The 70,936-nt window shown below is 39.4% G+C and overlaps 4 protein-coding genes and 1 pseudogene across 5 annotated transcripts; 2 read left to right on the forward strand and 3 right to left on the reverse strand.

Annotated features, from left to right (window-relative positions):
* Positions 1-1,794: 1,794 nt before the first annotated feature.
* Positions 1,795-15,800, reverse strand: LOC122646037 (probable serine incorporator). Its single transcript, XM_043839491.1, has 7 exons — positions 15,757-15,800; positions 15,366-15,570; positions 11,333-11,572; positions 8,851-8,962; positions 8,585-8,759; positions 2,340-2,580; positions 1,795-2,251 (listed from the first exon to the last, which is right to left on the reverse strand). The coding sequence occupies exons 2-7, from the start codon at positions 15,547-15,549 to the stop codon at positions 1,962-1,964; spliced, it is 1,242 nt and encodes a 413-aa protein (XP_043695426.1). The 5' UTR covers positions 15,550-15,570; positions 15,757-15,800; the 3' UTR covers positions 1,795-1,961.
* Positions 15,801-29,218: 13,418 nt separating this feature from the next.
* LOC122644738 lies at positions 29,219-29,845 on the reverse strand. Its single transcript, XM_043838130.1, has one exon. It carries the CDS (start codon positions 29,843-29,845, stop codon positions 29,219-29,221), a length of 627 nt encoding a protein of 208 aa, XP_043694065.1.
* A 1,682-nt stretch (positions 29,846-31,527) lies between these two features.
* On the forward strand, positions 31,528-49,654 carry LOC122645471. 2 transcript variants are annotated; one of them, XM_043838782.1, is made up of 2 exons: positions 31,528-31,539; positions 49,121-49,654. In XM_043838782.1, exon 2 carries the CDS (start codon positions 49,151-49,153, stop codon positions 49,445-49,447), a length of 297 nt encoding a protein of 98 aa, XP_043694717.1. In that variant the 5' UTR covers positions 31,528-31,539; positions 49,121-49,150; the 3' UTR covers positions 49,448-49,654. The 2 variants fall into 2 exon arrangements, with proteins under 2 accessions (XP_043694717.1, XP_043694716.1); XM_043838781.1 differs by lacking the exon at positions 31,528-31,539 and adding an exon at positions 45,707-45,807.
* Positions 35,015-37,337, forward strand: LOC122645472 (annotated as a pseudogene).
* Positions 49,655-50,417: 763 nt separating the features above from the next.
* Positions 50,418-52,685, reverse strand: LOC122645563 (trifunctional UDP-glucose 4,6-dehydratase/UDP-4-keto-6-deoxy-D-glucose 3,5-epimerase/UDP-4-keto-L-rhamnose-reductase RHM1-like). Its single transcript, XM_043838868.1, has 2 exons — positions 51,048-52,685; positions 50,418-50,943 (listed from the first exon to the last, which is right to left on the reverse strand). Exons 1-2 carry the CDS (start codon positions 52,602-52,604, stop codon positions 50,491-50,493), a joined length of 2,010 nt encoding a protein of 669 aa, XP_043694803.1. The 5' UTR covers positions 52,605-52,685; the 3' UTR covers positions 50,418-50,490.
* Between the last annotated feature and the right edge of the window lie 18,251 nt (positions 52,686-70,936).

Consider the following 70,936-nt stretch of genomic DNA (forward strand, 5'->3'; position numbering starts at 1 on the left):
CCAATAGAGAGACAATAGAAGAGAAGGTGACGAAGGAGAGGCAACAAAATAAGTAATCGACGAGGATGGAACAGCAGCACAGGCGATAAGGAAGAGACTGGTGTAACCATTGACACTGTTGGAGACAGATTTATTTTTTCTTTTATCATTTTTATTAAGAATTTTTTTTTTGGGGTAAAAAACAGTTCTATTCAGATAAACGGTATGAGTTACAGAAGATTTGGATACAAAGTATCAAAGATCAAGGAATGGAATATGGCCAAAATGTCTCACATGCCATCGATACGAGCTTCCAAACTAAGGGATTGGTAACACAGCCAATAGATTCCCTAGAAACAACAAAGCTGTAAACAGCCAACAAGACAACATGATACATAAAAAATATCCTTGTGAGATGAATCAGATGAAAAAAACCACTACTGGAGTAGTAATAGCAAACAAAGCCATACCACTTTAATATCAGAGATCCTCCTTGGTTCCAACGATCCAAAATGACCCCGTGTAGCTTGAACAGGGCAAGGGATTGAGTTCGGCGTCGAGATTCTCTAGTCTTCTTTTCCGATGTTGATGTCGACTTCAGCTCTTGTGGTCAATGAACGTTGCTGGCTCCTCAGGCCCCTTATGATGGGGAGAGTTTAAAATCCATCGATGCGAGGAAGGTTCTTTAAGAATATGGATCACTGTCGGTTCAGCAAGCTTCCGACTCAAATTCACAAAACATTAGGTTGAAAAACGATGAGGAAGGGATGAACAGTGGTTTTTCAACAGAGCCCCCATGAACTGTTTCGTGCTTAAGCGGGTTGCCAATCTTGCACCATTACTAGTGGTATTGTTGGTGAAAAGTAAAGCTTGGCCATAAGGAGCAATGTTGGATTGAATAAGTGTGGTAACGGTAGGTGGGTGGGAGAGATTGTCCATAACTAATAGAAGAGTTTGAAATGGTGTAGTAACTGATGGGATATTTTGATATGGTATAATAATTGCTGGCGTGCTTGAAGGCCATTAGGACTGTCCGCGAGTTTCGAGGAGGAGCTGAAAAGGGGAACTGGTGACTACTGTTACAGTTTAAGGTAGGAGAGATGAGGTGGCTATGTGGGTAATGCCCATGAGTTTCTATAATCGTTGTTGGGGGTGGTAACAGTTGATAGTGAACATGAGCCCTATGCAAATTGTTGCATGGTTGAGTTGAGTACTACAGTTTCGGCTTCTTCAGCAATGGCAACCATGGCAGCACTATTCAAAATTGGATTCAAGAACTATGAGCCATGAAGGGAGATGAGAAAGTGTGGTTGCAATAGGCATGCCTTAAATAAACTCTCACTTAGCGACAAGAGAGAAGTAAAGAAAAACTCAGATCTCATTGCGGCTGCTCTTGCACTGAAGCTAACCACACACCACTCAGATCAATTGATCTCATAGTTGCTCGATCTAGCGTTGCTCGCAGAAAGGGAGTTAGAGACAGGATGAAGAAGAGGGCTTTATGTAAAGAAAACACACACTGGGGCGAAGATCATGCATAGGGGTGGAGAAGAACACACACTAGGGCAGAGGGACTACATCTTGAGAGATTCTGGTTACTGTTTATCCGAAAACTGATCCCAAGGATGACTTCCTTGCACTTCTGAGTGTTACTTGTTAATGATGTAATACTGATTCCTTTGCTGATTCATGACCGATCCAGATCCCGATTCCAATCTTTAAAACCCTATTTTAGATCCACAAACCAACCTTCCACACACACACACACATAGAGAGAGAGAGAGAGGACCCAGTACACCCACGGAACTCTTGGCACACACAACACATTGTTTTCTTATTAACAGTCAACTGTTCCGCAACTTAGCCTCTCCAAACAAGGAGATGGTCTGTGAAGCTACAAAGCCGCATATGGAACAGACTTACTCACACATGTACAAAGGTGAAGATCATATACCACATAAGTTTGGAGGATTAAAAGTCATTCAGAACTCCCTCTCTGGGAACAAAAGAGGGGCAACTAGAGACCAGATGTACAAAGCTGCAGTGGCCCACCCTGTTACAATCCGGACCCACACAGATGGCCACCCAACATCAACCAGCTTTCCACTTCCCCCAACTGAAGTTGACCAACCTGTTAAAAGCATTGCCGAGTACATGCTAGCGAGAGAAAAGATGATATGGAAGAAAGCATATGAATACTTGACTGGCCTAGCAGCTTCATCCTTCTTCTCATCTGGTTCATCAACCTTGTTCAACGGAAGCAACGGCTTGTCTGCTCGTTCACAAGGGTACCATAATGTGAGGGTCCAGGAGTAAAAGATAAAATTAGACCGTTCTAACAATCTGTTATAAGTACTGACCTGCATCGGGTGAGCTTGATTCTGCAAGGAAGGTTGTGGATGATCCAGCACGAACAGCAGAGTAAACAACTGAGAGAACTGTGGTGAGAAGTCCAAAGGCAAGTGTTCCTGTTGGGGAAGCTTTGGAATCTCTGTGAAGGCCATTGCACTCATAGTCCCTGGGTTCACTGTTAAGTCCGTTGTAGCAAAGGTATGTGCAGTAAAGAGAGATAACTGAAGCAGGTAAAATGCTGCCACCCACCTGTTTGTGAGATCAATGAAAACTGTGAAACAGGAATATACAATAGTAACCTACTATGATTTGACTACGGATACACATGCATCAGTCAGTATATGCATGCATTATGTCCCAAGTCCATGCATCCACATAACTGAAGAGGAGAAAGGTAAGTCATCCAAGGAAGAAAAAAGAAAAGGGACTATGGAAGATACACAACATTATAGAAAAGTAGTTTTCTGTTTGGGAGTGTGGCCTGCGCCAGCACTCCCATGTGTCTATCTATTCGCTCCTCAAAACAAGGGGTAGATGTGTCGTTTCATATGAGGAGAGAGATAGACTCATGGGAGTGCTGGCGTAGGCCACACTCCCGGACAGAATTCTTTTTCCCTTGTAGAAAATATTTAATCCTTCTATATTAATGGTATGGCTAGGGGTTCAACTTGAAGCATTCCTGTAATTGTCATCTAAAATATGCATTCTGTAAGATGCCAGGTGCCTGCCCTCAGCAGTGGAATAAGGCCAATGTAACTGAAATTGGATGGAGAGATTAGGCATCCAGGCGTCACTGAATTGAACTAAGTTTTAAAAATTCTCTCTTGGAAACTCAAAGTTTGCTGATACCTAAAGGAATTTCAGAATAGGTATAGTCTGGCTCTGTATTTTCTGGTTAAAAGACTGCAAGGAAAAAGGATACATATTCATTTAATGCTTCTGTTACAATCCCTCTTATACCCCAGACTGAAGTTAATAGTAAGTTTCTCAGTGGCATTACAAATATCCAAAAGGTTCATTCCATAAGCACACAGAGAACAACACATCATGGTGATGCACCTCCAAGAAAGAAGGAAGATGAAGAAGAAGAAGAAGAAGAAGAAGCCCTGAACTTAGGGTTTGAATAGGGAGCCGTAGGTTAGGATTTATTATTTTCCATACTTAGTTTATTTTCTTGTTTTTAGATTGAACCGGTTTAGAATTGGTTGCATCCAATTGGTTCAATGGGTCTAATTTAAGTGAAGTGTTCCTATTGGTTAATAGGTTCTTATATCCTATTGGCTAATATGGAATCTACTTTAAATTAGTTGTTTTTAAGTTAAATTCTTTTATTTTAAGTTAGTAGGGGTAGTTAGGACAATTTACTGTTTTAAAGTAATTAAATTAGATTAGATCTCTCCCTTCCACGATTTTAGAAGGAAGAGACATTAAGTTGTAGTAGGAATTGGCCTTTGGCCTTTTATTATAAATAGAGTGGATCGTGAGAGGCTCCCCCACATTGAGATTTGAATTTAAAAAAGACAATTCGTGGCTGCTTGCTGCTGCTCCTTGCTCCCTTGTGAGTGTATGCATCCTTGTGGGTTTATCAAGGTGGAAGGGTGGGTGGATTCCTGCGACTCTTTACGTCGAGACGGCTGGGAGGATCTCTCTTCGAAGGTGGTTTCATCCTTCAACGATTCAAATTACTGCCGGTGGATTCCAGTGTGAGTTTGGATTTTTAAATTTCTGTTTTAGCTTCCTTTCCCTTCCCATTCGATCCCCTTTAATTTTCTATTTTAATCTCATAAACCCTAGTACTCTAAATTCTGTCCAGCCATATCCTATCATCAAAATCCCTTCAAAATTCAGACATAGCATCCTTATCCCAACCCTTTCATTCGATCCAGCTTTGGGCTTGATCAGACCTGTCCAACCCTAAAATTCCTCTACTCCATTAAACCCTAAAAAAACCCTAAATTTCTGTTTAGACATATTCAGCCATCAGAAAACCTCCCTACTGCAGCCGAACCTTCCCCCTAGCCCTTCTAATACTCGACCTCAGCCCCAGCCCATAACTCCAACTCAAAACCCTAGCTTTAGTGATTTTCCTAATTATAAAACTCGAAACCCTAACCCTAAATCTACAGAATTTTAAAACCTAACCAAATCCTGTTTTTTTTATATCATAATAGTCCCCTAAACCTGCGTATTAAAACCATATAAGACCCATTCCCAAATTCCCATCCTAAACCCTAGAATTAACTTAAAACCTAGGCTGTCCATGTGAACCAACTGCCCCTTTTTGCTATTTATTCTGTTATCTGGCTCCTAGTAGGTCTCCTACCTATCTAGGACTACATTATTTGGTATCAGAGCCATGGATGACATGGCAACCCGGTGCTGCCACAACCACCCGACCCTATGGCAGCAATGTTAGCGATGTTTCAGAAATTTACTGCTGATCAGAAGGTTACAACTGATGCAATCATGACTAGATTGCAACACTTGGAAGGACAGAGAATCCCTCCTAACAAGGACAGCAATGTACCCATAGAAGAAGACAGGTACCAACTCCATTCAGTGGTACAGAGACTACCTGACAGAGATGGGAGCCCCAGAGATGACTACAGGGGTTATAGAGGTGGACACATAGGTCACAAGGACAGATTCAGAGCTAACCGAGATGACAGGGATGATAGAGATCATTACAGAGATCATCGGGACAGACCTAGATATGCCCGTGAACCTTCTCGGGAACACAAAGATCACCACCGAGGCTACAGAGACAGAGATAGAGAAGACCGGGACAGAGACAGAGGTCGGCAGCCTACTTTTGAAGAGTATATGAGGTCCTACTTCACTGGAGACCAGGGTACTAATCGGCGCTATACAGGCAACCAAAAGGTGAAGCTTGAGCTGAAAGAATTCGATAGTAACTCTGACCCCCAGGTATTTTATGATTGGCTTGCTGCAATAGAAGATTATTTCGACTTGTATGATCTATCTGAAGAAGGGAAAATGAAGTTAGTCCGTGCTAAACTTATTGGACCTGCACGTGAGTGGTGGAGAACTGCTGAAAGAGAGATGGACTTTAATGGTACTGCACCCCGCACTTGGGAAGACATGAAATATGACTTGAGCAAGCAATATTTACCAAGGCACTTCAGGTCTCAGTTGCAGGATAAATTCCACTCCCTCCGCCAAGGAACCATGACTGTAACTGAGTACATGAGGCAATTCAATGCTCTTTCCTCTCGCACTGGCATTAGGGAGGAGGGCATCCATATGCTTTCCAGGTTCAGGCTGGGTCTGTCAAGTGAGATTAACAGGACAATTGGGGTAGTTGACGTTGCAGACGTTCGAGATTGTTTTGAGAAGGCCTTGAAAGCAGAGGAGTTATTAGCTTCAAGTAAACAGCCGGGGTCTACCTCCAAGCCGGCCTACATCAACAATAGCACCTCAAAACAAGGTTCCTCCATGGGCAACATCTCTCGCCTGCTGTTCCCCCATGTGTGGATGATAAGGGCAAAGCTCCTATGGGCCGAAATGACCCCTTTACTTGTTATTACTGTCAAGACAAGGGACATATTGCTAGGGACTGCCCACACATGAAGAAGCCTCTCAACGTGGCTGAAAAAGAAGAAGTTCAAGGTGAAGATGAAGACCAAGGCGGCATCCACATTCATGCACTCCCCCCTGATGATGATGAACATTATTTTGATGATGAAGATTTACAAGGTGTTCATATGGTACTTCAAGAGGCTGCTGCCCAGCCAGAATTCCAGCCTTCTTCATCCGTCAAAGAGCTGCTGTCCGCATACAAACTTGAACCATCCGCTGAAGATGAACTCAAGAACTTCGATCCTGACTTGGAAGACCATTCTGTGATCTCCAGCCATTCATCGAGGATGAATGTTTTCAAGACGGGGAGGGTTGATGCAGCTCCAAGAAGGAAGAAGAAGAAGAAGAAGAAGAAGCAGAAAAAGCCCTGAACTTAGGGTTTGAATAGGGAGCCGTAGGTTAGGATTTATTATTTTCCATACTTAGTTTATTTTCTTGTTTTTAGATTGAACCGGTTTAGAATTGGTTGCATCCAATTGGTTCAATGAGTCTAATTTAAGTGAAGTGTTCCTATTGGCTAATAGGTTCTTATCTCCTATTGGCTAATATGGAATCTACTTTAAATTAGTTGTTTTTAAGTTAGATTCTTTTATTTTAAGTTAGTAGGGGTAGTTAGGACAATTTACTGTTTTAAAGTAATTAAATTAGATTAGATCTCTCCCTTCCACGATTTTAGAAGGAAGAGACATTAAGTTGTAGTAGGAATTGGCCTTTGGCCTTTTATTATAAATAAAGTGGATCGTGGGAGGCTCCCCCACATTGAGATTTGAATTTAAAAAAGACAGAATTCGTGGCTGCTTGCTGCTGCTCCTTGCTCCCTTGTGAGTGTATGCATCCTTGTGGGTTTATCAAGGTGGAAGGGTGGGTGGATTCCTGCGACTCTTTACGCCGTGACGGCTAGGAGGATCTCTCTTCGAAGGTGGTTTCATCCTTCAACGATTCAAGCTACTACCAGTGGATTCCAGTGTGAATTTGGATTTTTAAATTTCTGTTTTAGCTTCCTTTCCCTTCCCATTCGATCCCCTTTAATTTTCTGTTTTAAGCTCATAATCCCTAGTATTCTAAATTCTGTCCAGCCATATCCTATCATCAAAATCCCTTCAAAATTCAGACATAGCATCCTTATCCCAACCCTTTCATTCGATCCAGCTTTGGGCTTGATCAGACCTGTCCAACCCTAAAATTCCTATTCTCCATTAAACCCTAAAAAAAACCCTAAATTTCTGTTTAGACATATTCAGCCATTAGAAAACCTCCCTACTGCAGCCGAACCTTCCCCCTAGCCCCTCTAATACTCGACCTCAGCCCCAGCCCATAACTCCAACTCTAAACCCTAGCTTTAGTGATTTTCCTAATTCTAAAACCCGAAACCCTAACCCTAAATCTGCAGAATTTTAAAACATAACCAAATCCTGTTTTTTTTATATCATAATAGTCCCCTAAACCTGCCTATTAAAACCATATAAGACCCATTCCCAAATGCCCATCCTATACCCTAGAATTAACCTAAAACCTAGGCTGTCCATGTGAACCAGCAGCCCCTTTTTGCTATTTATTCTGTTATCTGGCTCCTAGTAGGTCTCCTACCTATCTAGGACTACATTACATGGACAGTACACCAGGATTAGTCATTGCTTAAGATTTTCTTACAGTCTTGCATAATTATACAAAGAGAGAGCAACCTTAGAAAGGACTTATCTTCCCTTAAGCTCATCGAATTTTCACCAATTGTTGTTTATTCTTATCTATCAAAAAGGGCCATTATCCAGTGCAAGGTCCTGGGAGGGGTGGGTTTGGAGACAATCCTAACCTTCAGCCATTTTTTGGTCAAAGTGGCCGCTTTCAAGACTCGAACCCAGGCATTTGCCCTGGCAGTCCAAACGTTTTACCATTGCTCCAAGCAATTACCGCTTTTCTTGTCTACCACAAGTTATAACTATTCATTGGGAAAAGGAAAGGCAACCGGTGCATGTACCTGCGCCCAGGCACAGCCGTGCGCAAAATGAATGGTGCACCCCTGATCCTTTCCGCCTTTCCAAGGGGGTGCACCAGTCATTTCGCACACGGCTGTGCCTGGGCGCAGGTACACACCACGCTGCAGCACCGGTTAGCATTCTGTCTCCCTTATTCATTATTCCTTAAAATTGAAGAAAAAGAGCAGAGGTAAAATGTAACATGTCGACAAGATTTTCCTTCATCAACCAATGGAACAATGGGGCATTACTGAAAACACATGCACACACAATGGTAGCATATTGTAGTATTATAATTAAGTTAATATGCTGTTAAATTGCATTGCCACATCAGTATCAAATACTTAGAACAATAGATATAAGTGAATGATCTGTTCTATCCATTTTTATAAATGTTTGACACTGATCAAGCGATAAGGGTCATCAGCATGGTATGCATTTTGGGCAGTTTCATTTTCCATTGGTAATCTATAGACCCATGTTTTCCATGCATGTTGCATCCACATCAAGAGATGAGTTCCCTATTATCTACTCTTCACAATTACATTTTCCAATACCACACAAGTATGTAAGATAACTGAAATGACAATGAGGTTGCGATCATGCAGTCATGAGAACACAAGGTTAAGAACTTAGAAAAAGGATGAAACCAATCCAAATACCATAAAAAGACAACATACCGCAGGATGCAGTACGACAATTGCAAAGACAAATGCCAAAATCAGAGTCATGACAATAAAGAAGGTGTTCAGTTCACAATCATGTCCTGATGGAGTGAACCAATGAAAGAGCAGCCCTGAGAAGGAGAATGTTGCCACATAACATGCAAGTGAAACAACAAACAATGCAATGTACCTGTATCCATTAAACACAAATATGAAAATAAAGAAAGATCAAAAGGTAGAGACAACAGGTATTAAAAGAATGTGAAATAGAGAATACATACCAGAACTGCTCATTCTTTCTAACCCATCTGTCATTCCATTCATGAACAAAATCCAATAAGAGGACAACTTGAACAAGAAGAAACAATCCTGAGCCAAATCTTGATATTGTCTCTGCATTTTAAACTTTAACTGTCAGATCAAGTGCAAGAATCATATTAAGAAAAAAAAAATCTACACTAAAATAGGGTTCGGTGCTTATTCAATGACACATGCCTCCCTCCAATGTCTGGGTGACATTTTTGTGCCTATGACCCAGATGCATTGCCGGGGGGGGGGGGGGGGGAGGATGATGTGGGATTTGCTTTCCCACTTATTATGTGGTCATTTTTCTGCCAATTATGTCTTATCCTGTGGCTATACAGAGGTTTGAAAAGGTTACAATAATAAATTTGAAATAAAAAAGGTCTAATGGTTAAAACTAAATGTGAAAAGCCAGTATATGGTGGACCATACAAAATTTGATAAGAAGAAGATACCTAATCTATCTGGCCATCAGATTGGCCACATCATCCTTCCACATGGCTCAGAATAATTACCCCTATAGACATGCCTTCTATAATATTATATTTTTCTTAATATTTTTGTGATAGTGTTCCGAATAGGCAAATACAGTGTTTCTATTCTTGGGTGGAATGAAGAGAGTTGTTACTTGCACACAAGTAGAAGTCACTAAAGAACATCCAAAAAAAAAGCAAAAAAAAAAAAACTAAACAAAAACAAAACCACAAATCATTCATAGAATATCAATCCCCCCACCATGTGGTGGTTATGATGGGGGAGTTGTTTTCTTAATGACCCTAATATCTGCCATATAGCACTATAGCAGCTTAGCTGGAGTTCAAATTTTCAGGACAAATCAATTTCACCAATGTCTTAAATTTCGATCGAAATGTATCAGTTTCCCTGGACCCTGAAATGATATTATATGGAAAGTACAAAGAATAAAATATTTTGTAAAAAATAAGTAAAACGAAATCATCTACAAATTGAAATTTCGGTCAAAATGATCGAAAAATTTCATTCCCGCATATAAACTACCGAATTTTGATTAGTCAGGATGGTCGAAATTGAGGAAATGAATCAAAATGATTGAAATTAGGAAATTGAGTCGAAATTGCTATAATGCTTCAAAATTTTCAAGAGCTTACAAGCCTTAGGAAATTCAAACCTCTAGCAAACTCATCTAAGCTCCCACGACAAAATTCGAAGGAGATTCAAGGATCTTAGCACACATTTTCAAGAAAGAGACAAGTCTATAAAAGTTATCATCTTGGTTCAACTTTTTTTGCTAGATTCGTTTAATGTTTGAATGTTTACATGAGATTCACATCATACCATGAAAATTTGTTCGAGTTTTGCAAGATTGAAACACCTTTGCTTCAATTTTGAAACCCCAACTTTCTTTAAACTAAGGGACATTATAACTTACAAAATGTCAATATTTTAATTAAGTGCACAACTTATATAGGTGAAAAGACATGATTCTTACGCTATACACTACCAAAATAGGGTGCAAAACCAAACTTTACTTTATTTTTTTTTTTAATATCTAATATTTCATAAATGTGTATTTATTATTAAAAAAGCTTCTCCAAGTTTCATTGTAAATTTCTAAAGTATTTCCCTTCATTTCCTAAATTTTGACCAGATTTCGACCATTTCAGGGAAATATTTTAATTTCGATCGGGGTTGAAATGGCCTATAGTCCTATACTGTCAAAATTCCAAACCTTGTATAACACTAGCCACTAATGCAGTAAGTTTCAGGCTGAACACATTTCTTCATGTGGAAGTAAAACTGTACAAGGCTAAAAAAACCCAATGGATGAAAACAAGGGGTTTATGAAAATACATGGGTGCCAAACGGTTAAGGTGGGCGATGGAGTTTGACATAAGGAAAACCCAAAGGGTACAATAGTTAGATTAGCCATATTCTCCCTTCATATGGCTCAATTGGGTGGAAAGTCAAGGAGAAAAGCTTCCTTGTCATGCTGCCCAGAACATCTTTCCTGTACATATATACTTAGTGCATGTTTAGGAGAGCTTCTGGGGCCACTTCTGAGAAGCCAGATTATGGAGTGTATAAGGATTCGAAAACGTGTGGCCAATCAAAATATGATGATTGGAATCTTTACCACATAAGCCTGAGAAGCCACCCCCCCAGGCTTCTGGGCTTCTAGCGCTTCAGGCATTAAAGATTCCAAATGTTTTAATTTGGTTGGGCACACTTTTTAAACTTGAGAAGCTGGCTCCTGGAAGCATAGAAGCTGAAGCCCAATAAGCTTAGCCAATATGCACTTAACAATCACAGTTTAAAAACCTGATACCATTGAACCAGAAAGGCTTTTTCTGGCTTTGGGCATTTCAACTGAACCAAAAAGAGGCTGCTCCTGGCTGAATCTGGTTCAAACAGCTGGTCCAGTTCTCAAAACTATGTCAACAGTTGTCCATTAATCCCAAACTCTAAAAGAAAACTGCTTACCATAGAAGCTGACGATCCCATTTGGAAGGAAAAACATTAAAATTATCGACAGACACCAGCTAACAATCTTCAACATCCATCCACCATGGTGCAATTGGTCCCGAGGATCCTTCTGATTCTTGACTCCAATCATTATAATAGCAAAGGTGGTGAAGAATAGGAAGTTTCCCAAGCTCACACGCAGTACCGCATCTGTTTCAAACCACTCCCTATCAGGAGTTTGGTGGAAATGATTAATCCCTGCAAAGAGACATAGACGATCATCATAAGATTAGTTTCGTGAATTATGAACTCGGACATAATTTTAAAAACTAAGGGCCATATATTTGTAGTAACATTGTCCAGAGCTCAGCCATTTCTGGATGATTACTAGTTATGTAACTAGGATTCAACCTGGAACAGTACAATACCCCACCCAATTAGGCACATTCTAATACTATTCAACCAAGAAAAAGTATTTACATCGCAGAAGAACTCAAAAGGAGGAAATTCAAACATGTTACACATCTTAATTATGGACAAATCCACAACGTAATGCAGATTAGTCGTATAACTGTATGAACATGTAAAATCCCTAAGTCTTAACCCAATTGATTGAACGTTTGCTAAACACAAGGATTAAACAAGTAATGTAGTCCTAGAATAGGAATTAATCCCACTAGGAACCAAGTAGAACCAAGCTTAGGGTAAGCCTGCTGATTAGGGGCTGTTTTAGGGCAAAATTAGGGTTTAGGATGGGAATTTGGGAATGGGGTTTATAGGGTTTTAATCTGCAGGTTTAGAGGGTCATTACGGTATAAAAATATCTGGATTTGAACAAGTTTTAATTTCCTGCAGAAATTAGGGTTAGGTTTCAGGTTTTGTAAATAAGGTAAACAACTAAAATTATGGTTTCAAGTAGGATTTAGGGGTAGGGGTTAAGGTCGACTGTTAGAGGGGCTAGGGGGAAGATTCGGTTGCAATATGGAAGGTTTCTGATGGCTGAATGTGTCCCAGCAGAAAATTAGGGTTTTCAGGGTTCAATGGAGAAGAGGGATCTTAGGGTTTGGCTGGACAGAATGGGCAGCAGCTAGGGTCAAGTGGAGATGGTGATGAGGGGAAGTTATGGTCCAAGTCTGATCAGATTCCAATGGAGGAGCAGATCTGAATCAGAGTTTAGAGTCTTCTAGGGTTTATGAAAATAGGACAGAAGAGAAAAGGAATTGATTGGGGAAGGGAAGAAAGGGTAAACAGAAAATAATAAATTCAAACTCACTCTCGAATCCTCTAACAGCAGTTTGAATGGTTGAAGGATGAAGCCACCTTCGAAGAAAGATCCTCCCAGCCGTCCCGGCGTAAAGAGTCGCAGGATTCCACCCACCCTTCCACCTTGATAGAACCACAAGGATGCATAAACTCTTGAGAGCAAGGAGCAGCAGCAGTAACCAGCCACGAAATCAGTGTTTTAATTCAAATCTATTGTGGGGGAGCCTCCCACGATATTCTTATTTATAATAAAAGCCTAAGGCCAAATCCTATTACAACTTAAAGGCCTCTCCTTCACAAAATCGTGGAAGGGAGAGGTTTAAATCTAATTGGACTAATTTAAAACTTAAAATGTCCTAACTACCCCTACTTAACTTAAATTAAAAGACTCTAACTTAAAACAATTAATTTAAAAGAAGATTCCCCATTAGCCAAGAGGATATAAGAACCTATTAGCCAATAGGTGCTCTTTACTTAAATTAAACCCATTGGACCCATTGAACCAATCAGATGCAACCAATTTCAACCCAGTTCAATCTAAAAAACATAAAAATAAACTAAGTATGAAAATATAACTCCTAACCTACGGCTCCCTATTCAAACCCTAAGTTCAGGGTTTCTTTTTCTTCTTCTTCCTTCTTGGAGCTGCATCAACAAGAGTATCCTCAAAATCTATACTTAAGGGAGATGGCACTAGAACGATCTTCTTCAATTAAGTTAGCATGATTAACATTTTATATACTATGATAATAACTCTGTTCATCTGAAGGAAATAGCTTCCAAGCCTCGGAAAGATTGTCAGTAAAGATGTATAAGAGCAAATAACTTTAAACCATAATGGATAATTTTTTTTCATCTAATAAAGCCGTTTTCTCTTTCTCTTTTCTCAGTTTTTTTCTCAAACAAATTAAGCTCGTCCTTTGGAAAGTTATGCCAGATTTCCTGTATAGAAATTACAATTCAGGATCACATGATTGGGTTATTGAAACCCATCTGAGAAGCAAAAAACTAATGAATCATACTATGAAATTATGAGAGGGTTATTGAAACCCACTTGAGACAAGAAACTACAATTAAGGAGAACCAATTTGCTTTTATGCCAAGAAGATCTACGACAAAAGCTATTTACCTAGGAGACTCATGGAAAGATTTAGACATTGCAAGAAGGATCTCCATATTCTCTTCTTTATAGACCTAGAAAAAACTTATAACAAAATTCCTAAAGAGTTAATCTTAGAGAAGAGAAGTGTTTCAAGTAAATATGTGGACATAATAGAAGATATATATGATGGTGTGGTGACTAGTGTAAGAACTGTGGTGGGTCAAGGTAGTGAATTCCCAATTACAATTGGATTACATCAAGGATCAGCTTAAAGCCCTTATTTGTTTGCGCTTATCATAAATGATTTAACCAGAGTCAGATAAGGTTCCTTGGTCTATGCTTTTTGCTGATGATATTGTTTTGGTGGATGAGACAAAAGCAAGGACTAACGCATGGAGATCTCCCTTGGAATCAAAAAGTTTTAAGATAAGTAGAACAAAGATGGAGTATATGGCATGTAACTTTAGTTACACTTGGGTGAATAATGAGGTGGAGAAAATTTATGAAACGGAGATTCCGCGAAATGGTTATTTTAGGTATCTGGATTCAATCATAAATAAACAAGGTGATATAGAGGATGATTCGCAAAGAATTAAAATAGGATGGATGACGTGGAGAAGTGCGTCCGGAGTGTTGTGTGATCGACGTATTCTTTTAAAACTTAAAGGAAAATTTAATAAACAGTCATATGACTGGCTATAATGTATGATGCAGAATGTTAGGAAGTTAAGAAGCATAATGTAGATAAACTCAGTATAGCGGAGATGAGGATGTTGAGATGTATGCATGGCAAAACTAGGAAGGATAAAGTAAGGAATGATCATATTAGGGCTGATGTGGGAGTAATTCTGATACATGATAAGCTACGAGAAAGTCGCTTAAGGTGGCATGGCCATGTTCAACGGAGGCCTTTGGATGCTCTAGTACGAAGGAGTGATTTGATTTGGATTGAAGGAACTAAAAGAATTAGAGGTAGACCTAAAATGATCCTAGGAGAAGTGAGGAAAGACATGCATAGCTTAGGCCTTATATCAAGTATGACCTCGAATAGAGCTGATTGGAGGGCAAGGATCCATGTAACCGAGCCCATTTAGTTGGGATAAGGATGATTTGTTGTTGTTGTATGATTGTATATACTTAGAAGGGACCCGCTTTTCTTACACAAATATTAAAGGAATCCTTTACAGACACCTAGATCTGCCACATGGCACATTAGATCATGCTGAAACTTTTTGGACAGTAGACCCCAAGGTCCTCTCCTTAAATGCGAAATTTCAGACCAATACGAGTTTTCCAAGTGGCAAAACAGGGTATTGAAGAAGTCTGTCACTAGCAAGAGGGTGCACCGAATAACAGTGGGGATGCATGGATGAGGGTATGGCATTAGATGGGAGGGTATATGATTGAATTTTGAGGATATAATTTGACACATATACACACTATTCTTTAGCAGCCGTGGTTTACAAAAAAAACAAAAGAAAAACAAAACTTGTTTAATAGAACACAAGAACTTCTGGGTCTGGGAAAGATTCAATGGATGTCTGTTACAGCCAATAAAGTTTTTTTTTTTAATTCTCAAACACAATAAGCTCGTCTCTACTATAACTTGTGCCAGATTTCTATTAAGAAATTAAATTACAATTCCAGGACACTTGAAGAGGCAAAGACAAAGTCGGGGAGACTCACAAGGAATCTTCTCCATAAGCGGGGCAGCAGCTTCTCTGAGAATCCATGAGACAATCAAAGAAAAAGCGAAGAGACCACAATACGCAATCCGAGCGGAGCGTCGTCCAATCTCAGACACCACTGACCGGCATGCCTCGCAAGCGCAGGCTGCGCAGCACGAGGCAAGGCAAGAAGCGGCAAACATCTTCCTCTTATCAACTACTCACTGCTCAAAAACCCAAACAACAAATCCATAACACAAAAGGAAAACCTCATTAAAATCAAAATGATAACAAGCAGAGACAGTTCGAAATAATTAAACAATCCAAATTTAAAATCTCAATTCGATTCTCCTTCACTACATAGAAAATAAGCAAACAGAAAGAGAGAGAGACGAATTGATTCTTGATACCTTCCGATCAGAATTCAGAAACCGAAGAACAGAAAAGAATCCCTTGTAAAGTAGTTGAAGGAGAAAGAGCAACGGAAGAGCTTTCAGCTTAATACGCAAGATTAAGATTAATGGAAGCGTTTCTTGTGGACCGTTTGATTAGAATAATTTTTGTTTATTTTAAACGAGGGGACCCCACAAGTGATGTGAATGGGTTCAACTAAAAATTCACGCCTCGCTTTTGCGGTGATACATGAGTCACCCAATCACACCAATCGGACGTTGATAATAATCATCTGTTAAAGTCAACTTATTTCTATGATGGATTCTAACTCCCACTCGGTAATAGGTTTGTTTGTTCTCTCATCTTCTTACTTATGTAATTTCAAATGTGTCTCAATTTCATTAAATGGAGAACAAAAAATTTTTTTTTGGGGTGGGAGTGGGGTTTGAAATGGTGACCTAGAGTAGGATGGCTCAAATGAGGCATTTTGCATGCAAAATGCGTGGGTTATTTCTTTTTTTGGGGTCAAAGATAGAAATTTTATTAAAAGAAATCGGCAGCACAGAAACTCTGGCCGACTGAAAGATGTAGTAGGATGGGGGGTGGCTGAGACCACCAAAAACAAACTAAACCTAGAAGCTCCTTTAGCAACCATATAGTTTTCTTTGGCCATTATTATATGCAAAATCGGGGAGACAAGACATGCTAAACCGCCAGACTGTTACGTGCCTAATGGGGCCCGGTCTAATGTATGAGCACTAGATTGGATCAGTCTAGTATGCGATACGTTAAAGGGCTTGATTTAATGTGCTCCATCAGCTCTGGAGCTTTTGGCGTATCGGTCAAGTACCTAACACTGACCAAGTCTGCGACAGCCGTGGTAGATTAGATGGGACTTAGATTTTGTGGACAAGTAGATCCCTAGGTCCTCTGGTCCCTAGATTACTTGTGATGCGAGTTGGATTGCAGGGACTAATGAAGGAGGTCTTGGTTATGTTGTTCGTGACCATGATGTCAATCTTCTAATTGCCTTGTCATGTCCAACTATTTTCTTCAATCCAGCAATAAGTGAGGTCACGACGATAAAATCAGCCCTATTGGACAATCTCTAAACGCTTCGACAATCTAATTGTGGAATTGGATATCAAGGTTGTAGTAACCTATATGCAACAGTCTTCTGCAAATTCCCTTTTAGAGATAAGATCTATCCTTAAGGGTGACATGTACTTGCATGTACTTTCCAGTTTGTTCCAAGCGAGGTTAACAGCTTGACTGACTCTGTGGCTAGGAGGGCCCTGTCGGTGACATGTATGACAGTTTGACCCAATTTTGATCCGTGGTTGCAGGAGACGTGTCTGCTCATACCATAAGCTTTACATGTTAATTATGAATAAAGTCTTTATTCTATTAAAAAAAAATAATAAAAAATTCTATCATAGTTCACTACATGACAAACAGAACTTTGAAATTTTATTTTTTTTGATACGAGAGCTTTGAAAATTTAAGGCTATGGGAGACTGCACAATAGTGGTTGAAATATTGTAGGAATGCATGGACATATATCGTAATGTATGCCAATACAAGGGGAGATATTTGATTGAATTAAACTCCTAAATATGACACATGGCTAATCCAGACCATTACTTATCTATCCAATTGTGAGAATTCCCACACCATAAAGCCAAGGATCATTATCCGCTGCTGTAACTACAGCACTGCTGTACTCATTGTGTGGCGCTGCAAGTGCCATGTGTGCACAATGGGCCTCACATGGCACCTGCATCGCCGCATGATGAGTACATCAACGCTACAGTTACAACAGTGGATAAAAATCCATAAATCCACATAACGATAGTGGGTATGTAGGAAAGATTCCTACAAAGAGCGTGTAGGAATCATTTTCCCTCAAAACCGGGTTATATGAAAATCTAAAAATCTACACTTTTCCATACATGAAGATTTCTATATGAGGAAAAAAATGATTAGCTTCCTTTCCAAAAACAAAAAGGTGAGACTTATCAACACCTTCGTAGTAGCCTTATTTTATTGTAATAAAAAATTTATTGGATTGAAGTGCTCTTTGTCCTATTCCATCATTGTAAATAAAACCAATAGAATGAATTGGAATCTCACTTTTGGTCAGATTTAGACTTTGAATCAAATCGAAGGGCATTAACAAAACTTATCGATAAAGTCAATGACAAAATTGGAATATGATTTGGTATGACAATGTAATGTTAGGGGTTTTACCAACGCACAATCAAGGTCAAAATCAAATAGAGGTAATGCACTCTACCTCTTGACAGTTCCAAAAAGATATTTGACTGTGCATCGTCTAATACCATGTCTCTGATCAAAACTCGTGGAAAACGATGAATTGTCTTCATTTTCGACAAAATCCAAGCAATAATGGAGATTTTCCTCTTTCGGAAGAGCTTCGTCAATGGTTAAGAGCTTATTGATCTTGATATTCTCTATCTCTAATTTAGACGATTCACTACAAGAAATATGATTTTTGCCGACGGTAGAAATAGAGTTTCGTAGCCAAATATGATTTTCGATGACGGTTAGTTTATTACCGTCGCCCTATATAATTTGGGCGGCGGTGTACAATTTTCCGTCATGAAAAATATAATAGAACGACGGTTTATATTTATTCGTCGGTAAAAATAAAATTAAGCGACGATTTATAATTTTTTGTAGCAAAATATAATATTGGGCGACGGTTTACATTTAACCGTCGGTGAAAATGGAATTGGGGTGACGTTCACGGATTAACCGTCGTCGAAAATATAATGGGGGCAACGTTTTATAACTATTCGTCGTTGAAATTGAATTTGGGCGACGCTTTATACCTATCCATCGTTGAAAATACCTTACCAAAAAAAAAAAAATCGTTGAAAATAAATTTTGGACGACGTTTTTTAGTTATCCGTCGTGGAAAATAGAATTTAGACGACGGTTGGATTCTTACCGTCGTCGAGGAGTAGCTTTTAACTTGGCAATTTTCCTCTTCCCGCTTTTCTTTCTCTTAAACCCAAACAACACCCATTATTCCCTCACAAAATCCCGCCATTCTCTCCTATCACTCTCCCCCCGAACTTACGTTCTCTCACTACTCAATCTCTCAAACCCTAATATCTCTATAGCCATAATCAGAAGTTCATAACCCTATTTTCCCCCTCTATTGAAAATCCCTGCGCTCTATTATTCACTCAATCTCTCTCAAATCTTTCTCAATCGCTCTAATCCTCTTTCAATCTCTATTCCATTGCTCCACCGCTCCACCAGGATAAGGAGATAACGATGGAACCGGCGGGCTTGAAGTTGAATGCATCAGTACCAGGTATTATTTTTAATCCCATTTTCATCGCCCGTGTAAAAGAGGAGAGTAGAAGAGTAGAAGACTTTGAATAGCTAATGTCTTGTTATTCATCATCAGGGGAAGAAGGAGACGAGGAACCGACGCTGTGAGAGTTGGAGATTTCAGCCTCACTCTGCATTTTGCGATTTCATCATCTGAGAGATGGAGTTCTGGGGTAATCTTTTGCGCTATATTTGTTCTTTGATCATCTGAGATACTTTGGTGTCTATGTATCTCCTTTAATCTTTTTCTCATATTCCAGATTTTAATGCATTTTATAGATTTCATAAAACTCTGTTCACAGAAAATCAAATCCTATTTGAATGACAGTTATGCTTGCCAATTTTCATTACCCTGGAGTGCTTTGAGTGACAAGCTTTATCAAATTTTCTGTGCAGTTATGTAATATGCTGCTTTTTTCTTCTCTTTTATCCAAAAGAAATACAAGCCAGGCATAAGTTGCAGCTCTTATAGCGGCACATTCAACCCTATATTTGTGAGATGGGAAATCAAAAGTTCTATTCAAGTTGTTTGTTGTTTCAAGTTGTATGAAACTATTTTAATTCTAATGTCTTTCAACTATTGCTACTAGAATTTTCAGTGTTTAAATTGATTGGATATTCAACTTGCATTTACACTTTGATTGTATCTGACTTGGCCATAGATGGTGCGTGGTGCTGCAAGTCTGCCACATGGTACTGGAAAGGTGACCTTCAATTTTTCTTTGTTCATTAAAAGGAAATATATTGCTTATTAGATTGTCCGGGTAGCTGTGTTTGCTGAAGGAGCAGCTGCAGATGAAGCTCGAGCTGCAAGGGTTGATATAGTTGGAGCAGATGAGCTTATTGAGGGAATCAAAAATAGTAATTTGCATACTCCAATATATGAAATCTCTGATCTCTGATAAATAAACCACTGAGAACTGAGAGGGAGAACTTTCCCTTTCAATTTATATATTATGACTGTCATAATACCTTGCCTTAATTTTTTAACACTATTATTTACATCCTTACGATAAACGATATCATACCAGTAGGATCTAGAATGAGAATTGAGACCATGTAGAGAGAAAACAAAATTTGCTGTTTTTTGGCTATCACCAAGTCACTGTTACTTATCATGTTATCTCACTATATAATATTTTCTCTAATTTGAACTATATCTTAACTTATAAAACTTCTCAACTTGGATTCTTGCAGGTGGTGGAAACTCAATTTTGATAAGTGTATTGGGATGCCCATTTTCATGCCCCGTCTTGGAAAGGTATGGGATTTTTTATACTATTTATATTATGTATAACCAAATCAACTAGTACTTCTCTTCAAATAAAGGTTTTGATCTTCCTGTTACAGATAGCAAGAATTCTTGGACCACGTGGTTTGATGCCAAACCCCAAAGTGAGTTATCCACTTTTTGATATTGAATGGATGTAAACATATGGATCGATCGCAATGCCCTTAATTATTTTCTTCCTGCTACATAGCTAGTTTCAGTGACCAGTGATGTTACTGGGGTAGTGCAAGAGGTGAGACGTGGTCGTATTGATTTTAAAATTGACAAAACTGCCATTGTGCATGTGGGCCTTGGGAAGGTATGATTACTGATATACCATTTTTAATTGCATAGTTAAATTCAATTTTATTATCGTAGTGGGTGAATGTACTGTGTGATTAGTAAGCTTGTTAGCCTGCAGTGAGTCACTTCTTTGGTATGGTTGAATGTCAGTTCTGGCATGTCTTAATTCATTTAATGTGATTTATTATATAATAACATCAGCAAATATATAGAGGGAAAGAAAAATTAAAGTCTTACTATATTCTGTTGCCCAAACCTTGTTCTGTGTTGACCATATGTAGGACAATCACAGGATACCCAAATTTGATAGAAATTTGATCTAATAATAGGGTGCCACAATGGTAGTATCTCCAATAGTTGCAACTAATGCAGCCTCCAGCCAAACTAGGTAGTCGATTAGGTAAAAATATTCTAAAGCTGCTGCTTTTGCGGAGGGAAGACTAGTAGCTTGAGGGTTGTAGGATCGGTTTAGTGCTAGGGTTGGAATTAATGATGGGTGATGGGTAAGTTTGGATGGTAGAACTAGAGCTTTAGATGAATAACAACAATGGTTTAGGGGACTTGAATAATTTCATGAACTGGGTTTTAGAAAATAAATAGGTGAAAAACACTCCAATCGGTGTCTAAGGTTGAAGTGAGCAGGTTAGGGGTTTTGTTGCATAGTGGTTTGATGGAGACAACATGGGGAATGATGGTTGATTATGTTATTGGGAACCTAGATTAGGTTGCCATAATGGTAAATAGAAACTAGAAGTGCAAGATAAGCAGAAAAGAGATAATGCCTAGGAAATAGGAATCCACCTATAGAGAGACCGACTCCACAACAATTTATTGATACTAATATTCTTGCTTGGGTTACCAACCTTTATATGGTTGCCTGCTATGACTGAATAGTAAATAGTTGCTAAACTTCTTAACAGGCAGAGATGTTCATGACTCTTTCTGTACAAAGCAAACCATGCATATTTGCAGTTGTCGCTTTGGTTTTTATTTTAATAGTTGGTTATTTTGTTGATTACTTGTTCATCATATTTTTTCCTTTTGCCTGCAGAGAGTAGACTTTTGGATGTGCATCAAAGGCGTTTGTCAAGCTATGTTGGCACTTTGGCTTGGAGAGCACGTGAAGCGGATGGAGCAAGCGATGCCAAACTACTTAAAGAGCTTTACCGCAAGTGATCCGAGGAAGGAGTGATAAGACTATTTGAAAGTCAACCTTCACTACATTCCAATCCCTCCGCACTTGCTGAATATGTTGAGGCATTAGTTAAAGTAGATAGGCTGGACGAAAGTGAATTACTCAAAACATGCAGAGAGGTGGGTTAGGAACTGTTCCATTCTTTTTGTTGTGAGGATTTTGATCCGCACTCTCATGTCTTATTGATGATTGTTGATGGTTTAATATGGTGACCTTTCTATTAACAAAATAGTGACATATGTAGCTTGTAGATATTTTTATTTTAGTTTGTGGTTTGTTTATTACATGAGAGGATGGCTGCTTGAGTGCTTGTGTATCTGTATATCGTAGATTGTTGGTAAGTGTTAGTAGAGGATATCTGATGCAGGAACACTTCCTTGGACTAGCCCAAACTCGATGGGGAGCCTAGATGGAGATGAATCGGGTCCAAATTTAGTTTTCATTTAGTAGGATATCAAAGTTTATTTATTTATGTAGATCTAGATTTATCATTTGGATTTCTTGTCATCTTTTGTTTTACTTTAGGCAGTGGTAGAGTTTGATTTAGTGTTTGTTTCATTTTTAGTCTAGATATGAGTCTTTATTTTTCTATTTAAATACAAGGTTGTAACCAATGAAAGTTGCAGTTTTTTGAAAGATAGAATTTTGGTGTGGTGCATCTACTGGCTGTGTGGCTGCCTTCTCCTTCTTCTCTAGCCATCTTAGCTGTTCTATTCTTCTTCTTTCTTCAACCCTACTCTGTTGTAGTGGTACTAACAATACCCTTATTTTAATTTTGATCTTTCTCCTCCCTTACTTGTCCCTTCTCAGATCTTAGGAATATGAAGCCCTTTCATAGGTGGATATGGTTTGCCACTTCTTAGTGTCAAAATGATGACTTGTCAAGATGATCCCTTTTTGTTTATTTTAGTCCTTCAAAGGATTTTAACTTATTTGTAATTTGTTCATCTATGTTTCCTTCAGGTGCAATGAAGTTAGAAGCTAGAAAGTTCCAACTATGAAATTCGAAAGGATGGAGATTGGAAGGAGGACTAGATTATGATGTTCTTGATCTGCAATGTGGAGAGCAACGGTGATGAAGTATTTTATTGGGAGTGTTAGATTATGATGTTCCTTTGGCTAGAAACTTTTTCTCTTTGGGTTGTTTTTTGTTGGTGTTTTGGTTATAACAACATTGGTGGAGAGTTGATTGAAAGTGAATTTTAAAGGAATCCTTTTGAGTTTGTGTTAATGGAAAGTAATGCATTAATGCAATGTTTATATGGATTTTGTAGTTAATGGTTTTTCTTTTAGGGAATGAATATTATATATGGATGTAGATTACAGGTGAAAATTTCCCTTTCTGAATTACAAGCACTGAATACCCTATAATAAATAGGGGAAAAAAAAAAGAGAGGCTTTTTGGCGACGATAAACATATGACCGTCGCTAAAGATTCATTTTTACCGACGGTTATTTAAATGTCCGTCATATAAATTAGATTTTTCCTGACGGTATACCAAAGACCGTCGCCTAATATTTACATTTATAGTGACGATTAAAACCGTTGTAAAACATAAATTTTTAGCGACGGAAAAGTATGTGTCGCCAAAAATATATTTTTAGCGACAGAAACACTAAACGTCGCCAAAAATATATTTTTAGCGACAAAAACGTAAAGCGTCGCCAAAAATAATTTTGCTAGACGGGAGCAGTTTTACTGTCGTTATTTTCCCCGACATCACTTTAGCCGACGGACTGGCGACGGTTAAAATTACCGTCGCCAATATTTTTAGCGACAGAAAACTATTTTTGACGACGGTTTATTACCGTCGCGAAAAATCATATTTTTTGTAGTGATTGATGGAATTGTGTGCGTACAAAGTATTAGAGCCAAAACCCTTTTTACCTTATTTTACTCCCTAGGTAACTGCTCACCATCACAGTAGTTACCTAGTGTGTAAGGTAACTAACCACCTTATTCAACGGCTACACATTTGTTGATGCGGCAATTTGGGCCACATCAGCCAACATTCTCCTACTTAGCCCATATTGCCACATGCCAAGATAATGCCTTGTGTTGCATTTGTTGTATGGCTATACATGAAACTTTTAAATTTTTCTTAACATTAAGAATGAAAATTTCAACTCACGAATCATGGCAATTCATGTCCAATAAATAGGCCACCCCTTCCATGTATTACAATGAGCTGTTATTCTCATAATGAACCCTAATGTGGTTACCTTGAAAACTTTAGAGAATCGATCCCAATAATCAATTCAGAATCAACCCCATGGTCAATTTGAGGGTAAATTTTATTTCCCTTGGAACTTAATGGGCATCTGTCATTTCAAAACATAAATTGCGTGCATACTTTATAAATGACAGAAAAATGTAAGGTACAGAAATCATCAATCTTAATATTGCAAAATATAAGATAAAACATCATGTACAAAGAATTACTTCAGCCCCATATTACCAACATGTTTCACAAATACACTAGGTGGAAGCCCTTTAGTGAAAGGATCAACTAGCATCTTAGTACCAATGTGTTCTATCAAAACGTGACGATCCTGACCATCAACTTTTACAACAAAATACTTGATCTCTATGTATCTACATCGACTCACAGAGCATGTGTTGTTAGAGAACCTAGAGATTTGTGATGAAATAATGTAACCACGATGGGTGAGAGACTACCTCATAGCATGCCACCACCTCTACTTCCATTGTTAAGGATACAATCTTTGATGTTTCACACTTTTTCAAGAAACTGCTCTCCCAACAAGCAGAAAATATATCTTGAAGTGGATCATCTTCCATCTCCACATCCAACGTAGTCTGAGTCAGAATAGCCAATCAGCTCTAAGTCATTCACACGTCCATATGTCAACATGAAATCCTTGGTGCTTTGAAGGTATCTTAGTACTTTCTTCGCTGCTTTCCAATGTGGTATACTAGGATTCTTTTGAAAATCTTGCTAGACCTCTCTTTACAAAGATGTCTAGCCTTGTACACACTTGTGCGTACATTAGATTGCCTACTGCAAACGCATATAAGACACTATGCATTTCTTGTTCCTCTAAGACTATTCTCGGACATTGTTCCTTGGTGCTTTGAAGGTATCTTAGTACTTTCTTCGCTGCTTTCCAATGTGGTATACTAGGATTCTTTTGAAAATCTTGCTAGACCTCTCTTTACAAAGATGTCTAGCCTTGTACACACTTGTGCGTACATTAGATTGCCTACTGCAAACGCATATAAGACACTATGCATTTCTTGTTCCTCTAAGACTATTCTCGGACATTGTTTCAATCTTAATCTGTCACCCTTAACTATAGGTGCTACACTTGAAGAACAATTATTCATCTTAAAGCATTCTAGTATCTTTTCGATATAATTTCTTTGGGACAATCCTAAGGTCTGGCCGATGAATTTTTATGCCTAAAACATAGAAGAGCCATATCATTCATATCAAAATTCCTTGTAAGGAAACATTTTGTTTCGTGTAACAATCTTAGGACATTACTAGCCAAGAGTATATCATCCACATATAGTACCAAAATAATAAAACGACTTTCCTTTGTCTTAAGGTAGATACATTAACCAACACGATTCTCAACAAAACCATCATGGTATCAAACTTAAGGTACCACTGTCGAGAAGCATGTTTCAGTCCATATACAAATCTCTTAATTTTACAGACTAAATGATCTTGATTGCCCTTTGAGAACTGTTAGAATTGTAACAGCAAAAACTGTAGGTGTAATTGCCTTGATTTCATTGAGTAAAGAATGGAGAATATATAATGATATTACAAGAATGATATGCTGCCTAATCTATTGCTAATTACAACACTATACAATCAATGTGGATATGATATGCTGCCTAATCTAATGCTATACAATCATTGTTTACATAAATAGATACAAAGAGAGGTGGCATGCGGTGGCATGCGATATGCATGATAATACTCCCCCTCAAGTTGGAGCATGGAGATTGCGAACGCCCAACTTAGATGTGAGAACCCGAAATTGATCTAAACCAAGAACCTTGGTAAATAAATATGCTATTTGCTCGCCGATGGCAATTTTCTTAGGTAGGATCAATCCCGCATGTAGTTTTTCACGGACGAGATGGCAATCGATTTCGATGTGCTTAGTTCATTCATGAAAAACGTGGTTTACTGCAATGTGACGCGCAGCTTGGTTATCACAGTATAGGGGAATAGGAAGAGTGTAAATCATACCAATTTCATCAAAGAGAGTGCAGAGCCAGGTTAATTCACAGGTGGCATTGGCCATGGCCCGATATTCGGCCTCTGTAGAAGAGCGGGAGATAGTATGTTGTTTCTTAGTCTTCTAAGAAACCAAGCTTGACCCGAGCAGGACACAATAACCTGTAGTGGAGCGACGTGTTATTGGACAACTCGCCCAATCGGAATCACAGTAAGCATGCGATTGAAGGTTTGTATCAGTCGAAAAAAATAAACCTTAGCCCGGGGTAGTTTTTAGATATCGCAGTAAACGGTGAGCAGCATCAAGGTGGGGCTGGCGGGGTTGATGCATGAACTGACTGAGAATATTTACTGGCTGTAAAATATCAGGGTGAGTGATAGTGAGGTAATTGAGATGCCCAACTAACCGCCGATAGGAAGCTGGGTCGGAGAGTGGATCGCCTGAGTCATCAGTGAGTCGCAGGTTCTGTTCCATTGGAGCAGTTGCAGGGCGAACACCGGTATAACCACTGTCTTGTAAAATGTCTAGGACATATTTCCGTTGGCATAAGTATAGACCCTTGTTGGATCGGGCAACCTCGATGCCCAAAAAGTATTTTAACATGCCGAGATCTTTGATATGAAAATGTTCGGTGAGCATGTGTTGGACATCGTGGATGAGAGATGGGTCAGACCCAGTGATCACAATGTCATCCACATATAGCAAAACAAACACAGAAGCACCGGCCCATCTCAATATAAACAAAGAGTGATCAGCCGTGGAGGAAATAAAACCATAGTCACATAATGCCGTGGAGAATTTGGAGAACCACTGGCGGGAGGCCTGTTTCAGGCCATATAAGGACTTATGTAGGCGACACACTAGGTTAGACCCTTTGGCACGATAACTGGGTAGAGGGGTCATGTAGACCTCCTCATCGAGGTCCCCATGTAAAAAGGCATTATTGACGTCCATTTGATGTAGAGCCCACCCATGAGCAGTGGTAATAGCAAGTAAAACACAGACCGTAACAAGCTTTGCTACAGGGGCATAAGTGTCATGGTAATCGATACCCTCAAGTTGGGTGTAGCCTTTGGCAACGAGGCGAGCCTTGTATCGCTCAATGAAACCATCAGATTTTCTTTTAATTTTGTAGACCCACTTTGAACCGATTTTCTTTTTAAAACAGTCATAAGAAAGAAAATGGTGAAGAGAGTGTAATGAACCTGTAGCCAAAGAAGACGGGGGCGATGGTATAAGAGAATATTCATAATCATTTAAATATCGTGGGGCATGGCATGACCTTTGAGGGCGGGCATTGGGAACAGGCTGTGGCAGAGGAGAGGGTGTAGGGGATGGGTTCGGTGGTGTAGGTTGGGCAGGGGTTGGGTTCGGTGAAGCAGTGGGGGTGGTGATGGGACTGTGTTCGAGGGGAATGGCGTTTAAAGGTGTGTTAGGGCAGGGTGGAAAGTCTAGTGGCGGTTGGAAATCATGGGAATCAGTGAGGGGTAAAGGAAGCACCGGTGTATCAATGGATTTGGGGTTGGGAAGTAAGGCATAGGGAAAAATTGTTTCATGAAAAATGATGTCACGGCTGACATAAATCTTGCTCGAAGTAAGATCTAGTACCCGATATCCTTTTTGGCCATATGGATAACTGATAAAAACGCTAGGGGAAGCACGTTAGTCAAACTTATGGTGGGCAATGGGATTACGTGCAAACACAAGACATCCAAAAATGCGTAGGTGGCTAAAACGGGGTGGCTTTTTGTAAAGAATCTCAAACGGGGTTTTGCCCTTCAAAATAGGGGTGGGTAAACGATTGATTAAATAGGAGGCAGTGAGGACGCACTCACCCAAAAATTTCAAGGGCAAATTGGATTGGAAACGCAAAGCACAAGCAACGTTTAGGAGGTGCCGATGCTTGCATTCTACAATCCCATTTTGTTGGGGTGTGTGCACACAACTGGACTATTGAAGCACGCCCATAGTTTGAAAAAATTCATGAGTGGTGTTGTTAACAAATTCTAATGCATTGTCTGACCGAATGCACTTGATAGAGGTTTGAAATTGGGTGTGAATTAGGGCAAAAAAATGGGGCAGAATGTGATTGACTTTGGACTTAGAAGCCATTAAAAATAACCATGTGCTTTGAGAAAAATCTTCGACTATAGTGAGAAAATATCGGGCACCGGATAAGGATTTGGTGCGATACGGTCCCCAAATATCCACATGAATTAAATCAAAAATATTGGTACTAGTAATATTACTTGAAGGAAATCACAGTTGTGATTGTTTGGCTAAGGGGCAAACAGTACTAGTGCACTTATTAGAAATTGAAATGCTAGAGTCAATGGCATGTAAACGGGGTGGGGTGTAAGAGCCAGGGTGGCCCAATCGCCAATGCCATGGGTCAAAATGGGTTCCTAGGGAAGCCGTAGAAATAAAAGGCAAAACAGCGGCATCGGTGAGGAGGTAAAGGCCGCCATGCCGCTTACCTGTCGCTATAGTCTTCTTCGACCAAGGGTCCTGAAAGAAACAAGTATCAGAAGTGAATGTAATCAGAAATTGGGACTGAGATGTTAACTTGCTAATAGACAGTAGATGATATTTAAAAGAGGGTACTAGCAAAACATGATCCAAGTGGATAGTAGGTGTTAAAGCAACAGTGTCCGTGTGGGTGACCGGAGCATGAGAACCATCAGGCAAGGCAATGGGTGGACATGTAGTATTTGGCTATAGATTTGAAAATAATAATGGATCAAAAGTAATATGATCCGTAGCGCCTGAATCCAATATCCAAGTGGAATTAGAGGGAAGATTACCTGCCATGGAAATGAAGGGATGATTACCCGATGGGAGCAACACAAGTAATTGTTGGACTTATGCGGCTATTAGAGTGGGAGCAGAGACATGGGAAGGTTCGGCCTGGGCAGTAGCCGCAAGTGGATCAGTGGGGCGAGCACCCTTAGCGGTAGTAGTGCCTTGGCGTTTGGTGCCAGTGCGTTGATTCCACCAATCAGGGTAACCATGTTTTTTGAAACATCGAGATTCGGAATGTCCGTCTTTGCCACAGTGAGAACAATGATATAGTGGCTTAGACGAACCCAATTTGGAGGCATCCAAGGAGGGACGAGCAGCATAGGATTCACTTAATCCCTGTAAAAAAATCCATGAGATAGTCATCATCAAGAACAGCTTGCAAAGTCGACATTGCACCACAAGTACAAGAAGGAATGGCCCAATAGGAGAGAAGTTCATCACGGTAACTCTTGATCTCAGTGTAGTAAGCGGATATGGAATCAGTGCCCTGAACATGGGTAGAGATGGAGCGGCGGATCTCAAATATACGCGGAGCATTTTTTAAAGAAAAACGTTCCCTCAAATCTGTCCAAGCAGAGAAAGCCGAGTTGATCCAGAGTATACTGTGTGCAATGGTAGGAATGGTAGAATGCACAACCCATGATCGGACCATGCTATTGCAACGCACCCAATGAGGGTGATCAGGAGAATCATCGGCAGGTTGGGGTAGGGAACCATCAATGAAAGACATCTTGTTCTTCGCCTCCAGGGCCATGAGCATCGCCCTATGCCAAGTAGGGTAGTTATCCCCATCAAGAAGGGGGGTAACCAAAGAAGAACCAGGCTGATCCGAAGAGTGTAAAAAATAAGCTGAAGAGATGGTGATGGTGGTAGGCGTAGGTGAAGTGGAATCATCCATTGGAAGGGAAGTGGGATCACCCATGGGAGATCGGCAACCTGGCTTTGATACCATGTTAGAACTGTAACAGCAGAAACTGTAGGTGTAATTGCCTTGATTTCATTGAGTAAAGAATGGAGAATATATAATGATATTACAAGAATGATATGTTGCCTAATCTATTGCTAATTACAAGACTATACAATCAATGTGGATATGATATGCTGCCTAATCTAATGCTGTACAATCATTGTTTACATCAATAGATACAAAGAGAGGTGGCATGCGATATGCATGATAATACCCTCCTGGTTGTTTCACATATATCTCCTCCATAAGGTTACTGTTTACGAATGTCGTTTTAACATCTATTTGATGTAACTCAAGATCAAAATGAGCTACAAAAGTCATGACAATTCTAGATGAATCTTTTCTTGAAACTGGTGAAAATGTTTCTCTATAAACAATGTCTTCTTTCTGATTAAACTCTTTCGCCACAAGTCGGGCCTTATATCTCTCAATGTTACCAGTAGAGTTTCTTTTTATTTTATAAACCCTTTTGCATCCTACAGGGATGGCTCCCTTTGGCAACTCAACAAGATCCCAAACTTGATTCTTTGCTATAGAGTTCATTTCATTCTTCATGGCACTGAGCCCTAAAATAGAATCTCTTCATCTCATGGCTTGCGAGAATGATATTAAATTTGCTTCAAATCCATTATAAACCTCACAATTTTGGAGGTAAACATGGAAATCAGAAGAAATTGTCGAGTTTTTTTATTATTCTTGAAGATCTTCTTAATTCGCTTCGTTCAATTTCTATATCCTCATTTTGAACAATTGGAGGTTGAACAACAGATTCAGCAACACCAACATTGTCATGAGGTACTGGTTCATTTGATGATGAATCCCTATAAACAATTATTAAGGAATGATTCCTCCACTTTCTTGTATAGGGGATGGAACTTGAACTGGTTGTTCATCAAATTGAATGTTCCGTAACTCTAAACTCCTACTATTTTTGTCATCCTCCAGAAATTTGACATTCTTAAATTTTACAATGGTAAGTGAGTGATATAGACAAAAGAACTTGTAACCCTTAGACTAATCTGGCTAGCCAATGAAAAATCCACTGATTGTTTAAGATCCAACTTCCTTTCATATGGATTGTATACCCTAACTTCAGCTGGACAACCCTATACATGTGTATGGCTTAAGTTAGGCTTTCATCCAGCCCAAAGTTCATAAGGAGTCTTTGGAACTGCTTTCGATGATATTATATACAATATATACACTATTGTTTTTACAACTTCACTCTACAGGGTCAAAGAAAGGTTAGAGTTACTGATCACATTTTTTACCATGTCCATAAGCATCCGATTCCTTTTTTCAGCAATGCCATTTTGGTATGGAGACCCATGAATGGTATATTGATGTACTATACCTTGCTCCGTAAAGTATTGTGTGAGTGAATCCGATCTCTATCCAAGTTCTGTGTACCTTCCATAATATTCACATCCTTTGTCTGATTTTTCAATCTTTATGACCTTTCCAATTTGTTTCTCTACATCTGCTTTATAGATCTTAAAGACATCGAGTGTCTCATCTTTATGATTCATAAGGTAGAGATACATGTATTTAGTATGGTCATCGATAAATGTAATGACGTATCGTTGACCATTCAGGTAGGGTGTATCAAATGGTCCACAAATATAAGTATATATGATCTCTAGTATTTCAGTATTTCGCCTAGATCCTTTCTTGGACTTGTTGGTCTACTTTCCTTCAATGCAGTGCACACATGTTCAAAAATTAGTAACATCTAAAGTCTCTAGGACTCCATCTTTCACTAGCCTTTTGAGTCTGTTTACAGAGATGTGATTTAATCTCTGGTGCCAAAGGTTGGATGAATTCTCATTCATAAGTGATCTTTTATTGCCAATATTATTTGAGGAACTAAGCAAATTATTTTCAAAGATTGAATCTAGATGTAGTAAATATAAACCATCAACTAAAGTTCCATAACCAACTAAAACATTGTTTCGGTAAATATTAATTATTTTACCATAAAATCAAAAGGTGTTAAACCTAAACAGAAATTAAGTTCTTAGAAAAAAATGGAATGTAAAAATATCTATCTAAATCCAGCATATGGCTAGATTGCAAGATTAATCTATAGACGCCAACTACTTCAACCCAAGACTGCAGCTTGTTTCCAGGATAGATGCTTCTTTCTTTTATACCATCATGGGCTACCCAAAAAGGCCAAAATAGTCCTACAAGTATTGCCCAGTGACAAAAACTTAAGGTCACAGATAATACAATGCTAAAGAGTATGTCCAAAAGCCTAGGTTGGCCTCAAGAATCACTTAAAATGCATATATATATCACAAGATATGAACAAAACAAATTATGCCACCCATAGTAGGACAGATTCTGTCCTTCCAATGATATGTTAGATGTAGGAAGGAGGATAGATTCTGTCCAGTAAGAAAACATGCATAATTAACCAAACCATAACAAAACCAAATTGGTTCATCAAAACCGAACCAGGTCAAAATAGAAAAGGGAGGCTGCGAGGTTGTGTGGAGCCTACACCTAAACATAGGAAAGGCAAAATGACCACCCTGCTGTCGTGAAATGAAAAAATTCCACCCATGTTGGATGCCTCTGTGCGCACTCTCATTGGCTCACATACTAATGTAGGGGCCACGGAGCCTGACAATGCTCCCCCTCCCATTATTTAACATATAATATATAATATACTTACTAGATAGTTTCAACACAAGTCCCAACAATCTATTTTATGATAATTGGTGGTGTCAGTGGAGGATGAAAATATTTAAAAATGAGTATGACATTTTTATATAATATATAATTATTATGAGAAAAACTCATTACCAGGCTACATGGCACCTAGGCTCAAACACAGAGGGGGCAAAATGATGGGCCCACTCCTATGAAATGGAAAAAATCCACATCTTTTGATGCCCCCTGTACATGCTATCATTGATCTCTACTCTGGTGCAGAGGCCACACAACCTGGTAGAGTTCCCCCACCCATTTATTATAGGAAAATTTTCTCTCTTCCCTATGCTAACCCTACATTTACTCAAACTTTCACATTGGATTTCCCCAAAACTCCTACCTCTCTGTCTCCCTTGGTACTTTAAAATACCCAGATTACCCCTCCTTTATTAATAGTAACAAGACCCACATCTTCTTCTTCTTCCATAGAACGCAACTCCCTTCTCCCCGCCATTGCAACCCCCTCACCTATCCCCTTCATCCTAGTCTTGCAATTGTACTCTTTAATTGCCCATCCTTTAATACTTTGATTAGACTCACTGCCCCCACCCCACCTCCTGCTCCTGCACCAAAACTAGTGTTCCTCGATCTCTGGCTTATTTTTATCCATGGTTATATAACATTCTATTTCGTACTCTACGCTTATGTTATTTAATAGTTATTTAATATTTAGTAGTGATTATAGTATGTATGTGAGTTCGTAGGGATGTGTTAGTAGTTATTTGAGTAATGGGAGTAGTGGGGTTAGTTACGTAAGTGGTTATTGTTATGTATGTGAATAGTGAATTGTGTTATTTAAGTGGAGGTAATTAAGAAAGAAAATGACTTTGGAATCCCTATTTTCTCTAGAGATTATCTTGAGTTAGGTAGGCTACCTACCAACAAGCCAGACGTCCGGCAACTTCGTCCGTAAAGCCCCAAACTCATCTTTTTTTCTATTTTCTCTCTTTCTCTCTCTATAATTGATCTTTTTCTTCTTATTATATTTTAATATTATGTGTGCACGTATCATTTGGCATCAGATCTAGGGAATTACCCACATACTATGGAGATTCAGGATATTCTAGCGAGAAATTTGGCTTCACCTGATGAAATCATGAAAACGACGCTAGCATTGTCTGAAAAATTTGACTCCTTGATGCCAATTAAAACCACCATAACAGAGCACCTAGAGCCGCCAACAAAAAAAAAAGATGATGACGAATAAGAAGATGATGATGAAGATAACAAAGAAGAAGCAATGCAAATCAAGTACTGTTTCCTTCAAAGTGATAACATTCCCTGCAATGAGATCAACACACCATGAGATGACCATTCATGATTCATTAATTTGGATTGTTCCTATTATGATATGAGATCCTGGCATCATCAGCTGAAGCAACATGGAGTATTTAAATGCTGTAATAATTTAATGATCTTGAGGATAAGACCAATTTTAGAGGGAAGGATTGTTACATAATCCATGTTTATCTTGTTTAATAGTTAGTTAGTATTTATTATTGTATGTACATGAGCTAGTAGGGATGGGTTAGTAGTTATTTGAGTAATGAGAGTAGTGGGGTCAATTATGTAAGTGGTTATTGTTATGTACGTGAATTTTGAATTGTGTTATTTGAATGGAGATAATTAACAAAGAAAGAGACTTTGGAATCCCTAATTTTCTCTAGAGATTATTTTAAGATAGGTAGGATACTTCCCAACAAGCCAGACGTTCGACGGCTTCCTCCGCAAAGCCCCAAACTCCTCTTTTTTCCTATTTTCTCTCTTTCTCTCTTTATTATTTATCTTTTTCTTCCTATTTTATTTTTGTATTATCTGTGCACATATCATTCATAAGCTGGATAAGCCATAGCCAAAAACCAACCTGCCACACCATAATCATAAAAGTCAGTTATCCAAAACAGCAAAAGAAAAACCCCATGTAATAGAAAACAAACATTTCAGCGAGCAACTTACACCAATCCTTTGGTTAGAAAGGATCCCATCATTATGGATTATTAAAAAATAAAGTCATAGACGAGTTCAACTGCAATTAGCGAAGAAAAATTGAAGAATCAGAGAATAATTATTGAACTAAGTACTTCGTTTTCTAATAATGGCAATTTGACTTCTGAAGAAACTTCTAATCTTTAATTAGAACAAATAACATCGGAATTAAAAGAAAGAACATGAAAAAAACACTTAAGGTATCACAATTGATTCCTTTTAGACAAAGTGTTGATTCCCATAAGACAAAGTAATTACTTAAAAAAGAAAAACAAAAACAAATTTATAGTAGAAAAGGTCAATTTAGTATGACAACATGATCACGATTAGCCAAAACCTGGAGTGTGGTAAGTGGTAAAATTATGGCAAACAATGAGAAGCAAAACCATTGTGTTTTTGGTAAAAACTGGGAGACAAAATCACTAAAAAGAATCACTGAGAACTATATTGATGAGAGAATCACTCAAGGAAACACATCTATTATTAAAATTAAGCAGAAAAATAAAATTATCACCATAAAATCCACTAACCGATTAAGGTGGGGCAGGATAGGGGGACTAGGATGGAGGGAGAGGTGAGGGGATTACAACAGTGGGGGAGAGGAGGAGTAAGACGTGAGTCTCACTTATGTTAATAAAGAAGGGATAATTTGGGCACTTTAAAGTACCAGGGAAGGAGAGATAGGAGTTTACTTTTTGGGAGATTCGGACGTGAAATTTTGAGTAAATGTAGTGTAAGTATAGGAGAGAGATAGGAGTTTACTTCTTAGGAGATTCGGACGTGAAAGTTTGAGTAAATGTAGCGTAAGAAAGGGAGAGGGGAATGAACTAGTAGTTAACAATTGTCATATATGTGCAATGGGAACAGAGTACCATGAATAATCAACAAAGGCTTCAAAATGCAAGTTGGCAGAAGAATCTATAGAAAAGAGAACCATAACAGAGCATCATTGAAGAAGGAATAAATCTTTGGCAAATAGATATAAAAGGAGAAACCATAATAGAGAATCATAGAAAAGAAATGGGTCACCAACAAAAACATACATGTGAGATAAGTCAAAAAGAACTTGCACATCTGCACTCACTCACATGAGTTAGTAGATGTGACCATGAACAAAGGTTTCTAAGTTCTCAACAGCACATACTTTTCACTAATAGAAAACTCAATGTAAATCTGCTCTCCATTACAGACTATACTACTTCACTTTTCATATGTTATGCATAAACAGTTCTAGTTCATAGACCTGAGACTATCAGTAAAATGGAACAATAGATGGCTGAATAGGTTCACATGAAAGTTGAAACATAAACCCAAGTCCCCAACTTAGCTGTAGCACAATGCATCACCACTTAACCAAACCAAATTTTTTCTTAGACCATTAGCTCTTTTTGAGTAATATTCAAAAAGAATATAGTACATTGGAAGGCAAGAGTCATCATCAGTTTACCTTTTCAAAAGCTAATCTAATTTGTAAATCCATGTGAAATAATATATTTCAAATCGACCATAGCAATCTGAGGACTCATGGTCCACAAACACTAGAGACCAGAGTTCAAGAGGAAGGCTTCCTCTAATTCTGGTTTGAGAAAGACCACCAAGGAAAAAAAAAGTTCCTTACAAACCGGTTTTCAGCATTCTGCAGGAAATGTAGAACATACTAACCATAGCCTGTGTTAGCTACAACACCTGAGCATCCAATTAGATTTCACAAAAAATCAGAAATACCAAAGATTTAAACAACTATGGCTTCGTATCCCCAGCCCCAGAAAAAAAATGGCACTCGATATGGATTCTACTTTTTGTGTCTCCACCCCCCATCTCGAGACTGGTGAAATGCCGGGAAAAGCTTTCTTTAACATAGAAGATGGAAGTATACAAAATGAGTCCTATGGGGTTAGATGGTTAAAGAGATGCCAATAATTCTTTAAAAGCCTAAATTCTAGACTCACATGAATGGATTTAAGAAGAAAATTGCAGTAATCAGGCACCGGTGACATAAATGGAGAATGCAACCTCAACTAAACTTGATGAAAGAATCACATAAAGAGAATGCCATAGCTCAATCATGAGTCTTTGGGTGGAGGCAGTTGTTCTGACCATGGAGTTAAGGTTTGCCAAAGAAAAACTGCATTTTTCTTTTTCAAGAATGATAAATACTTAAAAACAGAAAAAGATAAATTACAGAAGGAACCTCCAGAACAAGACAAGAAAGCATTAAAAGGACGCAGAGCAAAGTAAAAAATCATTAAACATCACTCTGTCTAAGGAGGTGCAGAAGCTCCTTAACTGGAGAATTTGTGAAACATCCATTGCACAAGCATGTTGGTGTATGAAAGAATATTACCCACACAAAGTATAATATGAATAGGATACAAAAATGGGTATAGAAAAAAAAGGAATAAAGAATAGAAAATAAAGATGAAGTTTTAGGGTTTTATGATAAGTGAACTAAAAAGAGAAAATTCAAGAAACTACATTAGAAAAGTTTGCATGCAAAACTTAAAAGGGATGGATGAGAAGGAACTAAAAAAAGATCCACAAAAGAAACAAATGCATAAAATGGTTGCTAAAAAAAGAATAACAAGAATGACCAAAAAATGTAGTTTATCTAAATAATCTATTAAATGATAAAGAGTATAATTACAGAGATTGCTTGATTAAGAAAAGATGAGCATAGTATAATGGCAGTCAGGCAGGTATGCCCCCATCGGTAGCAGTTTAAGACATCTCTATTTCAAGGAGGCAATAGGGATTTGACTTCCCCTGGGGGTAGGGTACTACGAAGGAAGTTGATTATAGATTATCAATAAACCTAGAATTGATTATTCTTGAGTCAATGTTTGAGTGGTTAATGGGGACGGACTGTAAATTAATTGGTGATATGTCTATGCTAGTTTAAATCCAGCTCGGCCTAATAATTCATCGATTGTAATTATCTTTTCTCTTAATGTCCCTCTCTTTTCTTTAATTAGAGGATGTGTCCTATATTGTTTTTACTTCTTCTTTCCTATTGTAATTATGTTTTTAGTTTCTATTTACGATGTACAACTTTAGAACCCACATGATTTTTAAAAAGAAAGAAAGCTTTGCTTCCATTTCTACTGTCAAGTATCAATTATGGACTTATCCTATCTCTACTAGGATTCTTCATTAACTAATGATCCAACCATTGGATGGGCTGGATATTCTGATACAATACTCCCCTAAATATTCTAAGTCTTCCACTAGCTTTGGGTTCAGTTATGATATTTTATTGTTGAGTTATTTAAATTCACATATTTTAGTTCTACAATTCTGTTACAAGATTCTTTGTTAGCTAGAGTAGATTAGAATCAGACCATCTGATCTTGCTAAAACTTTGGTATATTTTTCTCCTATATTAGAGTAGTATTTGACCAGAATTTCAATTATATCTAATTCTATGTTATTGAGTTTTCTTTGAATCTGGTTCCTACTTTCCTGCGACTCTGAAACCCTAATGTCCTAGGTGATTAGAACCACATTATTTGGTATCAGAGCCATAGCCAGTAGTGAATCAAAGAACCTTGACGAGGATACACTTAAAAGTTTAATTGATCATTATATGTCAAAAACATTACGAAAACCAACTAATGCAGTTAAGGTCCTAAATTAGCAAAGAGGTAGTACATCAAAATTAATTTTTAAATCATCAAATGAGCTCAATTTTGCACCACCAGAGGCACCGTTCAACAAACCTGAGCCTAAGTTTAAGGTTCAAGTTCAAAAGGTCACAAAGGACTGCGATAGCAACAGAAATACAATGTTTGACAACTCTATAACGGAAGATAAAAAAATAGATGATTCTAATGTGGAGGCCTATGTTGAAGAAAACAAAACAGACAATGCTAAAACAATAGTGGATGATGAGGCAGTGATCAAGAACAATTTTAGTTGAGAATGGGAGTGGATAATGAGAGAATGATTTTTCTTATCAAGAATGACAGAGGCCTTTCTTATTTATAGAGAGATTTGGGGTTATAATTAAGACATATTAGGTAAGGATGAGTCACAATCCTTATCCTAACATACATACAACGAATTTAGACATCCTTAACACTCACGCTCAAGTTGATATGTAGTATCCCCTATCCTCAACTTGAATACAATATGATTAAATGACTTAGCAGTCAAAATCTTTATGAATACATAAGCTAATTGTTTCTCAGAAGTGACAAACAGAATGCAAATTGAGCCTTGTTCGAGCTTCTCCTTGATAAAGTGTTTATCTATACTGATCGTTGCCTTATTATCACAATAGAGTCGCATATGTTCTTTAGATGCTACTCATAGATCACCAAGTAATACTTCGACTCATGTAAGCTCACAGAAACCCTGTGCCATTACTCGGTATTATGCTTCTACATTGGATTTGGATACCATTGGATATTTCTTGCTTCACTAGGTAACCATATTCTATCCAAGGATTGTACAATAACTTAAAGTAGAGCATCAATGATCAATGGATCCGGCTCAATCATCATTGGTAAAGGATTCTGTAGACACTAAATTTTGTCACCCCCCGGCGATGATGACGACAAGACAAGGACAGATATCGGTATCTCTCTCAAGAAGGACTCTTGTCCCTACATCTAAATCAAATCACCCCTAACATGACTTATAAGACCCTTTTACCAATGCTGAAGGAGGTACTGCTCACCTTCCCCAACCACGGCCCATGGGCCCAAACATACCCCAACACCCAAAAAAAACCCATTTTGGCCTAAAAAAAAATGAAAAAAAGAGGAATCTAACTGGCCAAGGCACTGTGATAGTTCCCCACGGCACTGTGGAGGCCCCCCACAACAATCAAGTACAAAATCACGCCACCGGGGGGTTTTCCAAGCTGACGTCGGCCACGGCGTCATGGTGGGCCCCTCTTGCCCATGAAGGGGTCCCCCTCCCTCCAAACCACAGTTTTTCAGGCAGAGAGACCCTCCCAGCTCATTTTTTACCCCTTTTTTCCCCCCAATTCTCTCCCTCTTGAGCATCTGTTGGAGCGAGACTCCAAAGGCATGGGTAGATCCTTTGATTACCCACTTGAGTAAAGAGTAATTCTTATCCCGCAACTTCGTTATCCCGTCAGTGTACGAATAATGAAAAATGCCCTTCACAACCGTTATTCTGTCTGCATACAGATAACAAAAATCCCTTATATAGCCGTTACTCTGCCCGAAGTGAGTAATGAAACCCATCTCATATAGTCCTTACTCTGTCCGACAAGAGAGAGGCAAGCTGATCGTCCATCTCCACCTGAACCGTGGGACATCGCATATTTCATGTTTGGTGCATTTTCATTTATTTCTTGTATTTCTTGATAAGTATCTGTCTCTTTCCTTCTTATTATTTTTGGCGTAATGTAGACAATTAAAGTAATTTGCTTTAGTGTACATAGTAAATGATTTCTTCTTTATCATGATTAGTGCATCATAACCTAACCTTGTATGTTAGTATATGATATATTATTAAGGGAGAATATTCGAAAATAAGCATCTAGCAGAAAGATCGATTTATCCGGGCGAGGTGGGTGCCTAACACCTTCCCACTCTCGCAACCTGACTACTTACCTTGAATCTCTGACCAGACCATATTGAATCACGTAGCCCTTTCCGCTAATCTCAGATGGGGCTACACCTATTGGGTCCTAGGCCCTAATCCTAGGTGGCGACTCTATTTCTTTATGAAGTATGATCCCAATCCCCATGATGATATGTCAGAACGATACGCCGTTATTCATTGAAGTCAATCCTTGTCGCCATAAGGCTGAAGATCCCTCGTCCCGAGGACCACGGTACTTACAGATTCCAATTTTAGATTGTCATTGTTAGAAAATCAAATTCCTTTTCCTAGTGATGATTTAAAATACTTCAAATTTTGGTTACTACCTCAAGATGAGCAATTTGTGACCATGAAGAAACCTACTAACAACCCCTACAATATAGGAAATTATCTGGTGGGGGTATGAGAGAGAGATATATCATTGTTGTTGAGTTGATGGTTGACCTCAATAAGAGAATCTGTAGATTTACATCCGAGCATACCTATCTCATTGAGAAGGTATAGGATAAACTTTGGGAGATGAAGATACCCTTAATGGAACGGGTTACTTCGATTCTTCTGAGAGGTCCTAAATCCTTAGTCTCAAACTCAGTAGCTAACTGTACTTTCAATTTGGAGATTTCTTCATCATCATTCCTTGTTATTACTATATCGTCAACATAGAAGATAAGGACAATAACCTTACTTTCTTTGCATTTGACAAAGTGTGATCAGCGTAACTCTACTTGTAACCAAATTTCTGCATTGCCTTCAAGAACCAGCCAACCCAAGCCCATGTTGACTGCTTAAAACCATAGAGGGTTTTCTTTTACCGGCACAACTTACTAGCTGTAGCTGATGAGGTAAAGCCTAAAGGGATATCCATGTATACCTCTTCTTCAAGATCTTCATTGAGGAAAGCATTTTTCATGTCTAGTTGTTGGAGACTCCACCCAATATTTGCAGCATACAATAGCAATGCTTGAACATAATTCCTTTTTGCAACAAAGAAAAAGGTATCTTGACAGTTGATGCCATAGGTTTGGGTAAAGCCCTTGGAAACCAGTCTTTCTTTGTATCTCTCAATGGTTATATCTGCCTTTTGTTTCACAATGAACACCCATTTATATCCTATTGATTCTTTCCTACTAAGCTCCTAAGTACCATTTTCTTTAAGGCCACCATCTCCTCTACCATTGCACACATCTACTTGGGATCTATGATAGCTTCTTCCCAGCCATACAAGATTGAGACAGAGGACAACGAAGAAACAAACACATGATAGGATGGAGATAATGACTCATAAGAGACCAAGTTAGAAATAGGATGGTGGGTGCAAGTTCTTATTCCTTTTCTAATATCAATAGGAACATCATCAAGTGGAAGAGAAATATCATTACCTAATATTAGTCATGAAAGAGCCGAATCAGGGAGCGTAGATGGACATGATGGGTTGGAGATAAGCTTTTCCTTCCGTTGAGAGTAAGTGATTAAATACTTTTTAACCAACTGCGTAGGTGGGATGTCAGACCTCTCCTCCTCAACGCTATTATTGTCAGAGGTCTTAACAATGTTTGTCCTCTCCTTCTGAATTTGAACAATATCAATAACAAAAGGGCTAGGAGAAATCTCACTAGAAGGAATCTTTGCGTCAATACTCTCCCCCTGGAGAGATAACTGGAAATAAGACTCAGACTCATGAAAGATCATATCCATGGTAACAAGAAGGCAATGGGAAGGAGGGTGATAGCATTTGTACTTCTTCTGAGAAGCAGAGTACCTAAGAAAGATGCACTGGAGATCTCTCAAATCTAACTTCAATCGAGAGGGTGAGGAACTATGAGCAAAACAAACACAACCGAATACCCTGAGAGGAAGATAAGAAGCAAGGGAAGAGTTCGGAAGAAGACCTACAGGGGTTTTAAAGTCAGGGACATTGGAAGGGACCTAGTTAATGAGGAATGTTGTAGCAAGACAATACCTCCCCAATATAATTTATGAACATTGGTGGTAAACATCAAGGAGTAGGCGACCTCAAGAAGATGGCGGTACTTCCTCTCTAGAATACCATTATGTTCCAGGGTACGAACACAAGAGATGAGACATGATATCGTGTTCGTCGAGATATTGATGAAATTGCCATCAATATATTCAGTTCCATTATGTACGTAAAATTTGAACATGGGCATTAACGTGAGTCTGGATCATGGTATGAAAAGACTGGAAATAAGAAAAGGCTTCGGATTTTGCCCTAAAGAGATAGATCAAAATCAGAGGAATATACTTATCAATAGAAGTGATAAACCATTTGAACCCACCCCGACCTACATTTTGAAAAGCACTCCACAAATCATACTGAATAATAGAAAATGGAACATTACTTTTATCATCACTGGGAGACTAAAGAGACCGTGTGTGATTTTCCAGTTAACAGATATCACAAGCAAACTTGTCCTGAATACAACACTTTATTAAAGAAGGAAATAAATGATGTAAAACACGAAAAGAGGGATGATGGTGGTGCCATTGATGCAACTAAGTAAGAGAACTATTGGAGATTAATAAATCAACCCCAAAGCCATTTGGATCTAGGTCCTCAAATCAAAATATTTTCCAAATGGTCAGTTCCTTGAGGCCACTCATCCCAAACATTGCTCATGGAGATGGAGGAGCATTCTAAAAGGAAGACATTATTGCTCAAAGGATTACGACACAGAATCGACAATAGCCTCTCCACCAATATCTTCCATGATCCTTGGGTGATAACATTACCCCAAGGCTGCATCTCCAGCTCACCTCCACAAATGGTAGTCAACATTGTAAACTAATTGATTGATTGGAGGTTCAGGCAGTGGAAGACAAATCTCCTATGAGAACTCTTTAGTTCTACAAAAGTACAAGAAATTCTGAGACTTCCAATTTTATCTCCAGGACGGGAGGACACTTGGATCTAGTCACTTTTAACCAATGGAGTTTTCTCGATTAGAATTACATACTACACAAATCTCTACTTCCAACTTGCCTGGCGACCCACTGAGCATTCCAAATCTTACGCCCCCCTCTCCTCTCTCGAGCTGCAAATCTAGGCTCCCCAACCATTTCTGCATTCTCACAGATGGAGCTTGGAGCCATTCGACAAATCTGGGAGGCAGAGAGTTTATTATTTGGGATCCCTCAGGAAATTTTTTAGTAGCAAAATGCAAGAGTACTGTCTGCCTTAAGAGTTGGAACAGAGACTGGAGGGGGTGTAGTAGTGATTTTCGGGTTCAAATAATACAGCCTCTCATGTATTGTACCCTACCATATCCAATCGTTGGTTATATCACTAGATCCTGAAAACACAATGAGTGGAATAGAAATGAACACAACAGTTGAGATCAACAATGAGACGATAAATGTAAAGAAAATTAGCACAGATGTTAGGAACATGGAGAACAACTGACAACGACATAGTAGGAGAGCAAGAAACATAACATTTACCACAAATGGGGGATAGGGACCCATTAACAACTTGGACCTTGTACCTACTTGAACAAGGGAAATAATTATGAAACAAATCTAAGGAGCCAGTCATATGATCGGAGGCCGCAGAATCAAGGAGCCAAGACTGATCAGTACTAGAATAAACATGGAAGATACCTAATTGGGTTAGATGAGAAGCAGGGGTAGTAGAGGATGTTGTACAGAGCTATGTCATCATGTGCTAGAGAGCAACTATCTCTTTTGAAGAGAACAAAGTTGTAGTGGCAAAGGATGAACTATCAGTAGTCTCAAACATATGATCCTAAGAGCGGGAAGTCTCTAGTTTTCCAACCCGCCCTCCTTTAGGGTGACCATGAAACTTCCAACATGTCTCACTACTAATAGTTCGAGATCTCGGCGAGTTTCTCGGTTTTTTGAGAAACCGAGACGAGTTGGCATACGAGTTGCAAAAGTGCAACAACTCGACTGAGATCTCGAGAATCTCGACCCAAACTCCTTTATATGAGTGCCGGATCTCGAGATCTTGGTGGAAAATCTTGGTATACAGACACCTATCTATGCAAACCTTGGTATACGGACACTTATTTAGGCCAGAAACTACGACTGACACTTATTTATGCCTAATATCATTTAAGTAGGTGTTTTCGTATTTCATTTACTTAAGATATTATTCATAAATAAGCAAATAACCCCTATTTGAATCCAATAAAAATTGTTAAAAAATCAAATTCCAAAAGGAAAACAAAGTCAACCCCCCCAGTTTAAGAACAAAAACTAAATTTTCGGCGGTAGGTGCAATTTTCAACTTTCTAATGCTAGGGTTTTTCTCAAATCTAAAAATTCCATAAATCTTAATAAGGTAAAACATTGTTAAAAACCAAAAGTGCTGTAAAATATTCATTTGTTTTGATGTCCAAGAAAATATTTTCATTTAGAGCGATTTTGACAGCATTCATGCACACCAAATTAAGTTTGACCGGTACATAACTCCTACTTGGACTTTGTTTTTGCAAAATATGATAGTGTCATTGTGTTTAAATGGCTTAAAATTGGCTGAATACCAAGTTTCAGACCCAAATTAGATCTAAAATCCATCGAGTTGAGGCTTCGAGTCGAAAAAAAAAAAAAATACACCAACTCGGCGAGATCTCGACTCGACTCGATTTTTTAAGGGACCGAGTTGGGACCGAGTTCCGAGTTTTAGTACCTTGCTCTCTAGTAGTCTAGTGCGGCAAGGATGCCCACATAGTCTCAAGCAGATGAGCCTGAGAGCAAGAAGTCCCTTGTTTCCCACCACACCCTCTTTTAGGGCGACCATGAAGCTTCCAATAGGTCTCTCTGGTGTGGCGAGGACTACCATAATAATCACACTTAACTAGTTCTTTTGTAGGGCTATATATATATGGGCAAGAATTCTTTATGGGGAGCGTGCGCACAACATCAATAGGGTGGTCATTATTGCTTTTCATGGGTGGCGGGGCTGTCATTTTGCCCCTCTGTATCTAGGTGCAAGGCACACACTCCCCCACAGAGACCTTTCTCGTGTATAAATATTATATATATTTAAATAATAGTTTTCCAATTTTTATCTAAAATATAACATAAAAATAATAAAAAAATAGGACCAAGCCTAGCCCGCCTTGAGCTCGACAGGGTCAAGCCTAGGCCAAGATAGCTAAGCCATGGGAACCTGGGCTGAGTCTGGGTTTATCAGAAACCTAGCCCATCCCGGTCTGATTGCACCCCTAGTATAGTTAGTGAAAACCAGCCGATTAACCGCATTTTTTAATGGTTCTCCTGTCCGAACACACTATTTTTTTTTTTTTGGTAAATGTCCGAACACACTATCCGAGTAAGGTTAAGTAGTCATTTCCACCCCTTTTGAGAGGAACCGGACAATCGTACCGGGCATCAACCCTAAGAGGAAAAAAATTCTTTGTAGGGTTCGTTAGGTCAAAGATTAGTCAAATATGATCGGTTTCGTGAGTCTATATCCCGTATTCCCGTGTCAATTTTATTCCACAGACACAGTCTCTCTCCTCTCCCACGCGTTTTTGTATGAGAATAGTTTATTTCCGGATCTCCATATATCAAACCGTGACATACGGAGACGTTCGATAATATAAGCTTGTGTTTTCGGTTGTTGTTGCCGCAACGACCCCTGTTCTCAGCTTCTTTATCCTTGTCATCTTCTTCTTCAACTTGTAAGTTTTCTCTTCTCTTCTCTTCTCTCCTTTTCCTTTTTCTTTGATTCAGGATCTGCTTTGTATTTGAGCTGTTATTTGAATCCTTAAATTTTTAGTTTCAATTCATGGGTTATTGTTTTCTTCTTTCAGTTTCTGCTGAAAATTGAAATTTTGATATTTAAGTGGTTGATGTCATTAGATGTTACTGACTTGTTCAAATTATCTTAATGTCGTGGCCTTTGTATGATTTTTACCTATTTTTATTTCATTTTCTACTGATTTGATAGATGGGTTTCCATTGGATTTATTTGGAATTGAATAGGGTATGTTCTGAGATCGATTGATCCTTTTTGAGGTGCTTTTCCAAATCAATTGGGTGTAAATATTTGACATCCCATCCTGAACTTGGGTAGGAATTAGAGTTTTGTTCACTTTTGGTATTTGGAGGATTTCAATGGAGCCGTTTTTATGGATCTGAAAGAGTTCTCTTTTACTAGTTATTCATATAATCTTCCCAGAACTTCTATTGCAAATGGACGAAATTGTGTAACTAGAGAGTTTTATTCTCATAATCATCCAAAAACATGTCCAAAGGGCCATATTTTATGCTTTATTTGACAGTGGTTGGGAAATATGAAAAATTCTATTCCAAATTAATAGTTGAACTATAATTAGATGACCTTGGAAAGATGGGGGGATAAAAAAAAAAGAACATAATGTGCAAATTAGCATGAGAGAGATTGTCCTGGATGAAGCTAGAAGAAAATAAAAAGCTCGAGCTTAGTCAATCAATGGTTAGGTTGCTAAACAGATTACACTATTTGCCTGTCATCTTCACAAAAACATGTTGAACTGGCAATAACATGGAATGGTGTGAACTGCTCTACAGATGTTCTGAATTAGTGCATCATGTTGAAAATTGAATGCTTGCAAGATCTTGGGTTTAAGGTTTTCTAGATCATTGTCAACACAAGTTAGTGACTTCCTTCCCCTTTTCAAAATGTCAAATTGTTTAGAAGTGACCCGTTTTGACAGGGTACTTGGTCTTTTTTCCATTGATGTTGAGTGGTATATGAGTGTATTAGATGGTATTTCCACTTCATTCAAAATAGATGGAATCGTCACTTTGTCAAGCTGATAAGGATCACTTTGTTGGGGATGGATGTGCAACCATGAGGAAGAAACCAGCAAACACAATCACACACAACACGAGGAATTTTACGTGGTTCGTCACGAATGCCGAGATCTACCCGAGAGAATCAAGGAATTTTTCACTGACTAGAAAAAAGCTTTACACCACTCTCCACCTCACAATGTGATCTCTATTGCTTATGGTTAGGGTTTTCAACACAGAGACAATATATAGGTAACCCTAAGAACCCTAATCTCTACTCAATTACAATTTTAACCCTGTACATGCAATGGATACAAAATCCGACCCAAACATATACAACCCCAATAATAATTATGTGGATCACTGCAGAATATAAGGCATAAAACCTGACAATCTCCACCTTGGCTTGGATTTTGCAAGCCACCTTGACGAAATCCATTGTTGATATCAATTTTCCAAACCCTGTCATTGTCTCTGCCTATTTGCCGCACTCAAACCTACATGGCCTACACCCTCGCCGGGGTGTACCACACAGGTCACTGCTGCCAAGGTTTACTAATCGATAGGCATCGTATCTCAGGTACCGATCAATACCTAACAAAAGTATCGTCTGTATGGGTAAGCACACTCTCTCTACAAGTTGTGGACATTAACAAATTTCCCATTAAGTTTCGTTCAGGTCTAGGAAATTTAATTTACAGACAGAAGAGCAGATCCTAGGAATTTGCTGGAATTCGTATCATACAAAATTATAGAGGATTTGCTTGCAACAGGATGATAGTTGGAGGACAGGGGGTAATAAAGCTGGAAATTCATCTGCCACCAGACTGAAAGTCTTTTGCTTTCTTCTTCCCATCCTCTCTGTCTACACATAATTAATTATGCAAGAGAAGATTGTTTCCCTAGCTAGACTTATGATTTTCCTTGAGGGAGTAGATGGAATTCCACTCTGATGCTTTTAAAGGAAATCCATGGAAATTTTAAAGTTGTGTTTTATAGGTATTGCTTATCAATTCCAATTCTACGGTGGGACATCCACTGGATTGCTGTCATTGACTGCACTATTTGGTGCTGGAAGTCAATGTAGAGATCTTCCACACTGGTCTAAGTTTAGGATGTTATTTGTTTGTACCTTTTCTCATATGAAATGGCTAGGAAATCCTGGTTTCTTGGTCTGCAGTTCTCAATGTTTGTATTTGTATGGAGTTTTTCGTGCTCAAGTTCCAAGGATTTGGGGTCTACCATGCGGTTCTGACCCCTCTAATTCATGATGCATCAGGTGGGTCATGTAAAAATGGGTCTCTTCAGACTGATTTTGTGGATCTCTTCAAGGGGGTTGAGCCCATTTGTCCTATTTAAGGAAGCATCAATGCTCATTATCTATGTTGCCTAGGAATACTGCCTGCAACCTATTTTTGTTAGCTTGACAGGTGATAAAATATGTTTAGGGCTGTTGAGTCTGTGTGAGACTAGGTTAGTGGTAGTCAAAATATTTCCTCATGAGAAATTGCTTAATTAAGTATAAAGAAGTAAAATTAGTGAGTGATAATATGAAATACTGTATGTTGCAATTTTAGTTTAATGTGCACAGTGTCCTCATTTTCTGTAGTAATACACCACTTCAGTTTCAGCTTGGATATTGGAATCTTTGTAGTGATTTTATCCAATTATTTACGCCACTGCATGAGTCTCAAATCCTCTGTGTTACTGTCTGCTTGGAAAGTTGGAAGAGCATGTAGCTTAACTTCTTCATTTTAAGCTTCCTTCTGGCTTCTTGTTCTATTTAATTCTGGGTAGTAGTCTTCTTCTCCCAAACTGTCCTTAGATACATCATACATCCTTTATATGTAGTTGTGTCCAACAAAGTCTATGATTCTGGTGCTTTTGTAGAATTAAGTGGCTGCCTGAGAATATCATTCTCTACTCTGTCAAATATTGATTTGTGTGCCCCTATTAATATGTACTTATTCTAGAGTAATTGTCTCTAGCTCTGATTTTTTTAAATATATATTTGAGGCATAGAGAGGCAAATTTCTATTTTTGGTTGATGTATGAAAAACAAATGTAATCAGTGTATGCTTCAAACTGACCATTCATGTGAATACGACCGACACATCTGTTAAATCTGTTGACTAAATTTTGGTGAAAGGTTCATTGACCTTGGGAGTTGACTCAATTAAGACCTAGTGCACTGAAATTCTGTGTCAATGGTTGCAGGTGTGGCTGAGGCAGGGGTTGTAATAAATCATGGTTCTTGACAACTCATCTTCTCCACATCGGAGGTCCCAAAACCTACTGTCTTCTTCATCATTTAGGAAACAGTACCGTGATGAGTTTGGAAGCTTGTCAACCCTTGTTCGACGGCACTGTTTTCTTCTGACAATGCTTACTTTTCTCGCTTTCCTGTGCTCTATTTATCTCTACTTTGCTATCACTCTGGTAGCCACCGAATCTTGTTCAGGGTTGACAGGAGCTCAAAAGGCATCATGTCAATTGAAGGAGGCAAAAGCTTTTGTATCCAAAGGAAAATTGAAATTTTTCTGAGACAAGTTTTGAACTTCTTTAGTTTTTCTCTCATTGTTTAATTATCATTGGTGCTTGTTAGGGGATCATTTTGGATTTGCAGCTAGAAATGAATGCCCCTTGGGCTTCAATCATTCTTACACAAGTGTACTGGAAATTTTGTGTTATTCTGTTCTTACTGCCTTCTGAACATTGGACTGATAATATTAATGATTTTCTTGGTTGTTACGAACTTGTAGTTTTGATAGAACTCATCTCTCAACTTGATGATCTCACTTCTGATACCAACAGTAACTATAGACAGATAGCAGAGGGTCCACTTACTGGATCGATGTATTGAAGAATCGGGCTCGGATTGGCCGATCCTGATTCCAGAGGATCCAGAGTGGTGGATTTATAAGCTGGTTAGGGCAGAATTTGGCCAATACATCAATTCCTAGAGTTTTGCATCCTCAAGCAGAAGACAAGTCTCACCATTGCCTGTTCGCCTGTCTGATTCTCATCATGTTTGATGCATTTGATGTTCAAACAGAAGAACAAGTAAAGAGAGCATTAGACGTCATGGTGTGCCATTAATAGGGTTTCAAACTCAGGAAGGAATAGGCATGTATTGTGATAAGGTAGTTTAAGAGAGAAGTCATCTTCATTATAAGGGTACTCAGTAGGCATGAAATGTGAGAAACCTGAGGTTGCAGTATTGTTTGGGCTGGCACTGCCATGCTTGGATCGATCTCTGCTTCTATGGTTTCTAGAGAGATATATCTTGATGCATGCCAGTTCTCAAGAGGGGGGTGGGGGGATGGGGTGGGGAGGAGAACAAATAAGGGGAAGGTCCCAAGATTGAGCAAGGTTCTTATTTCTGAATTTGATCTCTTCGTATATTACACGAACAATTCTGTGGGAACAGAGAGCTCCCCAAGTTTTATTTCTAAGCCAACAATAAACAAGTCCATAAAAGGAGCAAGAAGAAAGAGTTTCAAGAGAGGAATAGAAAAAAATAGAAAGCTGTGACCAATGGATCACCCTTGCAGCTACTTGATCAAGAACATTACACCCATTTTTTTCTAAACTAAGTTTCCCTTCTTCCTTGGAATGAAAACATACTTCAAGATTGACTCTTTAATTGGCAACATCTCCGGAAACTCTTTCTTAAGCTTAGAGGCATCAAGTTCGTTGTTACTTCGTGGGGCAACAATCACCTTTGCCTGCTCCTCGAGCGTGAAATTTGTCCATTTAAAGTTAAGATCTACATAATCCCTGTACATCTCGAGGATTTCGTTGTGGCTAACTACCCCAGGATTTGTAAAATTCCATATTCCGGTCAGATTTCTCTTTGCCATCTCAATTGAGATTGGAAGGAGTTCATCCAAGACAGTCATGCTGTTCGGAATGTTTACGACTTTGTCGTAACGGGTGATCTTGGTGATGAAGTTTCTTGGATTGCTGAGGTCAGAGGAGATTGGCATTCTAACCCTTAGGGTACATACATTATCATAATTGCTCAATAGATCTTCAACCTGTGTTTGATTCACAAATTGTCAGCACTGATTAATGAGCTCAAGTGAATTAAACTACTAGAAAACAGAACAAATAGTACACAATAATTAGAAGGGAAGCTCACCATGGCTTTGGTTTTTGAATAGAAAGATCCAATGAAATTGGGTTTGTCATCTTCCTTGAATCCAATCCCACTTCCCTCTGGATGCTTCTTGTCATACTCAAATATGCAGCCAGTGGCAAAAATTACAAGCAGAAGGCCATGAGACTTGCAGACATCAGCAAGAGTTAAGGTCCCAACCACATTGGTTTTGATCGTCTCGGTCCGATGTGATTCACACCAGTCTACATTAGGTCTACCAGTAACACCAGCAGCATTCAAGACATGAGTAGGCCTAATTGTCTTCAGATCACTCTCAATCTGGTCCCTGTTCTCCAATCTTCCATTTCCATATGCAAACTCAATTCCTTGCTCTCTGCAGATCTCACCCAACAACCCACCAATCCAGCCAGTTTTTCCATAGATCAAGAACTTGAGTTTCTTTTTAGTAACAGTTGAGTTCATGGGTGAGATTTTTTCATAATTAGTACCAGAAACCTTTACCTGATCTGCACTGATGTCCTGCTTTCTCTCAGCACCAGACAAGGCAAGCATTCTGGGATGTGGAACGAGGGCGCCGGAGACATCCCCCCACCAATCGGAGTATGCAATGTACCATTCTTTGGTTTTCCTGAGGCCTTCTTCCCATGATGTCTTCTCTGACCAACCAAGAACACTAAGCTTCTTTGTGTCAAGGAAGTAACGCTGGTCGTTGAAAGGGCGGTTTTCAACGAAGGTGATGGCTTTGTTGGAGTCCAAATTGAAGAGATCACAGATGTTCTGTGCTACATCTATGACTCTTGTCTCCCTTGTAGTTCCAATGTTATAGACATTGCCCACTTGGCCGTTATGGAGGACAACATCAAACGCCTCTGCAACATCTTCACAGTAGAGGTAACTGCGTACATTTGAGCCATCTCCATGTATTGGTAGCTTCTGGCCTCGCATGGCCAAGAGCAGCAATTTAGGAATAAGCTTCTCAGGAAATTGGTTCGGGCCATAAACATTGTTACCACGCGTGGTGACAACAGGAAGGCCATATGACCTTGCATAGGCCATGACAAGCATCTCAGCACCAGCTTTAGTAGCAGAGTATGGGTTTGTTGGGAGGAGCTGAGATGCTTCAAGGTTGCCAGCAATAGCATCAGCTTCTGTCTCACCATAAACCTCGTCTGTACTGACATGGATGAATCTTTTCACCTTTGGCCTTGCAGCCTTGCAAGCTTCTAATAGAACATGAGTTCCATAGATATTGTTTTTGGTGAACTCAAAAGAGTTGCCGAAGGAGTTGTCGACATGGGTTTGTGCAGCAAAGTGCATAATGGTGTCAATCCCCTCAGCAATGAGGAGATAGTTTACGAGATCGGGACTGGTAATGTCTCCCTTCACAAACTTAAAGTTGGGTGAGGAACGAGCTGGTAAGAGGTTGCGTATGCTTGAGCAGTAATCGAGCTTGTCAAGAACCACAATCTTGTAGTCAGGATGGTTCTTGACCAGACGATTTGTTACATGGGAAGCAATGAAGCCAGCACCACCAGTGATGAGAATGGCATGAGGCTTGTATCCTCCTCTATTATCCATGGTGGTGACAACTGATGACAAGAGACTGGTGTGGACTGTGGTGGTTTTGGTTTTGAGAAGATGAGTTGTGAGTTGAGAGAGGGGGAAGATTGCTCTTATAGATTTTCATTAAAGTTTCATAGAGAGGAAGAAGGTAGAGTGTGTGGCCTTGATTGGAGATCCACTGCTGGGGTTGGTTTGAGAAAAAAAAGTAGGTTCAAGCTTCTAGAGTGAAGAAATTATTCCCTGTTTTTGTTGCAGTTGCATGGTATTTTAAAGGCAGCACAAACTTGTGATAAGGGGGAAATTAATCAATACAGATCCTCCACGGCGTGCTGCCCGTAGCGGCCTGTGCGGTCCATACAGAGTGTCGGGCGCAATGTCTGCCTTACCCCTGCTCGGGCAAGGCGCTCGGGCAGGGGTAAGACGGACATTGGGTGCAGCGCTCTGTTTGAGCCACATAGACCGCTACGGGCAACACGCCATAGAAGATCACGATCCGAAATTAATGGCCTTACTCTAAACTTTCTACAAAAGGTAAGAGATGGTTTTTTTTTTTTAATTTTAAATTATGAATTGGTATTTAAGTGTTGGCTCTTCCAAAACCAGTATTTCTTAGTTAGGTTTGGTACATTGGCTGGTGCTGTGTAATGCTAAAGGACCTGTCGTTTGTGTCCCCATCTGCCTTAAAGGGTCACTTGATAGAGGGGCGAAATCCTACTGTATATATGTTGGACATGGAGGAGAAACTATATAAGCAGATCAATGTTGAAGGCCCCACCAGTTGTGATCTTTTGGATCTTCTGGATTTTGTCTAAAAAGAGAATAAAAATGGGCATACTCAGTGCACGAGGCTCCTGCCATTGCGGGGTTTGAGGAGGGTCATATTGTACACAGCCTTACTCTGCTTTCATAGAGAGGCTGTTTTCAGACTCAAACCTCTGACTACTTGGTCACAATAGAGCAACCCTACCATTGCACCAAGGCTTGCCCTCTCGGCTAAAAGAGAATAGTGAGGACAAATTCCTTCTTTTCCAAATCTAACATATATACACTCTTGGAAAAAGTTGGGTATTATTTCTCTCTAATATCTTTCATATTCCAATCATATAGGTTTATAGCCAATGTGATGATATTATTCCCCGCACTTGCACCCAAAAAAAATATTATTCTTCGAACCTCCGTTAGTGTGACATAAAGATTCTTCCCCACACAATGGTACCCATATCTGTCTCGGTTAATACCATTACTAATATTGATATAGATTGGTTGTATCAGGCCAAATCAAACTTTTTTTTTATATAGAAATCAAACTATTTTGACACCAATACAGATTGGTTGTATTGGGCCAAATTGGACTGTTGTGCCCCTCAATATGCCGATTTTTATGGTTTTTTACCATTTTACCCCCTGTCCCAATACCACCGATATCGATCAGATATCAATATCAATTATAGCCGATATCAATACAAGTCGGCTGATACTGATACTGATACCGATAGCTATACCTATAATCGTGTCCCCCACAATCTCCCATTGACAATTTGTAACCAAGAAAAGAAAGAGAATACAATAAACTTTTCTTAAAGGGCTGCATTTTAGGTTTGGGATGGAAAAAGCAAAAGACCCCTTGCTCAGCTCCCTTCTTCCTCGCCACTGATCCTTGGCCTTACGTTCTTCCGTTGTCTAACCATGGCACCTGCAGCCTTCCTGCATTGTCTCTCTCTTCGCAGGTTCCTTTAAAGATAAACTTTTCAGTTCATATCCGTCTCCAGTAGGATCCAGATCTTCTACAGCGCGGGCTGCCCCAACGGCTGTGCTGCGGAGACACAGGGTCGCGTGCAATGAATGTCTTACCCTTGCCCGAATGTGTTGCCCGAGTAGAGGTAAGGCGGTCATTGTGCATGGCCCTGTGTCTGCGCAGCACAAAGCGGTAGCACACCGTGATAGACATTGACCTAGCACTTTACGGTAGATTACAAGAACCTTGGCGCCTTAGCCTCATCTAGAAATTATTGGGCTTGAACGTTCCTTACCTCCTGCTGAAATCTCGCCTTCAAGCTCAGTGGAAGCTACAACAACCGTTGCAAATCATCCATCTCGGCTCTTGTTATTATGTGTTTAAATTTACTTGTCCGAGCGGGGGTAAGGCAGTCATTGTGCTGTGCCCTATTTGTGCACCGCTCAGACCGCTACGGGCAACACACCATAAAGAATCTGAATACGCTATACATACTGTTCTCAGGATGAGATTTCCTGAACTCCCCATAGAATTGTATGACCATGAGATCCTTTTTCATTTGGGGCATATGCTAGACAAGCTTCTGAAGGCCGATTTCACCACTGAGAATCTTACTTGGGCTCGATGTACATGATTTTTTGTTGAAATCTGTCTTCCCAACCTCTTTTACCTCTTTTAGTTAATAGTATTTCTTTGAGCAAGTTACTTGGTGGGGTTTCCTACGCCCTCTCACAGAGTCACAGGTACCACAAGATGACATCTCTGCCCCTAAGATAGATACCCAGACATGCTGACCCATTGGAGAGCATAGGAAACACCACCAACTAGAGGTCTTTTTCCCTATTTCTTTTGTTGTGCCGGCAGATTTGATTTTGGGATGTTGGAGGAAGCCTGTTTGGAAGTTGTATAGTTTAAAGTAAGTGTGTGGTTACTATATAACGTTTTATTGGCTGATAATGTTTGGATTATTATATTAATATTTTCATGTTGGGTGTATTATTCTATTGTTTCATTGTATGATATTATATGGTTTGTTTAGTTTGACTTTATTATTGTTTGTATTTATTTATATTAATTTATATGGATAGCTTGGACTATTTATATAATATTATATCGATGGTTGTACTGTGTTAATTATTTTAATATGTGTAATCGTTATTAATATATTATTTCTTGCTTGACTTTGTTTTATTATAAGAATTTATTGATTTAATTGGTTTTGCAATGTATAGATTGGGTTTAATCTTGGTTTCATGGTTCAATTTAAGAGTTGGGTTAATTGGGTCCATGTGCTTGGATTCTGTAGGTAGCAAGTTTTTTTTTTTGTCTTGATGAAATCTGTAGGTAGCAAGTTGAATATGGCCATATGGGTTAATGGCAAGGATATTTTTGTAAAGAAAAGAGTTAGGTGAAGATGCATGAGTTTTCATTGGCTGAAATATTAGTGGACTAAGGAATCTTAATGGGTATTTTTGGAAGTTCCCTTGTGCAATATAAATACTACAAGGCTTCCACGGGGCATTGTGTGTAAAGAAGAAGAGTGTTGTTGTAGCAGGGAGTTCATTTCCTTATTGTTATTGTTATGTGTGTTTCGAATTCTTGGACTTGTTTTGAAGAATGACCCGTTCTGATATTTTTGGTGGCGATCCGAATGGAACTTTTTTTGAGATCTGTGATGGTCGTGGAGGGCCCAAGCCCGGAGCTCATCACTGATCTCGTTGGGGGTGCGGGGCCGAAGTCCTCGCGATACGGTTCAACCCGATCCGATGGATCGACCCAGATCCTATGGAGGAGTATTTATGTTCTTTACCCATTTTGTGAGTGAGAATTTTTGGGGTTTTCGATTTAGGGTTTCTGGGAGAGAGAGCAGCAGCGCCAAATTGGTGTGTTCTTGAGGGATCTCCATTGTAACTTTCTCCGATTTATATAGTGAAACAGCTTCGCCTTCGCCCGTGGATGTACCACGTTAAATCTCTGTGTCATCTTGCTTTGTTTTTATTTCTTTTCGTGGTTTGATTGATGTTTTGCTCTAACAGTTACCATCCATACTGCTGAGAATCTGAGCAAGAAAAAGAGAGTTAAGGAGAAGAAGTTGAGTGCTTTGCTGCTGAGTCTGTGAACAGAGGAAATTATGAGTAGGAATTTTATCCATGGCAAGTGATTTTGAAACATTGATGAGTTGGGTTTTAACTTCCCAAAGGAGCTGAGACTATGGTGAAGGAATTGAAAGGGATTTTGATTTCTGTAGGTTGTGAATTGAGGTAAGTTAAACTTCCATGCTAGGTGATTGAAATGTCATAGTTTTGGACTTTATTAAGAGCTATAAAAAGGATTTTTGGAAAATTATTGATGAGGGTTGGTGATTGCCATGATAAAGGTTGTTATTGATCAATTGATGCACTACGCCCACAAATTCAAGAATCTTTGGAGTAGTTTGAAAGAGATCTAAAACTCAGTGGAAGGAATCGAAAGATAAACTGAGGGACTGGGTTTCAAAAACCCTTTTGGAAGTGTGAATTGAGAATTAAAGGTAAGCTTTGTGATTTACTTTGAATCCCTATATTTATTGTATTTTTTAAATTTGAATTAGCATTATTATGAGTCAAATGTATGAATGTTCGTATATGTTGGTTGAGGGTTAGGTATGTTCCTCACTCAAGTAGTGAGATGCTTGGTTGGACCAATTGAAAGCCTCGCAGAAACGGTTGAGATGCCCTACCTTCGGATAGGATGCTTTGCTTAGCCAGTAGAAACCCTCTCTCCTTGTGGGCTTGAGATGAGACTGAATGATTCTCTATGTTCGGGTAGAATGCCTTGCTCCTTGTGGGCTTGAGGTGAAATTGAATGATTCCCTCCCTTTGGGTAGAATGACTCGCTCTTTGTGGGCTTGAGTGAGATAGTCAGGCAAGTCCGGAGTTGTGTCGTATGGCAAAGCCTCAGTTTATGTAAATGATAAGAATGAACATTGGGTGTGTGAGCATTCGAACGGATATACTCTTGTTATATACATTGACTATGAATTGATAGCATGATTAAGTATGTTTTACTCACTGGACTTTTAACTCACTCCTCTTTTGTTCATTCTTTTGTACTAGATGATAGTCGTACCAACAAGGGAAAAGAGTTGCCAGGGCGGATGAATTCTAGACATTTCATCTTATGTATTTTTGGGAATGACTAGATGTATAGATGTTAATATTTTGATGTAACTCAAACAATATGTGATCATCATGTTCTATAGTGTTTCAAATTAGATGTAAATAAAAAATTTTAAGGTTTGAATGTATATACTTCAAGATTAAGTTTGTACCAGAGACATGTTAAGATTTTAGTTTAGTTCCATTAGATCAATCCCCATGTTTTGTAATATCTTAGATCAACTAAATGAATGATGGAAGTAATGTTGTTAACCCTATTTTTACTGAAGTCTTCCGCTATGTATGATTTACAAGTACATTCCTTGCTTGGTCTGGCTATGTAGGCCCAGCTCTGTAGAATCTGGGGTCATTACAGTCTACCCCTTCTCCATCCCATTCTGCTTTGGTCTTGCCATCTATCCCCATTCTATTTGTTGGTCCATCTTTTCCCTTTGCTTAGGATGCAAGCCTCTGCCCCCCTCCCACTTAGTCTCTCTTAAGAAAATTGATTGTGACAACATAATATGGGCATCGGTTCTAGGCCTATAAACGGATCAGATTTGGCTCGGATACGGATCGGATGTGATCAAATCTACATATTTCCTAGCCAATACAAATACCTCTAAATGGATTCAGATGGATTCAGATACAGGTTGAATTCGGATTTTCGACCAACCGTTTACATCTCTACCTTGTGTAACCCAAACCTTCCTCCCCCGAGCAGATACAAATCGCTCTTATTGCGTCAAGAAATCGCTCAGTGGTCCTTCGAGTGTCGTAACCTGCAAAAGACCCTGGGTGACAAAGGAGAACCAGTGTGGTTCTGGTCTAGGACTCTCCGATGCCTAAGTTAGATCTCTCTGAGCAAACAGATGAAGAGTAGTATTCAAGATGAGTTAAGATGTCCCCTGATGGGGCTGAGTACCTTGCCTTTTAAAGTAGAGCATGGCGGTGTGGAGAGTCCCAGTTGATGTAGAGTGTCCGTCGTAGGTGATAGAGTCCCTGAGTAGCAGGGCTCATCCTTGACTGGTTGTCTTCCCGTAAAACGTGGTGTCACGATAGACTTGGTAATCGTCTTCCTGAGAGACATAGTGTCATGATAGACTTGGTATCCTTGATGGATTGACCTATCTATGTGGTAGATGAGGTTCCTGGTACATGAGTCCTTTCAGACTACGTGACTTGATAGGAGGGGGGGGGGAATAATTTGCGATAAGAAAAAACTCAGCATCATCGTCATCCTCAAGCTCCTCCAACGTCATCCTCAAGCTCCAGCGCCATATCTAGCCCCAGCACCCTTCGCCCCCATCGCCAACACCCTACATACACCCCACCACACCAGTGCACACACTAGCGTAACCCTACTTTGCGCATCACCACCATGTAAGCCAGGGAGGCTGCCAATCTACCATGTCATTTTATTTCCATGTGGAATGCTAACTAAGCCTTTTTCCCAATTAAATGGGACTTGCTATAGGTACATGAATAATATTTTATTTCCATGTGAAAATAAATTTTAGGGGAAAAGATCCCTGGTTGGTGGTGCCCCCTACGCCCTCTCACAGGTCACCATAAAATGACACCCCTGTCCCCTGGGTAGATACCCAAGTGCACTCCTTCATTGGCCCTGATGCTGGTGTACAAATCATGGGACGACCAGGTAGTGATCTCTTTCCCTAAATTTAAATCGAGTTTCTCAACTCAACTAATTGTTTTCCCAATAGAATGGGCATGGGGAGTGGGACATTGTGTTTGTGATGACCTTTATATACGTACATTTCATGCATGGAGAGTGGAGAGTGGAGAGTGGAGAGTGATACTAGTTAAGTAATGAACTCACCTTCCAGAGAAAGCATGTAAATAAAATTGGGGTTTGTGCTAGACCCAACAAAACCTTATTGCAATCTCTATACAAACCATGCTATGCATTAGAAAGAATTTTTTTTTTAATGAATAATCAATATATTCAAAAAAACATAGGAAATAAAAGGAGCCCCTTACAAGAAAGGCCGGAGAAACCCCCCCCCCCCCCAAAAAAAAAAAAAAAAAAAACCTATACATTCATGAACAAAACCACCCTTCAGAGGTGGAAGCAACGAGAGCCACAAGCCGAGTCAGTAAGTCCCAAAAAGAAACCATGAATCTATTGCGGGGAGTGTCAATAAAGGAATCTTGGAAGGCTTGCACCTTACTCCTAACATGCAGATGAGATTGATTGCCAGATTTGGTGGAAAGTTCTAGAATGCCTAGCTCAGATCCTAAGGTTCCACTCCATATCTAAAAGATTAATAACTAATTAACATCTCCAACATTTCACTTTTTCTAGGCTCATATCATATGTTAAATTGATCTTAATTCCAAAGTAATATATTATTCTGATTTTTTGCTGTCAATATCCATTGTAATAGGAAATGGTTTTCTCGTATACTTGGATGAGACACTTCATTTGGGATAGGACATATCCAAAACAGTTATCGGTGTCTCAACTACTCAAAACACTTTGGGCTGTTCGTGGGAGTGTCACACCATCTCATGGTATTCACCAAGGTGAGTCAGTTTCACCTGCTTTGTTCATTATTATTTACTCTCAAGTGTAAGTACCATGGTCCTCGGGACGAGGGTTACTCAGCCTTATGGCTATAATGATTGGTTTCGATGAATAACGGCATATCGTTCCGCCATATCATTATAGGAATTGGGATCATGCTTCATAAAGAAATGGAATCGCCACCTAGGATTAGGGCCTAGGACCCAATGGGTGTAGCCACATCCGGGATTAGTGGAAAGGGCTACGTGATTCCATATGGTCTGGTCAGAGATTCAGGGTAAGTAGTCCGGTTACGAGAGTGGGATGGTATTAGGCACCCACCTTGTCCGGATAAACCGATCTTTCTACTAGATGCTTATTTTTTAATATTCTCCATTAATAATACATTCTATATCAACATGCAAGGCTAGATTATGATATACTAAACATGACAAAGAAAAAAAAATCATTTACTATGTACACTAAAGCAAGTTACTTTAATGGTCTACATTATGCCAAAAATAATAAGAAGGAGAGAGACAGATACCTGTCAAGAAATACAAGAAATAAATGAAAATGTATCAAATATGAAATATGCGATGTCCCACGGTTCAGGTGGAGACGAACGATCGGCTTGCCTCTCTGTTGTCGGACAGAGTAAGGACTGTATGAGATGAGTTTCGTTACTCAGACTTTAGATAGAGCAACGGCTATATAATGGATTCTCGTTATCTGTATACAGACAGAATAACATCTATAAAAAAAGAGATTATTGCTATCCGTATGCTGATGGAATAGCAGCTGGGTTGGGACGGGAGCATTCGTCACTTAAGTAGGTAATCAAAGGATCTACCCATGACTCGGACAGAACCGCTCACATTCACCTCAGAAAGACTCAAAAGAGGGCAAGAGAGCTTGAGTGGGAGAAATCGGAGGGTCTCTCTACCTCTTTCTCCTTGATTTTGGGGGAGGGGGACCCTCCTATTTATAGGGAGGGGATCTAGGAATCACGGTGCCGTAGGGTCCACCACAGCACCGTGGAAACCTCCACGGCGCCGTGCGCGACGTCATCAGGATGACGTTGCAGTCTCCCACTGCGGCGTGGTTTTTTCCCATGCTGCTGTGGGAGGCTTCCACGGTGCCGTGGAGGACTGTCCACGGTGCCATGGTTACAGTATGTCACTCCCCACACTTTTGGGCCTTAAATGGGCTTCTTTGCTCTTTTTGGGCCTGTTTGGGCCTATTAGGCTTCTTTCTTTGGGCTTTTCAAGGTTTTTTTCCTCCCTTTTGACTCTTCATAAAATTTTCTATCGGCAGGCTCCACCCCCCTACACCCCCGCAGGGGGGCTGCCATGGTGGACCCTACGGCACCGTGGCCGACGTCATCAGGATGACGTTGCAGCCTCCCAAGGTGTCGTGGAGGACTGTCCATGGCGCCGTGGTTACAGTATGTCACTCCCCACACTTTTGGGCCTTAAATGGGCTTCTTTGCTCTTTTTGGGCCTGTTTGGGCCTATTAGGCTTCTTTCTTTGGGCTTTTCAAGGTTTTTTTCCTCCCTTTTGACTCTTCATAAAATTTTCTATCGGCAGGCTCCACCCCCCTACACCCCTGCAGGGGGGCTGCCTGCCCCCTAGACCCCCACGACCTGCTAACTGGCTAGCAAGACTGCCGTGGCTAGGGAAGGTGAGCAGTACCTCCTTTAGCATTTGGTACAAGGTTCTTATAAGTCATTTTTAGGGATATCAAGGTGATTTGGCTCTAATGTAGGAGCAAGAGTCCTTGAGAGAGATACCAATTTCTGTCCGTGTCCAGTTGTCATCATTGCTGGGGGGTGACAAAATTCAGTGTCTACATCAAGCTTTCAGTAGTATTATATCAAAAGTCGAAGCAGAGGGGATGGTTCGAGGTGTTCGGATTGGAAATTATGCTATGCCAATATCACCTCCACTTTTCGCAAATGACTGTTTATTATTTTCGAAGGTGAAATTTTCAGAGGTATGTCATCTAAGACAGTGTCTAGATTAGTATTGCAAGGCGAGTGTTCAAGCTGTGAATCTATAGAAATCATTTTTCTCTTTCTGCCTAAATGCTCCTCTTCTCTTTCGTCGTTGGTTTTCTCGAACCTTGAAGGTATCCTATGGTAAAGGGCCTATTAAGTATCTTGGGATTCCACTGGAGTTTGGTGGTACTAAAGCTTAACTATTTAAAGACATCTCTGACAAGGTGGGGAAGGTGGTTTAGGCTTTCGTGACCCAAACCTACAAAATAAAGCTCTTCTATGTAAGGTGGCTTGGTGGCTATGGGTCCAAATCGGATTTTATATGGACAACTTTCATGAGGATGATCTATTTTCCCAACCAAAATATTCTTCATGCTAAACTGGGGGCTAACCCATCTTGGGCTTGGCGTAGCATTATTGAGGGGAGGGATGTGCTCAAAATGGGTCTTATTTGGAATGTGGAGACTAATGATGATAAGATTATAATTTGAAACAATAATTGGGTTCCATCTTTGCCAAAATTCTGCTTGCTATATCCAACATTACGTGATTGCCATCTTTAGTTTGTTTCAAATCTATTGATCATGATTATAATTTGGAACAATAATTGGGTTCCATCTTTGCCAAAATTCTGCTTGCTATATCCAACATTACGTGATTGCCATCTTTAGTTTGTTTCAAATCTATTGATCACGATAATAGAGTGTGCATGGAATCATCATATGCTTGATCTATATTTTCATCCACCTTACAAAGAGGCTATCCTTCAAACTTCTCTTGACATTTTTGATAGAGAAGACTACCAAATCTGGGGAGCTTCAAAGAAAGATATCTTCTCTATTAAAAGCGTATATCATATAATATCTAATCAATGGCTCTCCTAGGTTGCACACCGCCCATCATCGACAAGGGAGCACTCTTGGACCCTAGTGCCCTCTCAAGTATGGAAACAAATATGGAATTGCTTTAGTACCCAAAAAATTAAGAACCTTTTATGGAGAACTTGTGTGGGTGATATTGCTACTTCAGTAGCTCTCAATCATAGACAAATAGCAGTGGATCCTTAATGCCAGTGGTGTGGGGCTATGACAGAAACTAGTTACCACTTCTTTCTCCATTGTCCCTTCGTAAGGTCGGTCTGATTTGGTTGTAATCTCTCCTTCATCGTCCCAAATGAGGAAATATATCCTTTGCATCACTAGATTCAAGATTGGAAGGATTTTTTATCCACATGGGAAGGAGTTCTATAAGGAATCATCCTCTTTGTGTGCTTTTGTTTGTTGGTTTTTATGGATAGCTCGCAATGATATGCTCTTTGCTCATCATCAATGGTCTCCTATAGAGGTGATTGAAGTGGCTCAGAAGTCCTGAAGAGACCTTTTGAGTTCTTCAAGTCTTCCTTGTTCGCCATCGATTGTGTCTCAAAGACCAGTGGCCATTTTGTCATGGCGCACAGCCTCCTCCCCGCTATACCTACAAATTGAATTGTGAAGCTACAGTTCTAGCAGAGAAGAGATGTGGAGGTTTGGGGTTTGATATCAGATATTACTTGGGCCTACATTTTAGCAGTGTTTGAACCAGGTGCTATGAATGATGTTCTTCTTAAAGAAGCACTGGCGGTAAAGCAAGGTTTGTTGGAAGCAATTCTGAGGGTGCTGATAATCTTATCGTGGAGAGCGACAATCAAGAATTGATCTCAGTCTTACAATCAAGGACTGTCATTTCTCCATCATTGTTATTTCCTAAGTTGCTTTGGTTCTTGTATTTTTCAGTTTATTCCAAGAGCTATTAATACTATTGTTGATGTTCTTGCTAGGAGGGAATTATACTTAGCGAGTAGGACAGTTTGATCATTAGTCGATCCCTGCCTATCTGTTCCACATGTACATGATGACAGGAGTGTATCTTGCTCTTTTGAATAGATTGCCTTTTAACAAAAAAAAAAAAAACTTCACTAATCGTTGATTCAATAAATACATTTTACACTATAGTTTCATTTATTGTAGTATGGTTGTAGGCTTGGTTCATAGTTGTCTAGATATCCAGATAGATTTTTTGGGGTTTAGGCTACTGTTACCTTAGTGGTGTCGAGCCAGGTTTGCCCCTTATCTATACTTAAAGTATTGTTCATATATAAGCAAATGCCCCTATTTGAATACAATTAAATATAGTTAAAAAATTCTAAAATGATAAAAAGTCAACCCCCCCCCAGTTCAAGAATAAAATGGATTTTCGACGGTAGGTGAAATTTTAAACTTTGCAATATTGGGGCTTTTCTTAAATCTAAAAATTTCATAAATCTTAATATGGTAAAACGTAGCTAAAAAACAAAAGAGCGGTAAAATATTCATTTTTTATCTAACAAAAAAAATTCATTTAGAGCGATTTTTATAGCTTTCATGCACATCAAACAAGGTTTGACCGGAACATAACTTTTTCAATAAATCAGATTTAAGCAATCTTGGATTTGTTGAAAAGCTAGTTTTGTCGTCTACCTAATACAAAAAGTCTCATGTAAAAATAAAATCATTTGACCAGTTAAACTTCTTAGAGAACAAGAACATTTCTCTAAATCAAGAGTAGTTTAATTACTTATACATAAGATCATATTTTTAAAGAACAAAATAAACCAAATATGAGACTAGATATATCAGGACAATGACCAATTCCAAAAGCAGTATAAACCAAATGCATGTTTTGATTGTTTCGCTATGTGCAACAAAGGCCTGGGGACGCCCCAGTAAGGAGAAGTGATCTGATGTCGATTAAAGGAGCTAAAAGAGCTAGGGACAAACCTAAAATGACTATAGGTGAGGTTGTGAAGAATGACATGCTTAGTCTGGGTCTTGTGCCAATTATGACCTCACATAGAGCCTTTTGGAGGGCAAAGATCCATGTTATCGATGCCGTGTAGTTGAGATTTTCCTGAATTCCTGGGCTATCCTCTTTTTTCTTACTTTCATTTTTCATTGTCCATTACTTACTTATCTTATTCCATTTCTTCTTTTTTAATCTTCATTCCTCTTACTTTACTTTCCCTTTGTGAGGACCTCATTTTTCTCTACTTTATTTTTGAAAGGATCCATGTAGCTGACCCCATTTAGTTGGGATAAAAGGCTGAGTAGCAGTTGTTGTTGTAAACTTCCAGAAGCTTGTTCCTTTAGTTCTATTGTTTACTAGTTCTATGTTGATTTTTGATCACTTGATGTGGCTTAATATTGAATTTTGATGACTTGATGTGACTTAATGTTGATTTTTTATGATATTAGGTATACTGTAGCATACTAAATAATGTTAAAAAAGAGGAGAAATAAAAAATAACACTTGCTTGCTTAGACGGGCGTCTTATCGCCCAAGCGCTTAGACAGACACTCCTCCACCTTCTTGGGTCACCTTATTGTCTTTACAACTATGGCTTGGTTCTTGTAGTGGTACGTAATTGAAATCTCTTAACCACGTCTTGGCTTTGGTTCATTATTTATTGAGAGGGTACGACAGAGACGAAGACAAAAAGTAGTCACCAAGCCCAAGCCCAAAATTAGTCCAACAGTGAACCAAAAAGATAATATATTGGTTGGCCATCACACCATACCGCACCACGCCACAACCTTGCCTGGGGAAGAGGGATACTTTAATTCAATGCCTCTTGTCCCATATAATTCTCATACCTATATATATAGCTCTCTTCTTCCTCATCCACTTCTATTATATAGGACTAAACATCCCACACAAAAATGCATTGTCAAAAAATCAAAACATTTGAAATCAAAAGTTCAAACCATATGAGAGGGAAAACAATAAAAACCAAAATTTTGAAAGTTCTATTTAATACCATTTAAAACAAATAAGGCTTAACATCACGCCTTTGATAATTGGAATGGCAATTCGTTTTGAGCCTAAATTTTGTTCGCACCATTTTCCAGCCTTTGTTAGAACTCTTAACCAATTTTGATATCCTCATGTGGGATCGGGCTCCTCTACGACACGGGGTGCACTGGAAGATGTTCGGCAAAGCGGAAAAGCTCAACATGTGGCCGAGGTGCTCATCGGAGGGTGATGATCAGAATCAACACCTGCGAGGCTCAATCTTATCTGTTCATTTCAAACCATTGAACTTCTCAATTTTGTAACTAGGCCCTTCTGCCAATTTTTGCTATATAACTCAATACCCTTCCAAACTTTGATGTTTATTTTTAAGGGTTTCTGACTTTTCAAAACTGCAAAATAAAGGACATTTCACTTTTTCTGCAGGAGAGGAGATTCTCTAGGTGAAACCTTAAAAATTTTTCCAAGGCATGAAGTCGTTGCAAGACTCATGCGGCATGGGCCAAGGCTAGCATGCCCACTCGCGCCGGGTCCTCGATGGTCATGTCGCCCAGTAAGCGCGGATGCCATGCCATGCTCCTACAACAGCCCATCAGAGAGGCCACATTGCTCATTTGCCTTGGCCTTGTGGTCACGTTGTCGCCCATGTGCGCTGCACCAATGCGTGCCTTTGCTGCCCAGCTTGGCTTGGCCATTAGCCATGTGGCCTTGCCATAGCTACAAATGCAGTTCTTCCATAGGCCATATGGCCTCATATCTTGCCACCTCACTGTAAGACACTCCACCTTGCTGTCGTGTCCAGGTGCCATTGGCCCTGTGGGCCTTCATGCTAGCATGCCCATATTGACCGTGAGCTTGGGCAATGCCATTTGCCTCATGTGTAATACTGTTATAGCGTTGTTGCACTGTCTTGGCTGTTGACTGAGTGTCGCTCCATATTTTGATGGCTGCTATGCATGTTGCACCGTCATCACATCTCAAGAACACTTGCCACCTACGCACCCTGAACATACACATTATTATATCAACTCATACCCATACATCATGCTACGACCATACCAAGCAACATAATACATCCATCCATCTTATGATTGAACTAATGTAAATCGACACATACCCATGCATGCATCCATTATATGACACATACCATTCATCCTCATGACATCATATCATGCACTTACATCACTTGCATATCATTTCACATACAACCATCATCATTACATTGTGTCATGACCATGCCATCACTTACCATGCATGATATCAACAACCATGATCTCCCATGCATCCACATGGTGAATTCCATTATTCCACATTACCTTTGCACCAACAAGAATCTGTCATATAATGCCGAATCACCTCCAAACTTGCAACCTTCTCAGATTTGCTCATAAATCGTGTGACTATATGGAAATCAACAATACTTTTTCATACAAACTCAGAATTCAATGATTCCAGTTGCATTGAAAGATGACTCATCACATTACAACTCTTTAGTTCATGATTTCTTCAGATTCTACCAATTGGATGTTCCAAATTGGGTCCAAAGTTATCCCTTCTACATGCTCCTATGATGCACTTTCAGAAACTGACATAAACCAAAACCCTGTTCCTTCCAGCCTCTGTCAAACATTACCAAACATCATGAAACACTACCAACCACCTCCGAACACTAGAACTCTTTAGTTCATGATTTCTGCAGATTCTACCAATTGGACATTCCAAATTGGGTCCAAAGTTACCCCTTCCGCATGCTCCTATGATGCACTTTCAAAAACTAACATGAACAAATACCCTGTTGCTTCCAGCCTCTGTCAAACATTACCAAACACCATGAAACACTACCAACCACCTCCGAACATTGCCACACTTTCCCAGAAGCTTCAGTAAACTATCCAACCTGTGTTTGACTTGTTTGACGAATCCAACTAACCAGTACACTGCCATAACACTTGTAAATGTCACTACGGACACCGGTACCAAATCAAATGCCACTCCTCTGCTCACTATGCCATTTGTGTGAGTGTTTTACTCAACTGATTGTGTTGATAACAATAACAACAACACTAACCACAGTCCAACAATCTCCCCTTTGGAATTGTTGGCAACACATAGATATATAATGTAATTGATTTATTGTACTCATATGCTCCAACACACGAACACAGAGCTCATTTGCATATGGCACTCTCTCCCCACTTTGAAAACAAGTCCAAAGAAAACCAAGACTCCCCTGGCATAGAAGCTCCCTACAATGACTCACTTATGGGAGTGCCCATCGTATCTTACCAATCCCATAGATCTAATGATCATTCTCCACTTTGGCATAAGTACCAAAGAACATGTCAAATGACTCCTCCTGTGTCAGACTGATAGCGAAATATAACAGTAACACTGCTCCTCCTATCATATGCATCTCGTCTTCACTCAGTACTTAAGCCATATACAGCATCACATCAACAATGCTATCTGCACAAAACAACACTCATATGTTACCACATGCTCTGCCACATCTGCTACTGTTGAATTATGTACACCAGAATACCGTGGGGGTATTCTGATCTTTTTACCTCTTTATTGCTCTTCATTATTCTTCTAGTATGTAAGGGCAATTCTATCCATGTAATGTTTTGGATTATTATAAATATAGAGCTTGGGGTTTGTCTTAGACATCCAAGCATTCACTTTTCCTAATTCTAATCTCTCAACATGGCATCAAGCAAGTTTGAATTAGGGAGTTTTTTTCCATTCTTGATTTCCCCGCCTCCTCCCTTTCACTCTTGATCTCTTCTTCCCACCCCCTCTTCTGTTTTGATCTTCTCTCTCCATCATGCTCCCACTAGGGCAACACTGATGAGGTGATCAACAGATCCAGTTGCTGCCCTCTTTTACCTCATCCTATGATAAAGTTTTATGATCGATAGGGACAAGTTCTTGCTACCTGCGATATTTGCTTCTTCAGTTTTTTTTTGGATTGCTTCCACTTCTTTCCAAGTGACCAATCTACCTCATTGAAGACTCAAGAACTGTGGCAATGCTTACTTCTTTGGATCAGTTCCTATCTCCAACAAGATTGAAGATCTCCTAGATCGATTTATTTTCATCAAATCAGGGTTTTCTCAAAACCCTGACAAATATCGATCTAGGAGTTTCAGGTTTCTGTTGGAGCTGGTTTTTGGAGGAGTACTTCAGTCCTATTAGAAGCACACTCGATCCAAGTTTCATCTCTATCTAGTGTTTTTTTTGTCAGCAATCAGCCCTCCATCGATTTCACAAAAATCAAGGTTTTTTTCAAAACCCTAAAAAGGTCGATCTCATGGATTTCTCTGTTAGATGCTGCTGGTTTTTTGAGACATCTCTTCCTATATTTAAAGAGGTCTCCCCTCCAACTTTCAGCCATTATCTTGGAGTTTTTATTGGGTTTCTCATCATCATAGCCCATCTCTGTGAATTATTTTTTTCTGCTGCATAATGGGTGACTCTAAAGTCCTCTACTGGCACTTCTGCTACTGATATGTACAATAGGAATGAACCCCGTAATCTTCTTTCCAATCCTATCAAACTGGATGGGAGCAATTACCTGATATGGTCTCGCTCTGCCTACTTTGCCATTGCTGGCTATGGGCTTACTGGCCATATTGATGGCACTACTATTATGCCAGCTGAAGCTGGCCCTTCTCTGACCAGGTAGATCTCCAATAATGATATTCTCATGTCTTATCTGATTGGCTCCATGCAATCAAACTTTACGGGTGGATTTCTTCTTCTTGATAATGCTACCCAGATATGGTCTGCCTGCAAGAAAATATATAGACAGTTTGGCAATGATGCCCAGGTTTATGAACTCCGGAAGAAGGTCCTTCATACCACCCAGGGGGAATTGATTGTCTTCAAGTACTATACTACTCTTCACAGGCTTTGGCAACATTTGGACCATTTTTTTGATTTCCATCCTTCCACTCCTGGTGATGTTGCCTCTTACAAGAAGCATATTGATAAGATATGGGTTTGTGACTTCTTGGCTGGATTAAATGTGGATTATGATTCGATTAGAGTTCAAGTGTTGGGCCACTCTCCTTTTCCCATACTTAAACAGTCCTATGCCTTGGTCTCCTCTAAAGAGAACCGTAGGGCTATCATGCTCCATCCTCTCTCTACTGAGAGATCAGCTCTCCAGACTACTTCCACGGCTGTTCCTATGACTGCTTCTTTTTTCCCTTCTAGTGATGGTTCTACCAAGGGCATTGTCACTTATGAGCATTGTAATAGGCCCTACCACACCAAGGACAAATGTTGGAAACTTCACGGGAAACCAGCTGACTTTGAAGCTAAACGGGCTGCCAAGAAGAAACCACACAAGAAGGCCCATCACTCTGAGTCTGTTGCTACAGCCCCTACTACTGACACTGGCTTATCTCAGGAAGATCTGCAGGTATTCCCGTGTGCTCAAGTCTTTCGCTATTGCTGCCTCTACTACATCAACTACTGCCAATTCACCTACCCCTTTAGGTTCAAACTTTGCTCAGTCAGGTATTTCATTTGGTGGTTATTGTGCTTCAGTAGCTTCCCATCCTTGGATCATTGATTCTGGAGCTACCGATCACATGACCGGGTCCTCTAGTCTTTTCCATCGTTATTCTACCACTTTTGGGAAAGACAAAGTCAAAGTAGTTGATGGTTCCCTTTCTTCCATCTCTGGAAAAGGAATCATCAATTGCACTTTCTCTCTTCCTTTGTTTTCTGTTTTGCATATTTCTAATTTTACTACTAACCTTCTTTCTATTAGTAGTATTACTCGTGACCTTAATTGCAAAGTAATTTTTTTTCCTTCCCATTATATTTTTCAGGATCTGGCCTCTGGGAAGACGATTGGATTGGGTAAAGTGTATGATGGCTTGTACCTGCTTGATATTGGTCGTCTCACTCCACCCCCATTACCATCTCCACATCAGAACTCCTTAGTCTCTTCTAAAATTTACCAGTAGCACTCTAGACTAGGTCATCCTCCATTAGAAATTTTAGCATCTTTATTTCCTACTTTGGTAAAAAACTGTGATAAGATCAATTTTTTTTGTGAGGCTTGTGTTCTGGCCAAACAGACACATTCAACTTATTCCATTTCTAAT

Source organism: Telopea speciosissima, chromosome 11 (genome assembly GCF_018873765.1).
Source record: "Telopea speciosissima isolate NSW1024214 ecotype Mountain lineage chromosome 11, Tspe_v1, whole genome shotgun sequence".
In the NCBI taxonomy this organism is placed as follows: Eukaryota; Viridiplantae; Streptophyta; class Magnoliopsida; order Proteales; family Proteaceae; genus Telopea; species Telopea speciosissima.

Coding starts and splice junctions, on each gene's coding strand:
- LOC122645563 (XM_043838868.1), bottom strand. CDS start 52,604: ATGGATAATAGAGGAGGATACAAGCCTCATGCCATTCTCATCACTGGT. Junction 50,944..51,047: donor ATTCAAAAACCAAAGCCATG/GTGAGCTTCCCT, acceptor AATCAAACACAG/GTTGAAGATCTATTGAGCAA.
- LOC122645471 (XM_043838782.1), top strand. CDS start 49,151: ATGGTTCTTGACAACTCATCTTCTCCACATCGGAGGTCCCAAAACCTA.
- LOC122646037 (XM_043839491.1), bottom strand. CDS start 15,549: ATGTTTGCCGCTTCTTGCCTTGCCTCGTGCTGCGCAGCCTGCGCTTGC. Junction 11,573..15,365: donor GCTTATGGAGAAGATTCCTT/GTGAGTCTCCCC, acceptor GTCTCTTTGCAG/GGATTAATCATTTCCACCAA. Junction 8,963..11,332: donor TGGGATCGTCAGCTTCTATG/GTAAGCAGTTTT, acceptor TTTAAAATGCAG/AGACAATATCAAGATTTGGC.
- LOC122644738 (XM_043838130.1), bottom strand. CDS start 29,845: ATGGTATCAAAGCCAGGTTGCCGATCTCCCATGGGTGATCCCACTTCC.